General features: G+C 42.5%; 4 protein-coding genes across 6 annotated transcripts; 2 read left to right on the top strand and 2 right to left on the bottom strand.

Annotated features, from left to right (window-relative positions):
- Nucleotides 1-5765: 5765 nt before the first annotated feature.
- Nucleotides 5766-17148, bottom strand: FLVCR1 (feline leukemia virus subgroup C cellular receptor 1). Its single transcript, XM_027681937.1, has 10 exons — nt 16354-17148; nt 12985-13129; nt 12360-12500; nt 11981-12048; nt 11626-11729; nt 10353-10463; nt 9218-9323; nt 8889-9000; nt 8293-8360; nt 5766-6927 (listed from the first exon to the last, which is right to left on the bottom strand). Exons 1-10 carry the CDS (start codon nt 17026-17028, stop codon nt 6865-6867), a joined length of 1593 nt encoding a protein of 530 aa, XP_027537738.1. The 5' UTR covers nt 17029-17148; the 3' UTR covers nt 5766-6864.
- Nucleotides 17149-36850: 19702 nt separating this feature from the next.
- On the bottom strand, nt 36851-42002 carry TATDN3 (TatD DNase domain containing 3). 2 transcript variants are annotated; one of them, XM_027681861.1, is made up of 10 exons: nt 41916-42002; nt 41794-41826; nt 41629-41702; nt 41333-41417; nt 40611-40673; nt 39444-39553; nt 38986-39041; nt 38656-38768; nt 37490-37570; nt 36851-37217 (listed from the first exon to the last, which is right to left on the bottom strand). In XM_027681861.1, exons 1-10 carry the CDS (start codon nt 41967-41969, stop codon nt 37074-37076), a joined length of 813 nt encoding a protein of 270 aa, XP_027537662.1. In that variant the 5' UTR covers nt 41970-42002; the 3' UTR covers nt 36851-37073. The 2 variants fall into 2 exon arrangements, with proteins under 2 accessions (XP_027537662.1, XP_027537663.1); XM_027681862.1 differs by having other exon boundaries at nt 36992-37217; nt 37490-37567.
- NSL1 (NSL1, MIS12 kinetochore complex component) lies at nt 41953-51947 on the top strand. The gene is made up of 6 exons (XM_027681860.1): nt 41953-42243; nt 42410-42494; nt 44568-44698; nt 46997-47051; nt 49781-49848; nt 50442-51947. The coding sequence occupies exons 1-6, from the start codon at nt 41968-41970 to the stop codon at nt 50718-50720; spliced, it is 894 nt and encodes a 297-aa protein (XP_027537661.1). The 5' UTR covers nt 41953-41967; the 3' UTR covers nt 50721-51947.
- Nucleotides 51948-55347: 3400 nt separating this feature from the next.
- On the top strand, nt 55348-60039 carry BATF3 (basic leucine zipper ATF-like transcription factor 3). Of its 2 annotated transcripts, none has more exons than XM_027681887.1 (3): nt 55348-55494; nt 56857-56961; nt 59414-60039. In XM_027681887.1, the coding sequence occupies exons 1-3, from the start codon at nt 55387-55389 to the stop codon at nt 59597-59599; spliced, it is 399 nt and encodes a 132-aa protein (XP_027537688.1). In that variant the 5' UTR covers nt 55348-55386; the 3' UTR covers nt 59600-60039. The 2 variants fall into 2 exon arrangements, with proteins under 2 accessions (XP_027537688.1, XP_027537689.1); XM_027681888.1 differs by lacking the exon at nt 55348-55494 and adding an exon at nt 56104-56181.
- The last annotated feature ends 10195 nt before the right edge of the window (nt 60040-70234 follow it).

Below are 70234 nucleotides of genomic sequence, written 5' to 3'. Positions count from 1 at the left end.
TAATGCAGTTTAGCAAAACTGAAGCCTTCAATATTTCCCTGGGATTTTTCCATCTGCATGGAGTTTATAGCTTTTGTACGGTCTTGTGTCTGTTTCTGGAAACTTGTAATGCAAGGCCACAATACTGACAATGCCCTTTAGATATTATTTACAACCTTTTGGATGGTCTAAGCATTTTTACAAGAAGAAGCAGTTTACTGAGAAAACACTGAAAATTAGCATCCTAGAGGCTGAATTTTGATCCCTGCTATTAGGCAGACATTAGCCAGTTACTCACAAATATATATATATATAATTACTCACAAATCAATAATTATGCCTAACCATTGCCAGTACTTAGCCTTTTTTTTTACTGTGACATACCTGCTGAAGTCCTTTCTGTAAAGTTCAGGATATTATTGTTTTATTTTCTGAAAGTTGTTGTTTAATAAAGCTATAAATATTGATTTAGAACATAGTCAGATAAGGTTAGCTCATTGTGAAGTACTACCAGAAGGAAATCCAGCAGGCTTCTAAGAAAGCTTTCAGCCCAGGAAGCAGCTGGACTAGTAAGCGTCTGCCTATTTTATCCATACACAAACCACATCCCTTTCTGGAAAGGGTAGCACTTGTTAGCTTTGGATACACAGGCCCTCCTCCCAACTACAGAAATGATTATCTGACTAATCATAGTCAGGGTGGATTCACATCTTCCACTTACCTGATGAGGTTTCTGGTGTTTTCTTTCAAGAAGGACTGAGCATGTGATAAAAAAAAGCACAAAACAAACAAACAAACAAACAAAACAAAAAATCAAATAACCAAAAGAAATTTTAAGACAATAATAATTTTCTGGGAATGTTCCTTCCTAGCTGCAGGAATGTTTAAATTACAATGCTAAACGGAGATATTGCCTGCAGATTTCATAGAGGAACATGACCCTGTAGTCATGGTTGTAAAATGAAGAACCCATCTGAAAGTTCAACCCAGTGTTGAACTGGAAGTTAGCATTGTTATATAACAAAAGGCTTGTGTTTGCTGTGCTCTGCAGCACTGCAACCTCCTTCTGTGAAGAATCTCCTATACAAAAATAGCTGAGAGAGAATCCCAGTTTTGTGGAGAAGTGAGATTAAAAAAACCTAAACCATTTTCTTACAGTGACTCTATTTTCTTTGAAGCAGGTTACTCAAACTTACCTGGTTCACAGCTGATGTGCTGGGCTAAATGCCTGAGGGTAAGTGACAGATTCCTTGCAGTGTTCACAAGGGTTCTGCTGTGCTCCCACTGAAGACAACTGGGTTTAGAAACAAAAGTTGTGCCATAACTGAAGATAATGTCTCACTCTATCCTCTCTAAGAAGTTAATCTACTCTCTCTCTCCCCAGATAATCTCTCTGCAACCAAGTGCTTTGTTAAAATAATATTTGCACTACCCTCAAGAAGCTGCCTTTGGATGGCTCTGCTTTAGGGGTTAACTTAAACTTCCTTTTCCTCACAGACCTTTTTCAAAGCAAAGGAGAAATCACTACGCTAGAGCAGAGCAACTCAACTGTTGCTAATATTTAATTCCTTTCATGCCCTGAGAAAATTTCTCTGGATGCCAATACTCTTGTGTAGAATAAATCTATATACCCTGCATACATGCACTCTGCATGTACATGGGCATGCATGTTTATTAATGACACAGTAAGTCATTCACTTTAAATTCCCCTACATTAAAAGGCAGCTTCTAAGGAAAAAAAAAATGAATCATTTTGAGATCATCAGCTGTATCAGCAGCTATCAAAAATGCTAATCTTGGCTCCAATCGAGTTTTGCATTATACACTTTATTAGTTACATATAACAGTAAGTAATGATGCCATCCACATATACACATACAGACAATATTGCAATCAGAGAATATTCCTAAAGAATTTTTAATTTTCTCTTGAAACAAAGAATGGTACAGTAACAAACCCGAAATATTACAGCAAAAATATTTGTTATCTTCATGAGTAGAACAAAGACATGAGCAGTAAATAACATGGGTCTTACACAAAAAATACATTTCTTTCAGGAATTTTTTTTGCTTAATTCATTCTAGTTCATGTATTAACACCACTTTGCCCTCTTCACAGATTTCAGACCAAATGGTGGTGCTGGGGGCAATCACATGGGGTACAATAACAGCTTGTGGTCCAAGAAACATTAGTAGCCTATAACACTTAAGAAAGTGGTACATTCATGTATTGAAAGACAGCACCTAAAAAGGGCACAAATTCCCAATCACACAGGAAAACTAGTGAGTTCACGGAATGAAAAATGAAAACAATAACTGTTTACAGCTTAACCCAATTTCACTTAGTTGTAGATGCACAAGATAGTCCAAATATTTCTCAAAAACCATTTTTTTCATTAGGCAACATGGGCTGGCAGCTCTAATTACACACTCCAGTGATTGTCTCTGAAACAACAGACTGCCTTAAACAAAAGAGATGACCAAGAGGATGAAGTTAGGAAAGACCTATTAACCTGAATTGTTTCACATTAATTCTTCCTACTTCTTCCCTTGTTCTTTCTTCCTTGTAAAACATGGACATTCAGCAACAGAAAGAGATGTTATTAAAGACAAGCACCCATCTACAAAATACTTGCTCTGAAGGACTTATCTAGAAAGCTTAAGAAAGCTTCTGACTGCAGCAATTCCAGACTGTGCCTTACAGATCTGGTATTTTCACACCCAGGCAACAGAAATGAGGGGTTTAAGGCCATGTTAGGAATGCTAAATAAAAATGGGTCAATGTTTGCTGGATCTCTCCCACTTAGGTTACCAAAAGTTTGACATGGTCTGGAAGAAAAGCAAAGATAAGAGTTATTTTTAAGGCTAATCTCTGAATCTTGTAGCTGAAAGTTATCAATTGCACACCCTGGTGGGCCCCTGGGAACTTGGGGGCAGCCCCCTTGCTTACGTTCCATTACATAAGTTCTCTTGCATCCTCTAGAGCTCTCTTGAAACACTTAAAAGAAAAGCAAGTTGAAAAGCAAAAACTGATGCACAGGACTGGAATGTTTCTCCTCACTTGGTTTCTCACGCCATCCTCTTGTAGTTGACATGTTATTCCATTCATGACACAATTACCTCTTTAAACAGTTAAGGTTTTTAGCACCCACCTCTACTCTTATCGGACAGCTGAGCCAGGATCTCAAGGCTAAGAGAGTCAGAAACCCTATTTCCAATGCCAGATGGATGTGGAATTTCCAGGCTGAGAAAGTTGGAGCTGCTCAGCCTGGAGAAGAGAAGGTTGCATGGAGACCTCATAGCAACTTTCCAGTATCTGAAAGGGGTCCTATATAGGGAAGCAGGAAAGGGACCCTTTGTCAGGAACTGTGGTGATAGGACAACGCATAATGAGTACCAACTAAAAAAGGGAAAATTTAGGTTAGATATTAGGAAGAAATTTTTTACTCTGAGGGTGGTTAGACACTGGAACAGGTTGCCCAGGGAGACTGTGGATGCCCCAAGCCTGGCAGTGTTCAAATCCAAATTGGATAAGGCCTCGAGCAACCTGGTCTAGTGGGAGGTGTCCCTGCCCGTGGCAAGCAGGGTTGGAACTAGATGATCTTTAAAGTCCATTCCAACCCCTTAACATTCTATGATTCTATGTTTGATTGAGTGGAAAGCAAAAAACACAAAGCCTCAACTACCCTAAATTTGTTTCTGCCATGAGCTAGAATCTCAGTTTCTTGACAGATGATAAGATTATTGCATAAAATACTGGTTTGCTCTTTATTTTGCTGCTGAGCCTTTTATTTAAATACTTTATCACTGCCTGGAAATAGGTTTCCAACTTTCAAGCTCTTTTTAGAGGGAGAGTATTAAATCCAGGATATAATTAAGCCTTTATTATTAGAAATATTTTCTTTTCAGGGACCCAACAGGGTTTCCAGCATGCCAAAATCTTGTTTGAACCTTTTCAGAGGGTAGCCAAGTAATTTGGCAGGAGATAAAAAACACAAGGAACCAGAACTAGAATATTTTTTCAACAATCAGCTGAACATAACTAAAGAAACTGGAAACTAGTAGTGAAGAAAGGAATTAAAAATAAATTTTAAGAAAGAAAAAGGCTCCATCTTTGAATTTGGACAGTGTTTACTGGACAGGTTAGAAAACATTCTGGATACTGCCAAAGACTTTCTACTGGATATTTGAAAACAATTCCTCAAAACTGCAAAAATATTATCTTGTTAGGATTTTGCAACAGCAAAAGTCAAAGCAACCAGGGGCCATGAACATAAATATTTTCTGAATCTGTATCTTGCTGAAGCACACAAATATATTTTGGCACACATTATTATAAATTTTCCAGAGGAAAAGCCACCCACATATATCAGAAGGGAGAAACTTTCACTTTTCTCACTCAGGCTGAAAATGCGTACATCCCTTGATGGGGCAGTTTATATCACAGCAAGTTATTAAATGTAAAGAACTGACATAATGAAAGCACCTCTACCTCCACTCCTATACCCTTGCCTGCCGTTTCAGTATCCATGAGTTACTTTTCCTATATTCAGCTACCTCAGTAGCAGACTATTCTTGTTGAGCTCACCTCTCTAGGACTAGGACCAGCAAGGCCTGCTAGCACTGGACCTGGCAAAGAGACATGGACCCTATTTGGCAAATGTTCCAAGCATGCTTAGCTTACTCCGATAGGTCTTCCCATACAAAATGTTTAAATCAAGATCATCAAGTTTAGAGGCTAAGTTTAGAAACATAAGTTTTCAGGATCCTTTTCATACAAAAGGATTCTCTAAGTCTACAGTGAAACAAGGAAAAGAAAAGCATCTCATGATACTTATTGTACTGAAAGGCTATCTTGGAGTTTGTCGTGGTTTAACCCCAGCCAGCAGCCAAGCCCCACACAGCCACTTGCTCACTCCCCTACCAGCAGGATAGGGGAGAGAATCAGGAGGGTAAATTAATTCACTGCTTCCCACAGGCAGATGTTCAGCCATTCCCAGGAAAGCAGGTCCTTGTCACATGTAACAGTGACTTGGGAAGACAAATGTCACCACTCCAAAGGTGCCCCCCCTTCCTCCTTCTTCCCCACACTTTATATACTCAGCATGATGTCACAGGGTCTGGAATATCCCTTTGGTCAGTTTGAGTCACCTGTCCTGGCTGTGTCTCCTCCCACACTCCCATGCACTCCCAACTTCCTTGCCAGCGTGGCAGTACGAAAAGCAGAAAAGGCCTTGGCTCTGTGCAAGCCCTGCTCAGCAATAACAAAAACATCTCTATACTATCAACCCTGTGTTCAGCACAAATCCAAAACACGGCCCCATAACTAGCCACTGTGAAGAAAATTAACTCTACCCCCATTGAAACCAGCACAGAGTTAAATAGTTCCCCATACCCAACTGTAACAATCCATGGAAAACTTTGAGTAGGATTCTACCTTCTGGATGGCACTACATCTGTGGGGATTTAAAGAGACAGCATCATTGATGGCACTGAATCTGCCAGCTCAGCTTACAAACTGCTAAAACTTAAATGTTTGCAAAAAGTCCGCTAGCTCAGGTCTGACTCTTCCAGTAATAGTAGGACCTCAGTATTATTGTAGTGCTATCAGTTCTGTAGGTGTGTAGGTAAAGCACAAGACAAAGGAGAAACTTTTCAGAAGCCCTACAGTGAGAAACCCACATCCCAAATTCAGATAAATGTGATCACATAAAGTGAATGTTAACAGAGAGTGCTCATTTTGTAGCTAAGATGTATGTATAAAAGCAAATAGTTGATCAGACAAAGTGAAAATATCACTATTTTCATTTCAGTCATCTTTACAGCTTTTAACAAACTGCAAAAGACATGATTTAAGTTATACAAGCACAAAAATTTCACATGAAACAAGTGATACAATTCATAACAAAGAAAAATAAATGCAAAAAAAGGATAGAAAACATTTTCTGATATTCCACAAATATTCAGAGAAAGTTTAACAGACAAAATGGAATTTCTTCAGCAGCACTGATTAAACTCAAGATGAGGCAAAGATCTTTACAAAGTAAAGGCACCAGCTCTTTGTAAACACGTATTCTTCTCGCTTTAACTGAGAAAGCACTCAAAATATTCCATGGAGGAAACCTGTGTGGTAGTGTTCCTTATTGCCTATACTTCACAACAGAGATATCAAAGGCCTTTCTCCTCCTCCTTACTATATTTAATAAGAAACGTTTTTTCTTCAATTTATCTAGTGGAAAACTCTTTAAACCTCCCCAAAAATGTTACAATGAACATATGAGACAGTGTTTTCTCTTATCTGCCTTCTGATACCTATCAAGAAGTTTCAAGGCAAAAGAAATGTCAGATGCCAGTATGAAACATACACGTCATCTCTTGTTTTCAGTATTGTGCTATCAGTTTCCCAGAAGGAATCATTGGCTTATATTAAAATACAGATACATTTAAAATAAAAAAGGAACTCGTGAACATCCTCCTGCTGTGCAGCTCCCTACTCTTTGACTTTTCAAACACACCAGCAAAGACTGAACAAGAAAAGAAGATTAGATACTTCCAATCGTGACAATTGTACTTCAGGATTCTAGATTTTTTTCAAGTATGCATCCTGAACGTACATGTCTCCCTAGTGTGGAGAGTGTTCACACAGTTCTTTACTAGTGAAACTGCAAAACTTGAAAACCGTTAAAATAAATATTCCATACAAAGATGAATTGTTTGCATCTTGGGCAAAATGAACTGAGCATCTTCATAGCTTCCCCCACACATCTGCCACCAATATCAACAAACACATTTTACTACTCATACACACAAATCCAGTGATTATACTAGTTCATATTGTTCCATATCCAACCAAACTTGTGCGTTTCTAAGTCACCTTCCTTCAGCTTTATAAAGTTGACTGAATTTTTAACGTTGCGCTTTCAGGTTCTACAGGACTGTCAACTGGTACCTGGAGAGGGAGATAAAAAAAAAAACAAACACAAACACAACAGGAATTAAGCTGTTATGCAGCAGAACTATTCCCAACCTCAGTATTCTTAGTTAATTGTTCAGTTAGACTCTAGTAGTATATCTAGTTAATTAGACCAATTAAGCAATTATAGAAAGCCCTATTTTCCCTTCTCTCTCTCCTAAAAAAAACCAAAAAACCCCAAAACAACAACAAAAAAAAACCAAACAAAAAACCCCTTAGAATTTAGTTTCTTAGTATAATTCTAAAGCATGTATTTTCAGCATATAGATGTTTGTCACATACGGATTAACTTCCAGTTTTTTTCTCCATTACATTTGAACACTGTAGAATCTTGATGATTAAGGTTTGGTATCAAAGTGCTATTGTACATTATTAACACAGACAGCTTTTAATTATATAAATGAAGTTGTGTGACAACCTAGGCTAATTAGGAAGGTGATAACAGAAATCAGACAAGTCACGGGCCACTACCTTTAAGCAGCATATACGCCCCAAGACAGCCCTGACTCAGGCTGCCAAGCCCACAGGATGCCACACTTTGCACATACAGCTGTACAGGTTTCAGGTTCAAGTTAGCTCATACAGGACCAGCTTGGAAGTTTCTGAACCTCCTGCAGACACTAACTGTGTGCAGTTGATCACAGATGATCGAAAGCTGCTGTACATGCAAGACACCTACACATAAAAAGAAGTGCGACAGAGGATCTTGCACTATCTGACTCTAAAAAGCTGTCTCATGTTTTGATCCACTGAAAAAAGTTTTCAGTGAGAACTTTATTTCTACTAGTAACTGTGGTAATTTGGAAAAGTTGCTGAAACATGGTCTTGGAACCTCATGAACAGCAGAAAGGGCTACGCTCACTCTTCATTTAAATTGAGAGGGTGCTCAGCATAAGAACAAACCCAGCTCTTTATGCAGCACAGTACAGAAACTGCAGTATGGCTTCTATTCAGCAGAATGACTTCACTTGAAGGCTGCAGATATTTTAAATAAAATGCATAGTCTATAGGACGACCTCATAACAATACACAAAAAGGCTTCACAGTTTACAATGGTACCTGCAAATATGAAAAAGCAAGATTCAAGCAATAAAATCAAATATTAATATTAGCCACTTAAAATACAGGAAAATCTGGGAGCAGAAGGTACTTTAAGGTTTTTTCATGGAAGCTAAGGGGAAAAACAGATATCTGAGGGCAGCATCCCATGTGGCTCCGTTGTTCCAAAACAGCATGGAAACAGTCATAAGATTTTGTATTTACTCTTTTGCAGTTAATATTGTTATGCCAATAGAAGCCAAGCATTCAAGTAGGTAATACAATCACAGAGTCACCACTTACAGCTTTAACATCCAAATTCATAATCCCTGAATTCACATTGTGTCTTCGCAAATCTGATTTTATTAAGGCTGAAACAAAAAAAAAGGAAAAAGAAAGCTGGTTCACAACTTTGCAATGACATGCATGTCAAGGGAAATGCTTGCACAGTGCAAGGACACGAAAGCTGTTTTCAGCACATTTTCAAAATACCCTTATTCACTCTTTTGCGATTTGAATTCATTGCCAATTTGAACTATCTCCCCACAAGCATACAAAGCAGAAAATAACAATAAAAGCTTTTAAACCACAAGTACTTAAAGCAAAGCTTGATATTTTAGCACTTTCAGCACATTTGTAAGTACCAACATGTGTAAGTCACTGGTACAGTTCTGGAATACATCAGCAGTTTCTTGCATTTGGAAAACTGCAAACTGCCTCCATTTATGCATTTCTTTCCATTTACCACCCTACTCTGGAGATAGATATCTGTCTCAAATTCAAGGCATGACCCAAGAAATGGATGCCAAATGGCTGTTGATATATTAGCAACATCATCCTTAAAACTTCCACATTTTTACATTAAAGAGTAAACATTACTTGTATTTCTAATTAATTACCTGTTAAGATAATGCCCACAAAAATCCAAGCACAAAGAAAGAGGTTTCCTGCACGAGGACTGTAGTCTGTTGTGAGTTTTCCTTGAACAAGTGTAAAGAGAATTCCAAATATCTATAAACAAACAAGTCAGTTCATCAGGATCACAGAAAAGTGTCATCACTTTACCTTTAAAAGTTTCAGGTCACATCTTACAGAAATCAAATTACAAAAAACAAGCGCTACAGCAACACAACAGAAACTTAGTAGCCATGTCTAAGAAAGCCTTCCTAGACCTGAACATAGTGGCCTTCCCAAAATTACTTTGCTTGAAGAAATAAAATGATACAACCTGTGCTGAGGCATTAAGGAGACCTGAGGAAGTGCCTTCAGACTCTGGGTATGTAATTTCCACAGCAAATTCAAACCCAAGTGGAAGATAGCCAGTCATGAAGAACCTGTTGAAGAGGAGAGTAAAAGGATGACAGGTGCAGCCTTCATCTATTACTACAGCTAAGAAAATCTAACATACACATAGGGTATTAGGAATTAACTGGTACTCTGAACTGTCATGTTTTCATGACAACATAATTCAATAATTCTTTTGTTTGCTTCATTCCCTCAACAACATCCAAGAATTTTAGCCAAACATCTCTCTCTCTTTAGGACACAGATGTTTTAACATATTTGTCATATTTCCCATAACCACCTGCATTCCACTCCATACATACAAAACAACCTTTTCTGACCAGTCCACAAGCCACTCCATAATTGAAGCCAATTCCTCTCAAATGAAAGACATACACAATCATCATCATTTGATCAGCCCAGATATCCATGCTGAAGGACAAAGAGAGACTATCAGTAGGAGTGAGGCTGTACACTGGAACATCTGCTATCTGCTATGGAATAAGCTGAGTGGACTGACAGATGACAGGAAGAGCAGGGGCTTAATGCAGTTGAGGTTGTCTCAAGACATTCTGGCTTTACCTGGTCTGCTGTGTCTAAATACAGCACCATTCCCTCAGCACCTTTTGAGGCTTTTAGACCACATATCTATGATGAGAGCTCATGCTCTTCTGAGCGATCAAAGTAACCAGCATGTTGCTTGGGCTATCAAAGTAGAGATTAATCAAAATGCAAAGAAGCCAGTCTTTCTAGATTTGCTCATATTCTAATCACTTCTCCACTGGTCAACAGGAAGGTGCAACTTCACTGCAGACAGCTTTTTGAATTGCAGCTAAATGAATTGACCGTATAGAAACTTAGGTCCATAAAAATGTTAAATGAAATTTACTGAAAAGTGAGTTACTTGAGATTTATTCTGATTTAACAGAAGGTGAAATCCTAGTAAACCCTACCTGTACTGTGAGCTATAGGCATAGGCTGAGACCATGGTGACAGAATACACAGTAGAATCATCTAATTAAAAGTTAAATACTGTTTCTGAACAGAAATAAGTCTTCTAATGCTCTTTAATTGCTCACCCAAGTACTCCTCCAGTCACGAACACTACTATAAGGTATCCGAGGTCCAGGGTGAAGGTAAATACCAATAACCCAATGAAAGAGAGAATGTAAACAATCAAAGTAGTTTGCCTGCAACCCAACAAAAAAAAAAGTTAACATTCTTAACAGAAGGTCATAGCACATTACTGAAGCATGGAAGAGCAACATAAACATTACTTACTCTCTAACAACAGACATTCTAAAGCTATAAAATTTGCTCCATCCAATTCTGACTCAAACATAGCATGCAATATATTCCTTCCTGACCTCTTCAGTGCCTTGGTTATATGGTTGCTTCACTCAAGGCTCAAGACACTCAGTGCTCAGACTCTCAAAGAGTGGACAATCACGGCAGATACAACTACCTCAAGACTATTTTAAGTTCTCTGTTATGTTGTACCTCTCGGCCATTCTGCAGCGCTGCCCTTTACATGATACATCAACACATGAGCAGCCAAACTGAACACTCTTAACAATAAAAGTCAGCCTACTAAGAGGTAAGTCAAACAAATCTCATTACAACGTTCTATTTATTTTAAATCTGGAATAAGGGATGTCATCCAAATTCTTAAAGCACATATTTATAAGCCAAAACACACGCAGAAACAAAGCCAATCTACAGCATTAACATCCATTAGGTTTCTAGAGCTCTTGCACATAATGTGCTATGAGTCACAGGGGAGAACTACTCCATCACAAACAGTGCTCCAGGCCAGTGCTTGCTGCTGCGGGCCTTGGGTGTTGCACCTGGGAGCTCCTAGTCTCCTAGCTGAACAGAGTTCAGCTCCATGGTCACCTCCTGAATTAAAGCTAATGTTATTCTTACTAATGGGACCAGAGTAGTATAAAAAAATTGAGAATCCATCACCTGTCCATCTTACAAAACAATGCAGAGTAGGCTTTAAGCCTTTATGCTCTCCTAGGAGAAGAAGCCCCCTGGGCCACCTGGCTATTGTATGTAGGACTTACAGTGCTTTCCTCATTAGCCTTATACTCCTGAAGAGACATGGGTAGATGGAAAACCCCTTTGCATCTTTGCATTCCTCTCCCTCATTTCTTTTGGCCAAGAACCAATAAGAGCCTCAAGTTTTCACTGTAGCCTCAGAAACTTGTGTCCATCAAGGCCACTAAAAGATCAGGGTTGAACTGCATTTTATCATCAGTTCACTTCAGCCCTTACATTGCAGTATTTTTCTAATGCAATTGCAACACTCTCCTACCCCTGACCCCAGACATGCCTACCCACACTTACTTGTATGTTTTAGTGTAATCCAGCCACAAACCACAAATAATCGAACCCACCATTCCTGCCACCACCAGTGTCAAGCCAATTCTCCCAGCGTTCACTTCTTCTCCCTTTCAACAAATATTTATATGGTGCTCATTAATAATTACTTCCACTCAGAGTCAAGTTCAGACCTCATGGCAGTCAAAAGTGCAAACAAACATTCCTATGACTCCCATAGCAGTATGGTACAAGAAACTGTAGAGATGTATAAAGGACACCAAACATCTGAGCACACATAGCACCTACATAATAACAAACATCACCTCTGCAAATGTACAGTGAAAAAAACAAAAAGACAAAGAAGATATGAGAAACTTACCTCATAATGAGTTACTATCATCTGGTTTAATAATGTAGAGACAGAATAAAATGTCCCGGTCATAATACCTGCAGTACCAAAATAAATGCTTGAGTCATTCCAGGGGCAGCCAAGCAGATCTGCTACCCTAAAGAATTATTCTTCTGACATTTAAGACTCACATCAGAGGCAAAACCTTTTATTTGCCAGATGAAATCTCTTCACTGGACCTATAAATGCTATTTTGCATCCTGCAAGATCTTCCAGAACTGGCAGCTGAATAAAAAAAAGTTTGATACTCCCTCCCCCATAAAAAACCACCACCACAATTAAAACTCAGTGTGCTTTCAGCACACATTTGAACTGTTCTGCCAGACTACAGCCGGGCAGCACCACTTACCATAACTGATCAGCAAAAGTAAAAATGGAGTATTTTTGAACAAGTTAGTAATGGATTGCTTGTAGGAATAATCCTCAGGAGGTTTGGTTTGCAGGACTGCTTGAGAGTGACTAGGAGGATATTTGGGCTTTTCTTCAAACACTGGGGAAAAAGAAGAAAAAACAATTTGGATTTATCTTTACCAAACTAATGTGGGGTTTTTTGTTTTTGTTTTTTAAGTGTTCAGCGTGATGATTTTCAGAAGACTGACCTGTGATTCTACTAAGACTTCCACGAAAAAATATTCTAGATTTTCTCATTAAAGGATCAAGTCACAGTCACAAGTCACATCTGATTGCTACCAACAATCTGAACTTTTAGATTAACAGAGGGAATTCACATTATGTCATAATGTCCTTGTAGCAAAAAAAAATAAGAGAACTAAATATTCTGAAAGAGGTCACCCCACGTGAAGTACGACATACAGTGAACTGGTTGTTGCTTAACTCTGGCACAACAGGTGAGCGTACACAAATAAACTGGAGAAAATGTAACCTCAAATACTGTGAACAGTCAGATGCTTTAAGTGAGATGTTGTAAACACTCTCTAAGGTCAGCATTTAAATTCCAGGAATGAAACACTTACCGACTCCTGTTAAGAAGAACAAAAGTGTGGACACTATTGCTGTTCCGTAGAACATGATGCTGATGTTATGTGCCATAAGATCAATATCATTAGGTGTGTTTGGAACCAGAACAGGTGGCAATAAAAACCCAATTGCAGTGCCAAGCTGTAAAGCAAGAAAAGAAAACCAAAAATAATTTTTATGTTCATAGGGAAATTAACAGAAGTGAAAAGTCTTACCAGGTAGAATTTAGAATTTTTATCATAATAAGTATTAATAAAACTACCAAGGAAAAGTGTTCCTTTGGTATCATACTTCTGAGCCATTTTCTCTTGATGATGTTTTACAATACGAGCTTCCATAACTCAGGTTTTAACCTTTTCGTTTATAAATAAGGTTCCAATACTACACCTTGTGTATATCCATACTACACCTAGCACATATCTAAGAATCTTTCACAGAAAAACACTGTGCATGCACATAAATTTGTATCAGTCATCTTGCAACTGAAGGGCTGGAGTTGACAGAAGACTCAAGCCACTTTTGTAGAAATGCTCTTCTCCATTTGATGTCACGTTCCTGCCACCATAGTAACAAAGACTGACACGCAATGTTTACTGATTGAGCTGAGAAGAGCAAGAGAAAAGGAACATCCTTTTTAAGAAACACAAAACAAAATCCTAAAGAAAAATCACAGAATGAACTAGTATCTGATTTGTATCTGGAGTAAATTCCAACATAACAACTGATTTTGTATTAAAGAGGCAAAAAAACAAGGACTGAAATTTTGGGTATATATATAAAGCATTTTAAAACCTGAAGAAACAACCGTCTTGGACTACTCTCCAATTTCTCTCTTCTGCTCCTCCAAAACTAAACTGCTTTTTGAAGTGCTAGAACATTTATTTTGTAACTAAAAAACCTGCATCTATTTTAGGTAAAATAAAACAAAAAAAAGGCACAAAAGATTGTTAGAGTAGTAAGTCCAACACTTGGAAAGTACTCGTGCCACAGTGCTTACAAAGCATCCTTTGTGCATATCCTGATGTGTGGTTTGCTACTTTTTTTTTTTCCCCACAGACCATCAGATTTACACAGTATCCAGCGGTCACATAAAGACTGTGTCACTTTTTGTCCTCACCCTCCAGTATATAACTCCACAAACACGAACTCATTACACAGTTACTTTTTTTTCTCAAGGTATGTTTTTTCCTCCCCCAATAGGAGCCAATATTCCAACAAAGTCGAGTGATACCATTTTTCATCATTTACATCTAGAGAGGTTAAGGCCAGAAGGATCAAGCATTCCAATGACTTTGGTGTGCCTTGCTTAAGATGCTAAATACTTGCGGAAATCTAGCACTCCTAACAACCCTTGGCAGGTACATCACTGCATTCCCAGTGATTTGCGCTGAACTGCAAATGATCAGCATCTAAAGAGGTAATGGGTACGATCTGATTTTTCATAACTACCCTGTCCCTCCCCTGCCTGCAGTCCCAGCCCTGTTTGCTGTAGCTCTGAAGTTATACAGTTTCTGATAAGAAATCGCATGACCAACAGCACAGTGGATTATAGCAAAATGTTCTGTTACATAGTTCACCTTGTGCAATTAAATAAGTACACTGAGACCCTAACAGAATGTGTATAAAGAAGTGAACTGCAGTAGAATATACAGACAACATTACTTCTAATTTCTGATTTGCCATCTCACTCTTTCAATCTAGCTTTTGAGGGTTTGGGCGGGGAGGGGGGGATGTTTTAGTTGGGCTTTGGAGTTTGTTTTTTAAGAAAGCAAAAACTGAGAACAGAGATTTTTTCCTTGTTTGACACCATATCAGACTTCATGCGTCACAAGCAGGACCAGGATCTTCAGACCTCTGTAGCAGAGAGCTCTGAGGTAGCAGTGTATGGCACAACCGCAGAATAAGCCATTGTCCTTTGCACAGAACTGCTGGAGGGAGACGAAACACACCTTGTCAGTGCATTTCACAGGTTTTTCCCTGGCAGAGGACCAGCAAGCACTTCGGCACACTGAGATCAGTCCTACCTTCTGGAGAGGAATATGCCCCAGAAATAACTATGACTTATTTTGTTCACATTCTGTTCCCGTTTCCCTTGTCCATCTTTCTTGTGGTTCCTATGCACACAATCCCAGTTCTCCTACTCCTGTCCTGCACCACTTTGACCCCCTCATCTCAGCATCCAAACAAAGCATCAGTTTCAGACTTCAAGTTGGATCCTGGGCACCGTACTGCAGAACTGAAAACCCACTAACTCCTTGGTACTTGGGAGGACTGCTGCATGTCTGGAAGAGTGGAAATTTAGCTGCCAAAGAAACCTTTAACTTGATTCCAGGATGTAGATCCAAAATTTTTGCTCAACTGATGAAACAACCAACAATGTCTGAAATCTTCAGTCCAAAGTGAATAGTTGACCTGTACACTGAAAGACCTGAATGCAAAAACCATTGTTTTGGAAAAAACTGAAAACAGACAGGTATAAGCTAATGAGCAACCCTAACTGTAAATACGTAACATTAAAGGTACCGTTGTAATAATCCAAAGTGCACAAGCATAAAATCACTAGACTCACATCAGAAAAAACAAATCCCCCACTACTTTAATCAAACTCTACCTATGACCTCAGCCTGCACCAGTGATGCTGGTTGGAATCTCAGCAATATTTTGCCACCAAAAAAAAAAAAAAGCAGGGACAGTGGCAGGGTGTGAGAACAAGGCTATAGGAGGAAAAAAACCAAGTATCATACCTGCACCTGTGCTTTCAGATGCACCTGTTCCAGCTCTCTGAAACTGGCCAGGACCAGGGAGCTTGAAGAAATCCAGGACTCAGTTATCAGCTCCCCACAGTGATGTGAACTATCACAGCGTAACAGAAAACTTCACGAGCCACCAGGGTATTGACTACTGGCACCTGGCAATTAGAGGCCATATTTTAAAAAGCAGAAACTAATATATGTTGGCGCTGGGGCTCTTCATGAAAGTTCACGTACTTCACACCCCTCCAACTGGGGGTGGATTCAGTCATACGAATCCAAATGTCAAAATGCAAGAGGAAGAGAAAGTTGAGTAAGACCACTTCTGAAAAGGGTCTTGACTGGTGTACTCCCGGCAGCTGATGTGGAAGCGTGTGAGCTGCTACACACTGCCACACGGCCGGGGTCCGGCACAGCGAGGCTGGCCGGGCAGGGCAGAGCGCAGCATCACCGCACACTTGTCCCCACTCCCTCATCTTTCCACTCTCCAATGTCGCCCCATAACCGCTTCCTGGAGAATACCTTTTCCCACTTAAGCACCTTATTTTTAACTCAATGCCAAACCCCAAGGAAGCCCACTTCTCCAAAGCCGCCCTTGCTCCCCTCCGCCCCTACCTGGTTGCCCAGCACAGCCACGGCGCAGGCGGTGGAAACCTCGGTGGGGCCGAACCAGACGGAGGCGATGCGCGACGGCAGCCCCAGGATGAAGACCTGGGCGACGGCACAGACGGCCTGTGCGGCCACGGTAAGGGGGTAGCGCTGGGGGGCCAGGCTGCCGCACTTGAGCCAGGCGCCCAGCGCGTTGAGCCCCGAGCCCAAGAGGGCGGTGAGGCGCAGACCTCGGGCATCCAGCAGCCAGGTGGCCGGCAGGATCAGCGGCACGTAGGCCACCATGTAGACCATGGAGAGCCAGTCGATCTGCGTGAACGAGACGCCATAGAAGACGGCGAAGACGTTGCTGAGGATGCTGTACTGGATCCACTGGAAGGCGTTGACCAGCGAGTAGCAGCTGAAGACGGCCAGAACCACCAGCCGCCGCCGCGACAGGCGCGTCTCCACTCGCCCGCCGCCCGTCGGCAGCATCGCCTCGGCCTCCGGGGCCGCCAGGGCCGCCGGGGCTGCCGGGGCTGCCGGCTGCTCCTCGCCGCCCGCCGGGGCCGCCCGCCCGCCGTCCGCCGCCTCCTTGCCGGGCAGGAAGCCATTGCAGCGCTGCAGCGGGGGCGCGGCGGTGGCTGCCGGCATCTCCCCGCTCTCCCCCTCCGCCTCCTCCTCGCCGCCGTCCTCCACCATCTCGGCCGTCTCCCCACCCAGCTTCCCCGGGAGCAGCGGCGGCGGCGGGCGCAGTCCGGCTCTGCCGGCCAAGGTCACCTGGCTCCGAGTCCGCTCCGCCGCCGAGCCCACGCCGCCGCCGCCGCCCCGCCCCGGGGCCGGGCCCCGCAGCTCGGCAGGGCGGGCGGGGCGGGGGGCGGCCCCGAGCACGGGCGGGTTTCGCCGGGCGGGGCGGCACTGCCGTGGCAGAGGTGATCTTAGAAAGCTAGTACTGCAGCCCTGATTGCTGGGAAGCTCTTGGGAGTGTGGATGTATGTATATACATGTGTGTCTATAGACAGATAGAGACAAAGAGAGAAAGAGAGAGAAAGAGAGAGAGAGAGAGAGAAAGAGAGACATGCATATGCATATATATATAATATATACATAAGGGTATTTATTTTGTTCACACCTCTGCTCCCACTTTCTTGATCCATCTTTCTCACGGCTCCTATCCACACAATCCCTGCACTCCTGCTCCTGTCCTGCACCACTTCAACCCCAACATCTCAACATCCAAGTGATATGTGTGTGTGTACATATATATATATGTACACATACACACTTCTTTCAGTCTTTTAAGTTGAACTTAGAAGGGTTGTCCACGTGGGTGACTGAGAATCATAGGGAGATGGTAGTGTTGTAAATAATCCCCACGACATCCCCAAGGAACAAGCAACATCACTTCCTTGTGTAACCATTTTGGTGTCCGGTGTGCCTGACCCAGGCAAGGCTGGGCGATCACAGACCAGTGCTTTGTGGCTCGTTCCTTGCTCCTCTTCCTTGGCACAGGTCAGGTTGCCTCGGCTGCTGCACCATCTGTGTCAGACACATAGGCCATACCACTCACAGCATGTTCTGAGAAAATCCCTGGCCTTCCCCAGCCATAACAAGATCCCTGGCCTTCCCCTGCCATAATAAGATTTGTCTCTTCACAGTGGTGATGCAGAGAAATGTACTGGAGTGAAAAGAGACGGATGGGCAGAGACTGAGATACAAACCGAAGCAGAGGGTTGTTAGTACAGTGCATCACCAGGATGTGTGCATCCACCCCAGCCCTTCATTGCCTCCAGAGCCGCAGGCAAAACATTCCTTGTTTCCACTCAACCTCTGAAATTTGATTTGACACATACCCCAGAAAACTGGCCATCTGGCCTTGTGCAGAAGCGGGTAGATATCACTTCAGTAAGCAATCTTCCCTCAAACCCAACTCAGTATGTGCCTGCACAGGAGCAGTGTCTGGCAGCCCCTGTCACAGTCTGTAATTCTGTTGCTGCAGACAGTGTCCCCTAATAAAAAGACAGATTGTTCTCCAAAGAGCAACAGGAAAATATAGAAATATTTAATTTTGTTAACAATGTTAATAGTATTCTACTGGTTTCTGTGGGAAATCATTTGGCTTGTGTTCAGCAAATAACACATCGCACATTGTTCATGGGTATGTCAGAGCCTAATCAGATCTGTCTGTGTGGTAGATATGCTTAGCCACCAGTCTTAAGTACCCTCACTAATTATGAGTTGGTATTTTACTCAAGATCAGTTGACCTATGTAAGCCACAGTTCCTGATCTTATTTACAGCATGAATAATAATATGAACACATGCTTCAAACTATTAATTTGGCTATGTTTGCTTTCCCTGAGCACTTAGCTGAGCAACGCTAGTGATGATTGCAGGCACCGCGGATTTTTACAGACTACTGGAAGTATATCCTGAATTTGCAGATTAGAGGTATGTGCTAGAAATTGGCTCTTTAAAAATAAAGTTACCCATGACAGATTCAGGCTCTTCTTGCCTCTGTCATTCATGCCAAGAAAAAGCCTGATTTATTTCTACTTTTCCTGTGTAAGATCAGATTTCTCCCAAATCCTCTGCCTGACTTGACAATTCAAGTTCTACATACTGTAGCAATGGAGCCTTTTTCAAACACGAGTTCAGGAGAAACAAGTGTAGTGGGAACTGAAACAAACAGTATCAAAGCAACAGAATAGCTGGCTTTCACTTCAGGAACGTGTGTCCATATTACACATTATGTGCTGAAAACACACCTGTGACTATGTCTGTGCTAGTACTTCCAGCAGTGGCTGTTTATGATCCCTGGCACAGGCCTTAGGTTGACTTTAGGGTCAGGAAAAGTACCATGACACTTTGGTTGGGTTATATAAATGTAGCTTTAGCATCCTAAATTACTCTTGTTCTTTTGGAAGAAGGTATAAACATTGATCTACATCTGGTTTTTTTAACATTTTTTTCCCACTGAATTTTGGATGACCTCAAAGTTCATCCAAAGATAACACTGACTCCTTGAAAGCAAAGTAGGCTTTGTTCTCTCATTCTTTTACTGTGGTTGCACAGGGCTCTATCTTAGGCCCTGTTGTCTTCAATATCTTCATAAATTACTTGGACCCCGGACTGGAAGGAATACTAAGCAAGTTTGCAGATGACACAAAACTCGGAAGAGATATTGACTCCCTCAAAGGTGGGGAGGTCCTGCAGAGAGACCTTGACAAATTCTCAATTTGAGGACTGGGCAATCCCCAATTATATGAAGTTCAACAAGGGAAAGTGCCGGATTCTGCCTCTGGGATGGGGCAACTCCAGATGTACGTACAGACTGGGGAACGAGATGTTGGAAAGGAACCTGGGGAATATGAGCCAGCAGTGCCCTGGCAACCAGGAGGGCCAACCGTGTCCGGGGGGGCATCAGGCAAAGCATCACCAGCCAGTCGAGGGAGGGGATTGTCCCACTCTGCTCTGCACTGGTGCAGCCTCACCTTGAATATTGTGTGCAATGTTGGGCATCACAATATAAGAAAGATATTAAGCTATTAGAGTGTCCAAAAGAGGGCTTTAATGTTGGTGAAGGATCTTGAGGGGAAGCCATATGAGGAGTGGCTGAGGTCACTTGTTCTGTTCAGCCTGGAGAAGAGGAGACTGGGGGGAGACCTCATTGCAGTTACAACTTCCTCATGAAGGGAAGTGGAAGGGCAGACACTGATCTCTTCTCTGTGGTGACCAGTGACAGGACCCAAGTGATGTCAGGGGAGGTTTAGGTTAGATACTAGGTAGAAAAATTTTCTTCACCTAGAGGGTGGTTGGGTGCTGGAACAGGCTCCCAGAAAAGGGGTCACAGCACGAAGCTTTTGGATGATACTCTCAGGCACATAGTGTGACGCTTGGAAATGGCCCTGTGTAGGGCTAAGGGTTGGACTCTGTGATCCTTGTGGGTCCCTTCAAACTCAGCATATTCTGTGATTCTGTGATTCTGTTATTCTTTTCCTACTGTTACACTCTTGGCTGCATACAGCAGGCAGAGCTGCTGCCAGCTAATATGCTCAGTGAAAGGTTTGATCCAGCCTGTGCTAGAATGGCTGCCATACCTTGGGTTTCACTGCTACAGTGCCCACAGAGTATCATCTGTCTTCTCTATCCACCCAGTGGTTCAGCACAAAACAACGTCATCTGCTTCCCGCATGAAAGAAATAACTAGACACCAGGGAACTGTAGATAAAAAGAGGTGAACTCTGGTAGTGGAAAGAGCACCTCAATGACAGCTAACTCCCATAAGGAGAAGAGACTTTTTTTTGAGAAAGAAACAAGTTTATTTACAGCAGATCAACATGGAGGCAAATCCACCTTTGCTACAGCTGCACTCGTCTCAGTGAAATAAAACCAGGTTGACTTCGATGAGGTACGGCTAATACATTTCCATCCCGGGAACATTTATCTCCAGAACTACCTTCCTAGACAAAAAAAAGGAAAAGGCAAACCAAACTGACAGCATTAAGGCAACGCCTTGATACTTATCTTCTGTCTTTTGACACTGCTGTATTTCATCAGCTTCATAACCATTGCTTCTGATTTACAGCCATTTGTATGAGAAGCAGGGCCAAGGACATAGTTGCCCAGCACGAGAATTTTAGCCCATGAGAAACATGTATGGCATTAAAATGTGAGTCTCTGGATTTCTACATTTCATGGACAATTTATAAAGCTAAAAATGGAACACTGATGTCAAGGTTTACAGCACAAGTTGAGCTTAAAACTGCTGCTGTCCCTTCTAAATCTACCCTCTAACTGAAAATTTAGGCTCTTCTGAATATTCCTATTAGTGTTAGTGCCAGAAATTGCTCATGTATACCCAAATGTTAATGAAGTTGTTTTCCTGAATGCTGTGAAAACGTAAAATATGTTACGTATCACGCAGTCACTGGGAAGTAGGTGATATTAATTTACTCCATAGAAATTATTTTCTTCTACCCAAATTCCAGAAGTCGGGCAGGGGCCAAGCACTCAAATTTCCAAGTTGGAGAAAGTTAAAAGGCAATTAGAGATGCAGTATCCTTACTTGTAGTGGTGTTATTGTTCCTCCTGTAGGATATGTTCCATCAAAAGAAAATGTATTTTCGTAATATATCCAAACTTTAATTTTGTCTTGCAGGTACTGAATCTTTGTACAAAAAAAAAAAGGCTCAGAAACAGCCTTTTTGTTTCAGTCCAGGGAATTTCACAAAATAAAGGAAACTCAGCTACAGTGTTGCTTTCAGGGTGTAATTAACTTTCAGATATCCCTAGCTGGGTTATTTCAGTGGTATTAATTCCTAGGTAAGTCCTTCTTCCAAATCTCAAAATGTTATCTAAGCCCACCACCCAAAAAAACACGTCAATCCATCTTTGTAAAACTTGAGTTTGAAACAACGAGATAGGATGTTACCAAAATATCAACACTTCCAAAAAAACTAGGTACACAGTTAAGACTTCTAGATTTTCTAGTTTTAATGTTTCAAATCAAGTACATCAGTCTCTAAATGAAACAAATTAAACTTTATTTATTTAACTTATGGTTATGATTTTCAATGCAAAAATTGACCTCTTCATGCAGAGAAAACCTACATGGCAGGAGTGCACCAGGTACTTGTCTTCCAGATGAGTTGTTTAAACAAGAAAACGACAGCAGTTTAAGAAAGGGATTTCAGAACAAAAGATCTGAAGTTCCAACTGGGCTAGAAATGAACTATTTTAGCAGGATATTAAACAAACTTCAATAAGCTGGACTTGAAAGAAATTAGTTGGAGAGTCATATGCCTTAAATATCTTAATTGAAAGCTCTGAGAGAATTCAGGGGAAAATGTAAACATCCTCTTCCTCCTATGCAGTCCTCGTTCCAGTAATATTTGCCCAGTCTCCCCATAAGATAAAGTCATAACCCCTCCTGAAGAAAAAGCACTTGCAACACAAGGCACTTGTCTGGAATTTGTATCTATCTCCAAGGGTTTGCCTGGCCACTCCAATTTGGGAATATGACTGCCCCCAGTAGGTATGTTTGCCAATGACCTGGATTCAATTTCTGACGAACTGACAGAAATATAGAAGTGTACTCTTAAGTATCAGAGAAAAGTTCTGAATTTAAAATATGGGTAGTGAGCTCCTCTTCTGTAAACAACAGACATTTGTGTTTCTGGGTGTCTCGATCCACGCAAAAGTTGCAGAAATGTACATCTGGTACTTCTGTTGGGCTGCCATCTGGTTTTCTTTTTGTAGTCAGCTATCAATTTCATATATGTAATGGAATTTTACCCCTAAGTTTCCTACCAAAGCAAGTAGGAAAAACATACATATATAAAATAAATTTTGTGTACAAAAAAATAACCATATGAACAAATACAGTAGGTAAATTTATTTGGTTCTTATTCTCCAAGATTAACAGGCTCTTCATATATTACAACAAATGTAACTTCCATCTGAATCCTTTATAAACAATGAGAAAAATGTGTATGCCCACACAAAAAAATTAATAAAATGCATAATCTGCAGAAGAGTTATCTTGGATTAACATTCCTATTTTTGTCCAGCACTCATTCACTCAAAAGTTATTAAGTTTGGGGAAAGGCTTGGAGGCATTTTCATTGTTACATCACAAACTCCTTCAGCTGATATGCCTTTCACCATAGCAATCTGCTGGCAGGCAATCCTGATTTGTTGGGTTTTTTTCTTTCCTAAAAGATAATCAACAAAGCTGTTTTGTGAGAAAGATTGAGTGACATCAACCTGACCCATCAAAGGGTTGTGGGACAGAAGTGATTCGAGAAGCCACGCGGATGCTGCCAGCTGCATTTTGAGCAAGCTGGCTCAGTTCACCCGTGGCCAGAGGAACTGCTGGGCTGCAGTTCATCCCATCCTAAACTCTACACCTGGGAGATAATGCAGGTTTCCGCTAACACAATGCAGTCAGCAACTCAGAGTATAAGAATTCAGTAATGTGAGAGGAATTACTCCCTAAGAGTCTTCTCTGCTGGCTCTAGCAGGATCATAAGTGACTAACTCAGAGGTGGTGTTCTGTGGATGAAAAGTCCACCGAGAGCTCCTGCTCCCTGCCCTATCCACATAGGAATATACAGCAATGTTGAAGGAATTAGCTGGAGAAACCACCCTTCAGAGCAACAGGGATAAAATGTTCTCTTCCCTTCTAGGAGATCTTAGATCAGAGTTACAACAAAAGCACTATACTCTTGAAAAAACACCACAATGTATATGTCTTAAATTTCCCATTTCTCTTTCACTACCTGATTCATTACAACTTACCTGCCTGGTCCATGCATGCAGATCCTTTGAAAATTAAATGGAAGGGACATTCCACACTAGGCCATTAAGGGCCTAGTATGGAAATGTGCTTCTATTTCAGAGAGAGATTGCTCACTCAAGCTTGAGAAATGTTGCTGCTTTTATTATTTTTTTTGGTTTACTATTGAGGATAACCAAACATTTAGTAACAGCTTGAAGTTCCCAGTTTCTCTCTGAAGAGGTTATCAGCAGGAAGGGAGTCATGTTCTTTAAACATCTACATCTATTCGATGGGGAATGTTAATTCAGCTTAACTAAAAATCAGCAGGAATTTTTTTGTTTAGACTGAATAACAATAAAAGATGCCTGCCCAAGACCCTGGCTGTGAGAGTAAATTATGGCAAATGCATTAACATTCCAACAGTTTTAATTATTTTAACAGGAAGTCAGACAGACAGACGGACACTGGGGACTCTCCTTATTGGAGCTCCTCTGTTGGGAAAGCACTCCAAGTGTTCTCCAAAGACCCTTTTGAACTGTTGTCTTTTGCAGCACAGCTATGAGATATAAACAGTTTCAGATCAGCTGTAAACCCAGAATTTCTCACGGAAAATTCCCCACCTTTTTATTATCAAGGGAGGCAAACTTAGTGCGCCTATCAACCACTGGCCAGTGGACAGCTCCTCTGCCAGGACAACCCCGGAGCATCTAGAGCTTTTTGCATGTGAGTGACATCATCTACTTCATCCACATGTTTAGAGAGCAGGAGAGAGCATGACCTTCTGCTTCCACCTCCTGCCTGCGCAGTGACCAATTCAACACTATGCCCAGCTCCTGATGGCACCACAGGGAATGGAGGGCACTTAGCACCTCCAGCACTCACCCAGCACCTGATATCCCTGAGGCATCCACAAAAACATTCGTCAGTGTGTTTTACTGGAGCAGCAGTCCTATGATGTCAGCCCAACAGCTGAACTGTTGCCTTATAAATTGTTCCTCTGTCTTGTGAGAACCCTGTGGCTCTTATATATAGAATCATAGAATTTATTTTGGAAAAGACCTTTAAAATCATCAAGTTCAACTGTTAACCTACCACTGCCAGGTCCGCTACTAAACCGTGTCCTTAAGTGCCAAATCTACATGTCTTTTAAATACCTCCAGAGACGGTGATTCAACAACTGCCCTGGGCTGCCTGTTCCAATACTAAACAATCCTTTTAGTGAGGAGTTTTTTCCTAATATCCAATCTAATCCTCCCCTGGTGTAACTTGAGGCCGTCTACTCTCGTCTGCATCCACACAACCAGGAAAATGAACATGACAGAATAGCCCATACATACCAGTTCTGCCAGAATGGCATTCAGACTGTTTAAGTCTTTGGAGATAATCCTGTATTTCCAATTAACTGCAAACACAGGGTGAACAGAGTATTTGTGTCCCTTAAGACTTCAGACAGTACCAAGTTGAGGCTTATAGCTTTTAGAAACCTTGGGAGGGGAATGAAGTGGAAATAACTTGGGTTCTGGGAATAACTCTGCTTTGAGTGCTTATTCCTTCCTGCTGGCTGTACAACAACCTTGGGAGCCACACACAGGACAAAGGTGATGTTGGATGCCAGAAAGCAGACTCACAGAGCTGCTAAAAGGACACAGGGCAGTTTAACACACTGGTGAAAAACCAGCACAGCCGTGACTCCGCTGGCAGTTTCAGAGTGCTGCGCTCAGAAACAGTCCTGCATCCCTCCTCTTAGCCTAAGGGAAAGGACAGGGAGAGCTCATTATTGCCTCATTTTACTCTGGCAGATTTGGCACTCTTGATGACTCTCCTGTCAGCTCAGCTATTCCGAGGAAAAATGTCTGAGTGCTGGAATCAGAAGGCTTTGTTGCCCTTGTCCCCCTGTCAGGTCAGAGGGTAGCGATGGAGCAGCCAGAGCCTGGGGCAAGAACACAGCTGGGTGATGTTGGGATGGCTCGTGGTGAAAGTGAAGCTCACACTGCTCCTGACAAGGGGTTGGCTTGGGAGAAGCTGCATTTTTTGAGGGACTTACATGTTTGGGAAACTTTCTTTTATTAGTAAACATCAAACCACTTCACTGAGAAAGTCATACTGAGCTTTCTGTTGAGAAGTGTGGAACTGTTTGTTTTCGTCTGGGAAATACAGAGAAATAAATGGGCCTCTTGTTTCAAAATGGGCAGTTTTGTTTGAAAACCATAGCCTGTAGGAGGCTTAGCTTCAAACTGCTATGTGACTTGTATCTCACATGTTTTTTTCCAAAATCAAAAAAATCCCAGTATCTCGTTTTCACTCCAAAGGAAAACATGGGCATTAATATGCTTCATGGCATTGAAGTTATCCTCCAGACAGTCACAGCCAATCCCTCATCCCTGCTAGTATCACTTTTCCTTCTACATTGATTCAGGTAGTGGAAAATGATAGTTGGAAGAGAAGGCAAAAGGCCAAAGCTCATGCAATCCAACTATAATTCTGCTGAAATGTCTTCCAGGAACTCTGCAACTATACTGATCAAGCCTTGTAACAGCAAGAGGAAAAGAAAAATAATAACCAGCTTGTACCCCTTCCAGAATGACAGACTATGTCCTTACGGAGCAGTATGTCCTGAACATCTGTGGTGTACTTAAGAAAGCTGGGGAGCTGGGATCACGCTGCAGAGTTGAGCAGCCCAAACCTTGCGTATCAGGTTTTCTTACAGCAGGACAAGAAGACTCCAAGATTATAAGCAGTACTACAGCCACCAAAGGACCGCAAAGCTTGGATTTGTCAACCCTGCCCTCCAGGTGTTGAAATGGCTACTGAGATTCCCTCAGCCTAGTGGTAGGTAGGCAAGGACCACCAAATTAACTTACCAGCCACCAGAGGACAGGTAATGGGCACATTTTTCAGTTAGCACCTGCCTGGTGCACAATGGGACTTGCAAATACAGGAAAAGTCTTGCTGCAATAGCTCAGCCTTTTTTCTGTCCTGTTGTCTTCTGCCATGCTCTATTTTAAGGTATGCATAAACCTAATTGTTTTTAGATGAGTGGAAAGGATATATTTTTCCCCATTAGGTAAGTAAAATTTGGAATATACACATCTGCCTAAAATAATCTCCAGGAAGAAAAAATATTTCATGAAATCATACTTTCTTATCCTAATTAAAAAAAACACAAACACTACTGGGTAATGCTGGGGCAGTAGCTGTTTTGTTCTACTACCTTCACCACTTGTCCCCCACAAAGTTACTTTTCTTGTCTCTGTTTCACTAATTTTCCATCTGCCATAGCTGTTCAGGTGTACTTGGCAATTCCTTATGTTACTAGGTCAGTACTAAGTAGCACCCTATAGCCCCTGAGGTGTAGAATCACAAAAAGAAGTCTCCTTTGGGAGAGCCTTGGTGAAAAGGCTAGGAAGTCTCCCACATCCCCACCAGAAGCACAGCCAGAAAGGAACAGTATTCTAGTTCACGTTTGACAAAGACACCATGCTCGTAAATGTAAGTGCTCACAAAGAATTGTTATTTCTTTCAACTCAAAACATTGAACACTTGGATAAACTCAAACTTCTAAACAACCACTAGTGTTCTTTAGGGAATGGCTGTGGAGCTGTGATGCAGGAAACAGATGTTGAGCCCAGTTAAAGTCCTATGTATGAAGGAGACACTATGTGAATGTCTTCTGGTTCGTACTGGCAAGCCCAGTTGTTTGCTGTGCCAGCTGTAGCACAAGGGCTCTCTGCTGCTTCTCACATTGCTGAGGCATGGACACAATCCATGAAGTCCAGCCCAATCCACACAAAAAGTCACCTAAGACTTGACAAAATGCGATGAACTTCAAACTGTGGGGATCTAATGCCTTCACTAGTTTAATTTTCTCAGGAGAGTCGCAGAAGCTTTTAGCAATGAAGCAACAGAATAAAAGACAGAAACCTACAAAAGGCAATAAACCTGGAAATATATTAATGTATGAAAAATAAAAATCAAGAAAATGTGATACTAGCTATGAAAACACTCCTGGTAAAGATCTAAAGTAACTTCTCTAGCATCCCTACCATGTCTTTATTGAAGGAAACCAGCATTTCAGACATCTGACAATATGCTCCCCTTTAAGGATTTTGCAATCTTCATTTTACTCCTTTATGGGTGTTTAGCCAGGAAAATAAAGTTTTGGGTTTTAATCTCAACTCATTTCATATCTATCCATGAAGAGGAATGTAAGCAGCCAGAGATTACGAGTTACATGCAGCTTCAGACAGTTTCCATATAGTCAAATCAAGCAAGATCTGGTTATGCAGAAATCAGAGCAGATTACCTCACTAATGGCCAACAGCTTATCTTTGGATTTTTTGAAGATTTATCTTTGGATTTATCTTTGTGTTTCTTGAAGAGCAGGACAGATTCCATGACCTGTAATAAACCAGCCTGTGTGTTTTGTAAAGGCTGATGAACACTAAGCTGAGCCATGGCAAACAAAACCACACACAACTGTATTATTGTGCATCTTGAAAAGCAAACCTTGAAAATGATAGTCCGGGACAGAGGCGATCAGTCTACTGTGTTACTAACAGCTTCTGAATAGCCTAATTACTCATCCTTTTCAGTACAAAATTAAAAGATAGATTCAAAGAGGATTGGAGGGATCTTAGTCCAGGTAACTCTGCTAGTGAGCAGAGGAAGAAAGATCCCATTCTTCCTCATTTGGCTGAGCTGAGCCTCATCTTCTAAGAGCTGGGAAACCTCTGAGAAAGGCGTTTTAATAGCTCTCTGGCAGCCTGGTCCTGAGTGGTGTCCTTTCCAGAGGAAAGGCAGTTGTCAGTGCCAGCGAACAGGTCTCGTTGAACCAACCTCCCAGACCAGTCCCACGAATCACTGTTTTTTCTGCCAAGTTCTTCATCACTTTGGGCTGCGGTGCTGGTTTTGGCTGGGGTAGAGGTAATTTTCTTCACGATAACTAGAATGAGGCCGTTTTTTGGATTTATGTTGATCACAGGCTCGATAATATAGAGATGTTTTTGTTATTGCTGAGCAGGGCTTCCACAGAGCTGAGGCCTTTTCTTTTTTTCATACTGCCACACTGGCAAGCAAGTTGGGGGTGCACGGGAGTGTGGGAGGAGAGACAGCCAGGACAGGTGGCCCAAACTGACCAAAGGGGTGTTCCAGACCATATGACATCATGCTCAGTATACAAAGAGGGGGGAAGAAGGAGTAAGAGGGGGGACATTTGGAGAATGGCATTTGTCTTCCCAAGTAACCAATACTTGGGGCCCTCCTCTCCTGGAGATGGCTGAACACCTGCCTGCCCATGGGAAGCAGCGAATTTATTCCTTTTTTTGTTTTGCTTGTGTGCACAACTTTTGCTTTCCCTACTAAACTGTCTTGATCTCAACCCAAGAGTTTTCTAGCTTTTATCCTTCTGATTCTCTCGCGGGTCCTGCTGGTGGGGGAGTGAGCAAGTGGCTGTATGGGGCTTGGCTGCTGGCTGGGGTTAAACCACAATAGCTGTTCCAGAGCACAGGCTCCTGTTCAAGAGCTGCACCAGCCAACAGCACACAGACACAACAATTCTGAATACACCTGTCCTCAGCAATTGTAAAATTTCACTGTGGGCTTCAAGCAGTGAGATCCCCACTGATCCAGGACAGAGGCTAGAAAGGAAGGAGACTTCTTCTGATCCCTGGGAGATGAGAGCAAGACAGCCTCTACTGTTCTGGTGAACCTCAATTCTGTCTGCCACAGGTGGTAACAGGGTCAGCACTTACCTTCCTCAAGTTTTGCCCCAGTATTCACCCTCCTCTACCACAATCTGCATCCACTAAGACAGCAGGGATGGAGTGACACCACTGTGTGTAGCTGCACCTCTCCAAAAAACAGGGCAGCTTAAGGATGCCAAGAGGCAGCTCTGATCATCCTGATACCATAGTGTTGCAAAATGTGGAATATATAAAAATTTTCTTAAGAAAGGATATTCTTTGATGTTTGATCTTTGTATACTTTCAAGCCTAATCAACATGGAAGGAGATTTAATTCATGAAACAGATAGCAGCTAACAAGCAAGCTCTTAGTGATGTCCAGGTGTTAGAAAGATAAATTACTTGTCAGTAGAATTGCCTTGTTAAGATTTAGGGTTAAATATGTTTCATGATCTCAGACCTAGGTGAACACAAATAATGTAGAACTTATAGGCCACAAGGATATTTGGAAGAGCCTCCAAGATAAGGCAGAAACTAATAAAGACAACGACCATGCTGAATCAGCTCCGACTGGGTAAAAGGTAATTCTGACAGGGGGAGAGCATGACTGCCAACTCATGGCCCACTGATGCAAGAAACCCACCAACCCAAACAAAGAAAGGCTCAAAAAGCAGACTAATTAGCATGAGAAGGGAGAGAATTATTAACCAAGAGAAGATAGAATATTAATTAGTAAGAGAAATAGGTAACTTGTAGCCAATGAACATTCCTGCCTTTGTTTGCTAAGACGTATAAATTAGCGAAAAGTTTTGGTAGTCATCATGCTGCCTTTGTGGATTTGCCACCTGTCACCCCTTTCTGTGCAGAACTGTAAATAAATCAAATACCTCGACTCTGTGTGTGGATTGGCCCCTTGCACACTGGATGAAAGAACCTGTTTCGGGACAACAACAGCAGCTTCCACGTGCTGGTCAAGAAACATCATCTTTGGATAAATGGCATCACACACACACACAGAGATTGTCAATGGATGTGCTGCACTCACTGGGAGTGCAGATGGGATTATTTCTGAAAGTGCTGAACTCTGCTTGTTCATATTATATACCACAATAGCCCTCTGCACATGCACTTGCCATTGCTTCAAATCAGCACAGAGGTCCTATGTAGTATGGAGCTGAGTTTCCACCCTGACTTTTCCAGGCGGGAATAATGATGCCTAAAGAGAAGGGGAGTTACCTAGAGATGCATTGACTGGAACTCCCCGCATGCTGCTCCCTTTAACTTGTTCCATTTTTTCTCTTCCTTACCCTTTGTTGTGCATCCAGAAATGTTCTGAGCACAAAAACATTCTCTCTATATATTTATAGTAATAAGCCAGTGCCAATCAGCACTTGAAAGCTGCCCTGGGCAGTGCACTTCATAAAGGCAGACCTTCCTGCTAGATAATCCCAGGTACATTTCACAAGTTCACCAGTGGTCATATGCTGAGCAGAACTAGGAGGCTCCAAGCAACAGATCCAATTCTGTCTGGAAAACATAGCATCCAATATATACATATTTCTATGGAATTCACTTAACATGGTCATGCTGTCCCCTAGTCCACATCCACAACTCACAGTTTTTGACCATGGTCAACAAAATTTGTCAGACAGACACACCTTTTGGAGATACAAAATTCCTACAAGGTTTGTGAGAGTTGGTTGTTATGTAGATGACACTGACCCCCTCCATTCCCTCTCAAGGCTAGCAAGAGAAGTCACACACCCAGCTGCTGGGTCTGATGCCAGCAGCTATGCAAATATGATCTACCCAGACTAATCTTGCCTAAATGACAATCCAACAAGCTCAGGGAGGCAACATGGAAGAGAGAATGGGAATTACAGGGAGGTCACAGGGACAAAGAAGAAAACCAAGGTACTGTGGGGGGCAGAGCCCAGAACATACATGGAGGAGCTGGTGGTACCATGGCAGGGGTTTGGGAGACACACAGGGAGCTGGAAATGCAGCACTGGGAGTGATGGGCTGTAATAGAAGCTTACCAGGACAAGGGTAGGAGATTGGGTTTGATGTGACAAGGAGATCATAAATCCCTGGGGCAAAAAAGCATTATTGATTGTGCTGCTTGTGAAATAACTTCTGTCAATATGGGGCCATGTGCCTTATCTAAGCTGCCACTGGACACTTACAAGGTACCAAGCATCTGTTTACACTCTCTGGTGATAAAGCATACAGCCTTGGCACAGCCAAAAAAGCGGATGCAAAATCCGAATATGCATATTAAAGAAGTTAAACACGGTGTCCACACTCAGCCTCAGAAATAGAAAATACATGTGGGAAGGAGCCAGGCATCTCACCTGGAATGTGGCACCGTACTGCCCATTTGCTCTGCTCCAAATTGGATGAACCCCACAACATGCAGTGATGGAGTCAGGATGCCTTTGGGGGGTAGGAGGCAGCAGGGACATGTCAGCTATTATTCCCTGGCAGCAAGTATGGCCCAGATGCAGTAAGTGCCAGCAGCTGCAGAGACCTTGCAGCAGATGGAGAGAAGAGTGGTCATGGTGCCACAGGGCAGGGCTCTGCTGCAGTTCAGCACTATGGGCTCTGTCAATAGGGACCTCAAACAGCTCTCCCCGCTCTGCAGTCAGGCTTTAGCATCAAGCCCACGGCACAGTCCGTGTGCCGACCCAGCCTGCCTGCCAGGTGATACCTCTGGGGCATCAGGGGTTCAATCACACTGCCAATACTGTCACTTTTCCATGTCTCACACCCCGCATTTCCAAAACAGGGGGATGTGGCCCTGCTTCCTCCCATGTCAGTGGTTCTCCATGGTCTTTCAGGCAGCTGTACTCACTCCTATGCCAAGAAGCTGAAGGTTTGCTCAGCCACAACACAACACTGGTGCTCTGCCGTGGCAGGCTGGGCTTATCTGTATGCGGCCACCAGCCATGGACATCATGCAGCTGTCTCACCTGCCCTTGAAGGCAGTGTAACTAGACATATTGCCTCACCCAGACATTGCAGACAAAATCCATATATTTTGACTCTGTCACTTTGGTAGGACACCAGTTATGTTCCCAAGCATCAGCGCAGAACTTGTTTGCTCCTCAGACAACAGCCCAGATCCTCCTGTTCTGCTGATGTGCCACTGCTCTACACCTATTTTCAGCTTTGCCTTAAGTTCCTTGATGCCACCTGTGTACCCACTCCATGACAAGTGCTCCATGTGCAGAGGATCTCTGAGGCAGCCAAGATGAATATCAGCAGTGCTCATTATGCTATTTTCTAGGGCAAAGAGGGGTCCTTGCTCCTGCAGATTCATTGTCCCAGTGCCTCATTGTTTCTGCTTTTGCAGATGAACCACACCACCATTTTCACCAGCAGATCCGGGCAGGGTAGTGGCATTGGTCTCCTGTGTTTGCATTAAGCAGCCCATGGGCAGCATTTCTCTGAGAACAGCACCAAGCATTTGGGGAGATGGTTATCAGCTCCTGCTCCAGGCACAGGTTCGTTAGGGCCATGATCCTCACTATGGTTTGTCATTGTTTTGTCATTCACAGTAGCTCAAAGCAGCATAAAAATTCACCAGCCCCTGGAAGAGGCACTTTGCACTCACTGCATGGTGGGGCCGCCACACAGTGCAGTGAGGGTGATGTCCATGTCCTGAGCGATTCACACTGATAGAAAAGTCAGGCCCAGCAGGGGAAATGAACAGATGGATAACCACCTGCTGAAAAGGAAAATGTTGAGACAACCAGGTGCTATGGCAATTTGTATACTTCCTTTGATCTCAGCTCTATCTTTGTACTGCATATAGAAAGCAAAGAGAAAAACAATGAAGCTTTATGCTAAGCCACCAAGTTTCTCAAATTCATTTTCCTGCTCAATAATGGGAACAGAGGATTGACTCCCACCCTGCATTAATGAAAAAAACAAACACAAGCATAACTTCATAAGTGATGAAAGTTGCATTTCCAGGCAATTATTTATTTGCTTTTGCTTCTACAGAGCCTATCTATGCATTGCATAGGAGTCTGTTGGAAGTACCTCCAGTAAAAGTCTTTAGTCAATTTGTTTAAACTCTTATAATAATAAACAGCAACATTAAACAGCATTTCATTGGCCTCATAACCATCTCCTCACTTGTTCCCATGTTGAAGTCTGGAAAAACTCAGTACACTTTGCCCCAAAATTCAGCAGATTCAAGCCCTGTTACTCCATGACTGAAAACAAGTTTCAGAAGAAAGGCCCTGGGAGGATGATCCAGCTGCAGCCCTCCAAAGACTATTTAAGTAAGTGAGCACAGATAGAGCCCCTAGGCACTCTTAGCTGTCAGGCCTGAACTCAGAGGATAATCAGGATCTGAGTTCAAGTGACTCATGCAACCTTTTATTTCTGTGCCCACTCCATTCTTACAAGTCACTTGGCCTTCGGGAAAAATCACTTTAGTGTTGTTCCCCAGAAGCCCTGCAAGCAGCTTGGCATGGGTGGCAAAAGTGCGCTACCAGCACTGTGACACCAAGGAGTCACAATTTCAGTGTCCTTCCAACCCCTGCTGCTGATCCACAGTGCTCACTGAGCAAAGTACCTCTGCCATTGACAATATACACTGATCCAATATTTTGCCTCTATCAGCAGATAAAATCCACTTTAGAAGCTCTCTATATCTCCAGGCTGTGCATCTCAGCCTATGGAAAGTACCTTCATGTGATTACTGTCACCCTGTCTCCCTCTCATTTCTTTGCCTGGTGCTGAGCTACGCACTCACTGTAAGCCTTGCATGTGTGAGAGTCCTGGGGCACACAGTTCATCTGTGTGCATTATTTTAAGCCTGGAAAGAGATGTGGGGCTTTTTATTTTTTTTCTGGCAGAAGCTGTAACAGCCAGAGATGCATCAACAACAAGTACTGACTAACACGCAAGGCACTCTGAAGGCATTATTTATGTCAAAGAAATCACAAACCTTTCTTGATTTTTCTATCACACCATGTGCATCCTGCAAGGTAGAGTGCAACCAGATCTGCTGTTTGTACCAGATGACTATAGGTATCAGATGGAGCTTGGGACCTACTGCTTTCCATACAGCTGCAGAACATCTGTGCCATTCCAGCTCTCTCAGTCAGAGGTCACCAGGGCCATTTGTGTCCCCCAAAATTAATGGCGTGACTGAAAACAAAATTTGGGTCCCCACTAATTCCGTACTTTCTCTCTCCTTTCTCCTCAGGTTTCCTGAGCTTAACATGCCATCCAGCTAAATTTGCACTGGGTCCTTCCTCCAGTACGTCCTTGACCACCTCAGTGTCTTGTGCTACGTAGGAGGGGACGTGGTTTATTGATACAATCTGAGAAGCTGCAACAGGGTTCAGCACACGCTGATATTAAGGCCAACCTTTGTGGGGATAGAGGGCTTCATGGTGTACAGCCACACAGCTCCTCCCCAGAAGCCATCCTGACTTCCCAAGCCCCTCGGGACTAGGTATTAGCTCAGGACTGCAGGCAGAAATGCAAGCTCTTTGCTAAATTCCCCTTTCGAGGTATAGTCACAGGATAACTGCTGCGGGATCAATGATGTTTTCCAGCTTAGAAACCACACTTCCTCTCTCACACACATTAGTGCCATCAGTCCTGAGTGAGCACCTTAAAAAGTTGGGCTTCCTGTGCAAAGTAACAACTTTATTTCCAGTGCCTGCTGCCTGCTCCCCCAGCATTGACTGCAGGGGACTTGGGCACAGCTCATACAGCAAAATGGCACCGGGGAAAGGATGGTACTTCTGACCCTTGCTTGGTGTCAGGGATGCCAAGGTAGAGTGGGAATGACACTGCATTTTCCTTTTCTGGAGCACCAGGCCACCTACTCCATGACTTAGCTGAGGCGCCGCAGGTCTAAGGAGAGGACAAAGTCAGTCTGTTCTGCTGTGGGCTCTCTGCCAGGCTCACCCTGCCCAAGGCTGCTCCAATGCCAGCTTTCTCTGGCCCAGGGGGAAGCAACTCCGTGTCTCCTTCCCAAGCCCCAACCACAGTCTCAGACGACCATGAGCACTGCTAGACTCTGCTGATGCAGGGATCAGGGGCACAGATTGTCCCACAGAGCCCCCACAGCCCATGTGGGGCTGGCCACCCTCGGCAGTGCCATCCCAGATGGGAGCTGCAGGATGTGGGCATGTCTACAGGTTTTTGCAGCACTGCAGCAGCAAAAGGATTCAAATGCTCAGGCAGCTATCACCCGTCTGCAAGGCTAAGCCTGAACCAGAGCAATGCTCCCTGCAGAGACAGGGATTTTGAGCAGTCTAAATACTTAATATTCCCCTTTTTGCAAAACTAGTGTTTTCATGCAATGCTAAGAACTCCATAAAGAAAAATAACTAGGTCAAAACTCCAAAAACATTTGGATGCTGCCTGACTTCTTACCCGGAGCATCTCCATACATAACTGCATTCCCAAGCAATATTGGGAGCCTTCCCATCACACAGACAGCAGGAAGCACAGGTAAGGCTGCCTGGTATCACATGTTTAGTATCTCCAATGACATGATTTTTAATCATTAAGTCAATTGCATTAATATTCTTAAGACTATCGCACACCTGTTCCCTAGCACCATCTGGAGGCAAACTTAGTCCTTCGCCCAATTTAGTGGAAATGGTGCCCGTAGATCCAGGATAACAAACGGCTCTAACTCCTCCAGATCAAACTCTCAGCGAAGATTCACGTGTTTGCTGCTCTGAATACATGTCGTAATAGAGACAAATTATGCAAGTTTGGTCGTTTGCTGCAGGCCAAGAACTGTTTAGGGACATATGTTTAAACTCAGTACGCTAACTCTGGTCAAAAAGTAGAACAGCACAGCTGTTCTGATAAAGACAGCAAAAAACCCTCCTGACCACGTGGTTTTAAGAAACTGAGGAAAACAATGTAGAGGAAAATAAAACTTCAATATGCATCACTTACATCACAAGCTTTTTCTCCTTCTTTTATTTTTCCCCATATTTGGGAGCTGATCCCTTCTCTAACCACATGCTCCTCAAAACAGGAAAAAAACCCCAAATTCTTGCCTTGCAGTCCTCCACCCCAGAAGGCAGACATCAAGATGATTTCAGAACAGGGCATTATAAAACCATTTTGCAAAGGGGTAACCAGTAAGAAGCTTAAACTAGGAAGAAAGGAAGGATTCCAATTAAAAAAAAAAATCACATAGGCACATGAGACATTAAAGAATGTGCCCAGATCTTAAAGCCAAATCTTTCCCCATCAGCTGCTATGATACGTGATTTTATACCTGAGGTAGTTATGGACTAAGTCAGTACTTGTGTATTTTCTTAGTTGAACAGGTAAAACTCCCCATAGAGACAAAATCTCCACTTGCTTAGTGGCTCTTAGAATAATTAGGTGTCATGCAAAACTCATTCAATTGCTGGTTTATAGTCAGCAAAATTCTGATCAATATTTCGCAGGCCCACATGCACACAGGTGCTGTGAGGGAGTATAAGATTCAGTTTTTAGGACACTGGCTAAAGTAGCAGAATCAACTCACAGCAGACAAAGTACTTGTTCCGAGACATGAGAAATGCAAATGAACACCATGTCTTTATCACATTCAAGATATTAGTATGGTGCATACCAAAGGTCTTTGAGAAATTCCCTATTTTCACCCTATACAGCCATATAACACTGCTCACTTCTTGAACTTTCCAAGAGCAAAACTCCACTTTAACACAGGATGCATGTTGGTTTTATTAATTACAATATAAATAATACTTTCTGCAATATCATATGTTTCAGTCTCTGAATCTATATCCGAAGAAAGTTCTGAAGTTTGGGGAATACTTTTAGTGCATTCTGTGTAGTCACTTTTATAACTTCTTCAACTGGAATTCCTTTAATTTTGGCAACATATTCTGCAGCAATGTAAATATTTTTTGGTTCATTTCTCACCTGAAAACAAAGAAACAAACCAACCAAGTTACAGATCCCTACAGACCACAGGCGTTTCAGAGTCAGTACTTCCTGACACAACTTCAGTCACATCGTGGCATGTGTTCCAGAAAAATTACACGAATCTATTCTTCTGGTTTACATTCCCTCGGTAACCTCTTTCACCTCTTGTATCCATGCTTAAACTACTTCACTCTCCTGTACCAGTAACTAACTTCCATGAGGTGTGGGTTTGGATATACATACAAAGTCCTTCCCCCCTCATCATTTACCTGTTTTTCAGGCCCCAGAGCAGGAGAGTCAGTTTCCAAGCACATATTTTCCAGAGGTAGCTGTTTCACAAGCTTCTGCTTCTTGAAGAAAATAAGACAGCTATTAATTGCTTTATGTACTTAAACCTGTGGGAAAAAATTATGAAAGGAGGACATCTCCTGCATTTAACAGCAACATCAAAAGACTTCGGTGCCACTGCCTGCATTTTAGCAACAATTTCTGAATGGAAGCAAGAATACCAGGAGCTGCTCAAGAAGTCCCTTCAAATTAGGATTCTCCTGTTTCCTAAATATCTGAAGTACTCTTATCTCAACACTGAATCCATTGTTACTTATTAAATCATGCAGTTATATTGCAGTAAACACACTGCATTTAGAGCTGCCAATGCAATTTTGCTATTTTCTGTGTATATATGTGTGTACCTTTGCTTTCCTTCCTCCAAGTTCCCAACCTCACCCCCATCTATATCCATCCCTCACACCTCCTCCACTTGAATGAAGCCTTTTCCTTTCCTACATTTCCTGAGCTTATCACAGAAAGTGATGATGGTGCAGGATGGAAACAGATTGCCACCCCAAAAAAAGAGGTTAGCAAAGTTTGTAGCAGCCCAGAATAGAAATTAAAAGAGCAGTCTCACCATATAAAGCACTGAATCTGAACAATGCCATCTTTAAGCAATTTAGCTGCTTCTTTGCTTGTGATAATCAGAATTCTTCATAAGTCTGCAACTTAGCCAATTGTGAATAGATTTCATTTAGAACAAAAAGTGCCACAGCTCTGAGACAGAAACTAGTTGTTTTCCATGTGTCATGTCCCTACTCTAAAACAGTACAGTGACAGAAGCCGCCAAAGAAGAGTTCACCAGAAACCACATTAAAATGAGAAGAAAAAACCCCCTTGTTTCTCAGGAACAGCTGAGCTCTTTTAGCCAAAATTTCCCCTCAGAAGCCTAGCTAAGGCAAAAGTCCCAGACAGAAATTCAGCCAAAGTAAAAATGTGCAATGCTATAGCAACTGAAACTTCTCCTGAGAAGTGTCAGGTTACAGTAACTGTATGCAGGCACTGCTGGTCTCATCAGCCATCATGGTAAGCTGTCAGCTACTACCTGCAATTGCCAGGCAGTGAGAAGGAGCAGACCCCAGATGGAATCAGGACAAAATGTTACCTGTTCACTCCTTATAATGGAAGGAGGAATGGAGAAGAAGTATCCAGCTTTCACCCCTTCCATCGCTACAGATGGCTTCCCATCAAATGCATGGAGCAACACCTTTGTAGCACCTTGGAGAAACGAAGCAAAACAAATGATCAGCAGGGTTACAGAGCAGGGCTGCTATGTCAGCTTCCAATGGGACCTTGGTCGCATAAAGAATGAATACAGAATATCTGCACTACTGCTCCCAGGTTTCACGCACACAAACTGAAGTGAGGACATGGCACAGCTGAAGAAATTCTGTTGACAAAAGCCGTGACAGAGAAAAATGCATTAAAAGCATACCTTGTTCCTTCAAGAGATTAATGGTTGGCCTTCCAGCTGAGCGGGAATGAACATTTCTGCACAGCAAGGAGAGGCCAGGCATTAGGAAATTCAGCCAAATACTTTTTTTTTTTTTTGCAAACATGAACAAACTAACAGCACCTTGGCATGGAAGTAATTAATCTGTATTACACCTTTTATCAGGAAAAAAAATGGAGATACATGTATGAATCATTGTAGCTAGTGAAGATATAGGGACAACATAGCAAGGACAGGACACAGAAGGCGACAGTATTGAAGTGTAAACACAGGGAAAATTCTATAATTAAATCTTAAACTGGAGATTGACTGGACACTAATGCCAGTTTAATCCATCTAAGAAAAGTTCTGTGGGCACTTAGTAACTATAAATCTTGGGAAATATTTCCACATGTTACTGAGATCTGGCAAATTCTCCTACTAGTATAAATAAAACCTACAAAGGCAAATCCAGTCTTCTTGCCAACTCAATCTGCTTGATCAAAACCTGTCTTTGTCCTTCCTTCTGTTCATCGGTGCTGGCAAATCTGGGAGTGAAATCTAGTCCAACCTACAGTACAAGAAGAGAAGGGAAAAAATTTTACAGACCTAACACTTAACAAAACCATTATTTCATATATAAAGGCAAAAAAATGCTTCAAAATTGCAAAGCATTTCAAAGTATGTATAGTACAGACTGAAATTAAAACAAGCTCAACTGTAGCTTAACTGAGAAAAGAATCCATTCTCAACCATAAGCTCTTCCAACTGCGAAAGCATTTGTGGGCAGATAGTTACTAACAAGGGTATTTAGCACTTTAATCTGCAACTGGTTTTCTGGGGTTTTATATTCTATTGAATATTATTCAGAATAAGTCTCAAATCTGGATCTCCAGTATAAGTAAAATTTCTGACTCAAACCCACAGCTTTAGTCCAAACTCTAGCAAAAATAACCCATTACTTCTATACTTTTTTGATCTTAACACGTTCAGGCAAAATTTAAACTCTGTCAAAGCAGCCCCACTCAGTTACACCAACCAAAGTCTTTTATATACAGTACAACATGGCAAATTCAGCTACAAAGCTCTGCAAAAACTGCTTTTTCTGCAGCCACTGCAGAACCAGACATAAGTCCCTCCAGTACCAACACACAAACAAAGGCAGTCTACCCTAAAGCTTTCAAGCCTCAATTCCTTTATAAACAAATGTTAGACAGGGGACAATACATGGATACAGACAGATGAGGGATCCAGAAAAAAGAACTGCACAAGTCAGTGAGGTGTACTGAAATCACAGCTTAGCCTAACTTTGTCAGGGAAGAAGGCAGGAAGGCTCTGCCTTCAGGTGTAAGACGATACAACAAAATTATGCAATCTTCCTATTACTCCACCAGCATAAATTCCATATATTTTCTAATAATAACAAGGAAGGAAAGGAGGGAATCAGGCAAATCTATGAAGGAAAGCACATTAAGAGAATTAGAAATCAGACTTAGTGCTTGTTCAGACTGAAAGCAATACTTATACTAGCATACACAAAACCAGTTTTTTTTACAAAACTAAGTTTTTGTAATTCTGGTGACAGCTGCTGCTGAAGAGGTTTAAACAAGTTGTGGAATTCTACTCACTTCTCCGATCCCCACCAATTTGTCTTTGTAAAGTTCTATAAGCGGCAATGCAGCATCCAGATCCTGCGGGAACAAGTTAAAGATGCCTTTACAAGGGGGAAGGGTTATGAACTCAGCATGATGATTAAACTGTTCTTCATTATTCTTAAATTCTGTGCTTTGGAACTTGCTATTATTGCAAGCTATGCGGTCAGATTTTAGAAACCTTCAGGATTTGACTTCTTTACTTAATAACCCTTTTATCATATATGTATACAACACTTATTTGAAATACTCCTAATTTCTAGCTATCTTTTCACAGTAGCAGAAGAGGTAATTAAAACAAGGCCCATAAAAAATCTGATAACATTAAATGGCTGCAAACAGCCAAACGGCTCCCTGAGTTTTTCAGGCTAAGGTAACAAACAGCAGCCTTCCAGTTCCCATGTTAACAAAGGGACATCTGCAAATGCTGTTTGCTGTAAGCAAAGCGCTCACTCGGGATTTTTTTAAACCATTTCACTGCAGTAATAGGGCCAGATGACTCCAGTGAACAGTTCTGCTTTAGGACTAACATGGACAAATGGATGTGCTGAGAGACCCTGGGGTTTGGTCCACTGGGTCTCCTGCATCACAGGGAGCAGAAAAATCACTGGGCAGAACTGAAGGTAAATCAGGCAAACCAGAGCATCCTGTCGTCTGTCCTGAAAAGTCCCAGCCGTATTTTATAGCCTGTGTTTTACCTTCAAAGTAACACTGCGCTGCTCCTCTGGAGAAACTTCTTGAACGGGATGAACGCCCAGGCATGGCAAGACAAAACCTGGGAACCTAGACACGGAACAGGGATCCGCAGTGTGAGAGACCCCAGAGAACCCAAGTTTAAGCCCAAGAAATCCCAGAGAACCCAAGTTTAAAGCCAAGAAGGGCTGGCCTGGTCGAGGAGGAGGAGAGCAGCGCGTCCCCCATCACCTCCCGCCGAGGCGCGGACACCGCGCCCGGGACACGGGTGGGCGCCGGGACCCCCCAGCCGGCCTCGCACCTCTCCGACAGCTCCACGACGCTCCGGAACTCGCCCGCCTGCTCCGACACCACCACCAGCGCCGACACGGCCGCCTACGGCACACAGAGACCCCCGACCCGCTGAGACTCCCCGGGCAGCGGGGCCACGGGGGAGCGGGCAGGGGGTCCCCGCCGGCCGCCTCACCTGCTCCGCCGCCCGCACCACGGTCGCCACGTCCTGCAGGAGACACGCAGCGCCTCAGCGCCCGGCCTGCACACACACCCACCCACCGCCACCCCCAGCCCCGCCCGGCCGCCGCGCCTCACCGTGTGGAAGCAGGGCGCGGCGAGGTGGCAGTGACAGTCCACCGGCCCCGCCATGCCGCGCCCCGGGCGGAGCGCCGGGGCGGCCGCGGGTTCCGCTTCCGGGACGGCATTTTCCCCGCGTCCCGGGCGGGAAATGGCGGCGCCGCCTGGGCCGGGGCCGGGGCCGGGGATGGATGTAGAGGGGGCGGCGGTGGCGCAGCGGGACCGGCGGGTGCGGTGCTGCTCGCGGCGCAGGCTGCGCGACGTGATGGAGCTGTGCGCGCCCTTGGTGCGGGCCGTGCTGGAGGGACAGCCCGGCGGGGCCGCCGCCGAGGGAGACGCGCTCTGGGTGAGCGGGGAGCGGGCTCGGCCGGTGCCGGCACAGAGCGGCCCCGGGGCCGGCCCTCGCCAGCGGGGCGGGGGAGGCTGTTCGCCCCGAGGTGGCCCTTGCCGCCTTCCCGAGGGAGGGATGGAGGGATTGAGGGATGGATTCCAGCCTCTCCCGTGTCTTGCAGGACTTCGAGACAGCGCTGCGGGAGAACGTGACCATTAACGGGCAGCTCTGGGAGGAGGCCACGGATGACCCCAGCCCGCCGAGCGGTACGCGCTGGTTTCCACTGATTTCCTGCTGGGCGGGTTTGTTTTGGTTCGGTTTGGTTTTGCCCGGAGGCAAAGGGTCAGGTTGAAAGGGGAGGTTCCAACTTAATGTACGGAAGTAAAAATTCGCTACTGGGTTAACTGGGCGTTGGAAAAGGCTGCCCAGGGAGGTTGTGTAGTCTTCAGCACAGAAGGCTTCCAAAAATCAACTGGACAAAAGTGTTCTGAGCAACCTGGTTTGAAGTGGGTGTTGACCCTACTGTGAGCAGGAGGTTTGAGTCACCTGCTGAGGGCCCTTCCAGCCCTGAGTGTTGGGGGCATTGTCCAAGATACCTTCCTATCAAGGGACCCTAAGAGATTGTTGCTGCTATTTAATATACAAATTAAGTGTTGAAAATTATTGATGTATAATAATATATAAACATATGTAATGTACACAGTGTGATTGTAATGATTGTCTTTTAAATAATATTAGTGGAGATTCTTGGTAGTCTGGTGTCCAAATAAAGTTTCAGTGTGCTTCATTTGCTTACCTGTGTTGGTGCAAGTTGTCCTTTACCTGCAACTTGATTCTTTTTACAGTTGCACAAAGCTAAAAATACAGATATAGTGAACTAACTATGGAGAAAGAGCTCCTTGAACTGGTTTTTAGTGAGGAAGCTTTGAGCAAACCTGGGCTCTGAGCAACCTGATCTAGTTGATGTCCCCACTTATTGCAAGGGGCTTGGACTAGATTACCATTAAAAGTCCCTTCCAGCCCATTCTCTGATTCTGTGAAGCTTTTGCAGTTGTTGTTCTAAAATGATAAAACTCCGACTCCTTTGACAAGGTCAAAAATGCACTGGTCTCATGATGCAAAATGCTCAACCGAGGTACTGTCATCTGCCTGCAGCTGACATAAAACAGGTGTAAGGACTATATTGTGCTTTTTAATTTGACAAAAATTTACTTGTGTGCCTATCTGTGATGTGGTTTGAATCACCAAGAGATCTGACATTTCGTTCCTTCGGTGTTTACGTTAGCCAGTGGCTCAAGTCTTTTCTATTTATACTTAAATGATTTCATGGTGATCCTTGAACAAACAACCAAAACAAACTCACAAACTCTTAAAACCTTGATTTTGCCTTTTGGAGGTTTGCAACGACCTGATTCTGCACAGAGTGACCCCGAGAGTTCATTCTGCTTTCTTCTATAACTTATTTTTTTGCAGTTTGTAACAATGATGTGTGATATCAGGAAAGTGCAGGCGTTTACTTGTCTAAATTTTGAGACCAGTTTAAAACCAGTATCTTAAGCTTTTAAAATTGTTAAGTTTAATTTGCAATCTTGTAGAAGTTAAGTCCCTTTAGTAGAGTAGCAGTAATAAAAACACTAGTTCACAGCTGAAAATATGTTTTAGGTGTTAAGTCTGACCCTGACATTGGAAAAAAGAGCTATGAAAGGTAGCTCCTACCATGTTTTCTCTTGCTCCTCAGGTGTTTAAAGCAGGCATGTATATATTTTGCAAATTGTTGTGACTAGAAATTGCAGATGTTGTCAGGATGCAGAGTATTTCCAGGAAGTGTGTCTCATTAAGGTGGCATTGTATTTTGTCATGTTAAACTGCATATTTGTGCTCTGTGTGGTATAAAATCAGTCAGGCTTCAAATTACTGCTTGTACAGTTGGAGTTTGTTTAATACTTGTAGATCATACAGATAAAGCATTTTTCTTGCTGCATCTTGCACTGCTTTTCTTCAGTTGAAAAACATGTGATCTCAAAAGACAGCTGTTTCTTTTTAAGACTTTCTTCATAGATTCAGAGTTCATAGAGAAATACATTTTTTATTTTTGCCCACATGATTCTCCCCCTTCATGCCCGCATCTCATTTACTTCAAAATAACTGGCCAGCATCAAGTTATGCTCCAATTTCTATATCGCCTTAACAAGGAGATTCAAGACATATATGCATCTCTTTGTTGATAGTAATGCATGATTTTTTTATTTCAGATATAATTTTTTTTTTCCTACAAATTAGTCTCCAAAAAAAATTGTAGGAGAATTCCTGCAACAACTTTGTGTGTTTGTCATTTTTAGGTTCCAACATTAAAATTCTTGAAGATCAGTTTGATGAACTAATAGTAGAGACAGCAACAAAGCGTAAACAGTGGCCTAAAAAGATACTGGTGCATGCTATCCAAACCATGAAAGCTGAGCAAGAGATGTTGGTGAGTAACCTAAAATTTTCAGAAAAACTTTGCATATAGCAGCTGCTGACCATGTGTAACTTGAAGAAATAAATCATCTAATATTGACCTTTAAGCTCCTTCCCATGGTTGCTTTCGGTTATCTGTCATATAATTAAATGATTTTGTTGCATTAATTGGTTCTTCATTAAAATAACGATTACTACAAAGCTATGAGTGAATTGGGTCTGTGGCACTGTTCAGCAAGTTACTTAAGCAGATTGTTTCAATCTGGTGCCTCATGATTTACAAGCCAGTATGCACCTATTGTCACGTGTTTCTGAAGTCCTTGCCCAAAGGCTGGTTGAAGTGCCAAATGTTACACTACATACAGATAAATAGTATCATGCACAGTATACGGTGGTTAAAAAGAATGTCTGTGACTTCCTAAGTGCTTTTTTTGCTACATTGTAACTACATTAAGTACTTTCAAGAAAGAAAGAATAAGAAGGCAATGAAGGTTAATGAATAAGTGCAGTAATTTCTGTGGGGCTTTTGACACTCAGTGTAAAGTTATTACTGGCATTAAACAACCCAGTCCTGTCTTTGGTTGCTAGATTTCTTCCCTGCAGTTACGTTAGGCCTACCATTTGCTTACCTCCTTATTAATTAGGATTCCTTTGGCAAAAAAAAAGAAAATGGACAAGAGGCAAATACTGGCACAAGTTGCCCAGTGAAACTGTGGAGTCTTCATCCTTGGAGAGATTCAGGCTCTGAGCAACCTGCACTAGTTGGCCCTACTTTCTGTAGGGTGTTTAGATGCCCTTTCCAACTTCGGTTATTCTGTACTAAAGAAAATAGGGATGCTTTTTGAAAGTTGTTTAAGAGCCTGCGTTGCATTTCTGAGGACTAAAACCAACAAACATTAACTCTCTAGTTAGCCAGGCAGAGATGATTTACAGTAAAGAAAAGGGCATAGGTACATATTTGTCTTAAACCTGAGGTATCATAAAAGACCATATATGTCAGAAAATCTCTGTTTTGTCATATATCAAGTATGTTAAACAAAGTCAGCTCAAATAAAACATGCTATTACGAACATCGAGATTTAGCAAGGCAATTTAACCTTTCTGCAAAAGGAAAGCTATGTGCTACCTGCGTCCCACAGTGGATTAGTTATTTAGAATGCCTCTCATGCTACCTTTTTACTCTTGCTGATCTCTTCAGAGTTCACATCACTCTACAGCTGGATTATTTCAATTAAAAGTGGCTCCGAAATATAGAAAGTGTACTTTATCTCTCTAAGGATGTATAGAAATAGAGTCTGTCTCTGTAAATGAAGTGTCTTTTTTTTTTTCCTCTCAGAGCTACTTCATTGAAGGTACTAGTGATTTCTCCGCTTTTGATTGAGGATGTTTTAGCTAACCCTGTGGTGCGTGTTTTCTGAGGCATAAAGAGCAACTATGAAGGCGTGGTTTATCTGGAGAGAACTACTAATTTATGGTGGTGATCTCCATGTAATTCCCAAAGCAAGAGATCACCCTGTGGATTTTCAGTCAATATGTTCTCTAGTGTTTGAGGCTAATGCAAGCAATGTTTGTTCTTCTGCTGAGATGATGTGTGAACCGTGAAAAAATTTCTCTGGGAAAACTACAAGGGGGAATTGGTTTTGCTTGAAGAAGGTTGAGGGACAGCTCCTGAACTGGAGAATACTAACTTGCTGATAATATAACTTGTGTTCCCACATCTTTGGTATTTTTTCCTTCTTCCCTGTTAGTTCTAATTCCACCTTTAATATAGCTAAATATTGGTTGTGTTCATTTATTATTAGTTTACTCCACGTCTCAGTTAACTGCTGTCAAGTCACAAGACTCACAGTTTGTGAAGCACAGTGTTCTTACTTTTGCATAAGTAATTGCAGGGCTAGAATGAAGTCATTTAAGTAGTTTTCTTTTTCTTAGCTTTTTGTCTTAATGTACCCTTTGTTGGAGTTTGTGCCTCTGTGAAAGCATGCTGTTTTTGTGAATGGCCCCTTAGAAGCCAGAGCAGCTCTTGTTCCTCAGTCGTGCAGCAGGTGGCAATGCTTCTTCTAAAATGCTTGGATTTCAGTTCTGCTTTAATAATTAGAATTCTGCAAACTAAAGCAGAGTCTGGAGATATGTTTACAGAGAATGTAACTGTGTTAACCAGAGTACTGTTTTCAGTAGCTGAACCTTTAATATATTCTTGATGTAAATAATTCCACTACTGTCTCCATTATTCTGACTGCTCTGTGTATATTAGGTATCTGTTAAAGCAAGAGGGTATTTAAGAATTTTTCCCTTTTTTTTGAATATGCAGAAGCTCTACAAGCCTGTGGTAACACCAGAAGAGATAAGATCTCAGCCTTCTCAAGGTAAAGATTTTGTGGGTACGGCAGCTGTACTGAGGAAACACTGCCTACTTACTGGCTAGCTGTAAATGTTTAAGAAGTTTTCTTTCTTTGAACTTGTTTAAAATTATTGGCTGTTTAAATAATTAACTAAAATAGCTACAAGTTTCTCATAAATGAGTGTATTGCTGCCTCAGTTTTCTTGTTTCCATTTCTCTTGTTCTAAGTGCAGTCTGCAGTGGGACACTGTACTTAAAGACAAAAGCTGGCCACTCTGTGTGTGTGTATTGGGTAGGAATTGTCACAGAGCTACCCCCAGTAGTTTTCCTTACTTCTTTCCTTCACCACTGGTGGAGGCCGGATGGGGAACTAGTTGGATCACTGACATTATACTTTGGCCATTCTTATGTTCCTTGTACATGAATACTAGAAATGCTTCAATCTCTCTTCCTAATCAGTCAGTTTCTTCAGGGAATTGAAAGCTGTTGTGTAGTACTCAGTGATGGCAGTATTGACATCACTTGCAAAGTAGGAATAACTTGCAGAGTAGGACACAGATTTTATCCTGCCCATGTCACGTGTAAGGGTTGATGAAGGCACAGAAGTGCAAACAGCATCATAAGTTTGCTGCATGCTTGTGAAAGATGCCTTGTACAAAGTCTTTGAAACAAGGTGGTGGATTTGGCAGTGGGTGATTGGGATGTGCTTTCTTGAGGCTGGCCTTAAGAAATGGAAAGTTTTGTGTTGCCTGTTCCTAAGTATGGAAAAATGACAGAATTTGCCAGTGCAGTTCTAAGTTGAAAAGCTTGGTTACAGAACCCTCACTACGGATTACTGCCAGGATGTAAAGCTGGTGTAACAAGCAGTGGTGCTAAAAGTTTGAGAAGCTGAGCTTAATCTTCCAGTTCTCACCCTGCTAATCTAACTTCATTCTAAGCATAATTTCCTTTTTGGTAAATGGAGACATTGCTTCCAGAAATGCCAGCCTGTGCAGCAGAGCAGCAAGTAAAAGCAATAAAAAGTGTCAGTTCATATCTGGGTTCCAAGATCTATGCTTTTCTGATGTGAATTAACTACTTCTTGAAAGTTAGTAGCAGTTTGCACCATGGTATTGTCTTTTTAGGTTTGGTAACAGCAAAGTTGTAGCAAAGATAGCGTAGAGTTTGTGCTGAATTTTAGTATTAGGTACTCTTTGGGAAGTTTATGTATCCCAGTTTAGCAAGTACAGTGGCCAGAAACCAAAAATGTTTAGATTACTCAGTACCTTTCGTTTCCTTTTTTCATTTCCCTATGTTTTGGAAAGCCTTGAACACTGAGGAATATAATGCCATCTATGTCAAGCTGAACTCCTGCAGGCAAATTTCATTTAACTGTGTGTCAGCCTTTCCGTATAATAATCCAAATAATTACTTCTATTTTTACTTAACTCCTTTCTTGCCATTTCATAGCATCACCAGTCTTCTCATCCCAGCGCTCTAATGTAAGAGTGCTTCATTATGGATATAGCCTTCTTTAAGGAATGTCCATCCATAGGCCTCTGGGGTGTGTTTTATGAGGCTGCTGTTGGACTGTTTATTCTTCTAAACTCTGATAATAACATTTTAGTATTCATGTTCATATATAGATTATATGTTCCTAAACCATGTCTGATCAGCACATTGGACATGTTGACAGTTTAACAAACACTGTCTCTCGCTGCTCACCACCTTTCAGCAGGGAGCCACCGTAACCCTGTGCTAGAATACACTGACTGACTTAAATTATCTCCAGCAGCAGCAGAGAGATTGACTTCAGAGCGGAATGCTGTGTTTAACCCTGAAAGGGTTTAGGGGTGTGTGCAGCCTCTAACACTGTGTCCTACTGCAGACACTAAAACCCTACAGAAAAGTAATAGGAGTGGAGATGAGGCTGCTTGGTTCCCAGAAGCACACTGGTCTGCTTATTTTAAGTTTTGTGGATGGTGGAGAACATGCAAAACAGTTTTATGATAGCTGAGAGTTTAACTCTTGCATAAGGAATTATTGTGTTGATGATCTTGTCATATTGCTACTGCAATCAAATATATGCCATATTCCTCCCAGTGTTCTGCACCTGCTGCCTGCTTCAGTGTTCCTGAAAGCTTCTTTCCCTTTCCCCTTCCTCTTTCCTTCCTAATTAGCACAGGAGAATTAATGCAGTTTGTGTTGTTTATGCTTGGTTCTTTTTGGTGGTAATCCTTGGTAAATTAAGCCAGAAGAAAAAAAGTAGCCTTTATTGTAAAAGCCAACTTGCTGGAGACATAAGATTATTTATTTCCCCTCCTTAAAAGGATTTCCTTAGTCTCATTTTCTCCACAGTTGTGTTTATTCACCTTCTTTTGTGTGGTTTTTATCAAATGTAATGTAAGCTTGAAAGTTTTGAAAACAAATCTTTTTGTATAATTATTTATTTCTTAACAACTGTTCTCTTCCTTTATGTCAAATACTGGCTTTGTGTCTCATGTTTTGCATAAGCTGTAGGTTTTCTAGGGAAGAACTCTGTGGCTTGTCATAGTTGGGACTGCTAGACAGTACTGCATTTTGAGTGATGAAGAATAATACTAGTGAGATAAAGCATATCAGTTGTCATCCTCAGTGCTATAATGAAAGCCAGGTGCTGCAGGTTTAAGTTTTATACAGGGACTCTATTGCTTCTCTGTCCAGTTTCTGATAGCAAGTAGTGGGGGGGGGGAGCTACGTTTCAGAAGGTGATTTGGGCTTTATGTTTTTCTGTAGATGCTCACATTGCAGATCTGAAGCAGGTGGCAGAAATGGTATCCAAACAGATCAGCGCAGCAATGAAGGTGAGATCTCTGTGCGCTCCAAGAGGACATGTTTTTATTTTCTTGATCTGATAATATGTCACAAAACAGGCTTTCTAACTCACCCTCATGATAGTTTTTTACAAAAAAGCCTGTGTGTGTACTTCTGAAGCAGGTACAACTGCTGAAGTTGTCTATAAAGCATTCCCTGTCACGTGGTAGTAAGGAAGATTACCCTGTCGCTATAAGAAATACTTTTTACAGCGATTTTGGAACCTGCAGCACCTGAAAAATAACACATCTTTTGAAGACCTGTACGACATCATGTAGAGTGTGACGTGTTACTTCAGTACCTGCTTAGGCATCAGCTGTGGTGTTCCTATGATACTTACTCTGCCTAGAGATGTCATGAGGGAACATTTAACCTTGGCATAGTCTTTGCATGGCCTCTGGGCACAGACTCTTGTCACCACTGAGGTGGTAGGTCTGCATTCCCAACCTTCACCCACCATCCTAAGGATCATCTCTACAGACACAGAAACTTTTGTCCCTGTCAGAATCTAATAAACATACTTCATTCATTGTAACTGTTACTTTTCCTATGTAACTTGAGATACTTGGGTTTGTTTTTGCAGTCTCTTCCAGCACTCACAGAAAGAGCAGAAGGTCTTTCCCAAGTGTTAACTTGGCAACCAACCTTGGAACTCTGCAAGCTGCGGCAAGAAATCTTTGCCGGTGGCAAGGAAAAGGAAGAAAGTAACGTCCAAAATTTTGTACCACCAGGAGAAGTCACACCAACTGACGCTAATACCAGTAAAAATCCTTATGTTTTGCTAAAAAGAAGAAAAGTTGCAGATTCATCAGAAAGGAAGCGCTACCCACTTCGACGGAGGAAGATTGCTCTCCGCACATGAATTTCTCATTTTGTGTTTTCAGTTTGGAATCTCAGTTGTACTCTTGTTCCGTTTGCTCCATCGCTTCTCTTAAAACTCGTCTCAGTGCTGTGTATGGGAGCTTCCTTAATTAGTCTTCAATCCCTTGTATTTTGTATCCTTCAATATTTGTATTTTTACTGTCATGCTGATGGTGTATGAAAGCCTATGCATACCAGTAGCATCCAATATCTGGCAAATGTATCGCTGTTTAACTCTCATTTTTTGCTCTTATGTTGCAGCACTTAGCTTGAGTCCTTGCGCTTCTCAGAGTGCGTGTGCGTGCTTTATGTATGTGGGCAGTCTTTAGGAAACCACTGAACGCTCATTTACATTCAGCATGCCTCTAAAGAGGTTGGAGAATGTCTAGTTCTCCTAATGCACCTTCATTAATTACTGAGTCGTGTGGCTTTCATTTTAATAAATGAGTTCACACTGGACCATATTGAAAACACCAGATTTCATAGGATGTTGGAGTTTTTAGAAAATCCATGCACAAATGTGACACTGGTCCCTGCTATTCTACCTTTCCTGAATATAGGTGATTTAGGCTTATTTATAGTCATATTTGTTTAAACTTGGATTTTTAGTAATTGTATGTATTTACTTGCAGTGTGCTCTTCTAAATAGAAATTTAACCATCACCATTTTAGGGTGTGATGTTTCATGTCATGTAATCCAGTTATGCAGTCTGGGGGTTTCCTGGGCAGTGTGTCTACACATTACAGGATCTTGACTTGGGTCGTGTATGCATTTCTGATGTTTGACTAAACTCTAAAGATCAGTACAGGGTACCAGTAAATGGTATTCAGTTGAGCTTGCTCACTTTGGTTTTCTTTACCCATTAGTACCTAGAGGATTGCACAGTATTACTAGATTGAGCATTGTGCCTTAACTATTTATAAACTTTTCTGGTTTATAGTTTCATGTGCTTGCAGTACATACTCGTGTCTGATACTTAACATTCCTTACACAGTAAATGGAGGGGGTTTTTAGATGCTTTATTAATGAAATGTACTGTGATAAGAGGATAGGTCCAACCTGATGTTTGAGACTGAAAATTCTCAATAGAATGTCACAGATTTTAGCATCATTATTAGACTTTATATATGTAATCATATGTAAATATTTTTCCCGTCATTCTTGTAAATACAAATGTGTGTTTTTATATGAAGTAAATAAAATCAATTGAGGAAGATCAGAGTTTCAGATAACGTTGTCAGTTCTAATCCTGGAATAGATAGTGACTGAGCAGTGAGCGTACTTCAGAAGACATCTGAGTTAAATTCTGGCTTGAGTAACTGAAGTAGTTCCATTTACTGCCTTTGAACTCATGACTGTTATTGATCTCAGGGCTACAAAGCATCTAATGTAAGAGAGGACAGGATGTGAGAGGGACTGGAGGTGCAAAGCTGTGGAACGTGTGACTGAGACGGCTTTTCACACAGCAACTTGCTATTTTAGCTACTTTGAGTGCCTGTGCTCTGTGTGGCGTTGAAAATCCCCGCCATGGCTTTCTTCATCAAGATCCACCGGTACTCTTTGAGTGTTCCCAGATTAAGTGAGCCCTGCAAGATTTTGCATGGCTACCATTATAGTACTTGAACATTTTCTCTGTTAATAGGAAGAGTCTCTGCTCTTCTCTGTGCATAAGAGGTAAGTACAGAAAATAGGTGCATCTCTTTGAAGGAGTCCCATCACAAATGGCCAAGGTAGGACAAAATCCTTACAAAATACAGAGAGAGCACTGTGGATGAAGACTTAATAACAGAATTACTGGATTCACGCTACAGTGTGTGTTCATGTTTAGAGATTATGGGATAGTTGGTCTGTGCAGGATTTGAAATAAGTGGGAATGGATGCCCCAAGCTGGGGCAGTTGGGCTTTGTTTCATGGCCTTTGTTTCAACTATAGATGAGTGGAAAAAGAAAACAAATGCATCTGGAAACGCTGGCCAAATGAATAGTGTAAAGAAAGATAAACCAGTCAAGATTCTAAGTGCAACATAAAAACTATGAATTTAAAAATCTCTCGATGACTACTTTTGGCCAAGCAGCACTAGAAAGTGTCAGAGGACTTCCCTTTAAATGCAAGTTCTGTGATGAGTTAAACTGAACACTTGAATGTTCAGGTGGTTTTCAAATGGTTATTAAAATTTTCTACAGCCAGTGACACGTGCAGCTAGCTGTGCCTGGGGTCTGTTCTTCCCACTAGCAGAAATTCACAAAACACTTCATTTTTTCCCCATTCCAGTAGCCTTATGTCCTTCAGTTAACTTTTCATAGGAATTGGCAGTGTTGTGCAAGACGAGTGTCTAATCAGGCTTCTACTGAAATGTCACAACATCCAAACTTCTTATTTTTAACTTGGGGCGAATCAGTATTGCATCAAGAAATGTCTGGTAGTTTTTCTTTATATAGCCTTTGAATTTTGTAAGACAGCTCAATGGCGATGGATGCTTGGCAACATTTGCAAACAGGTTGCATTTCTCTGCCTTTTGGGGTGAGGCGGCACATCTCGCTGTTCGTTAGTATGCGCTGTCTGCGAGGTGCTTATTGCTGGTGAGGCTGGGCCATCCCCACCCGAGAAAAACTTGGAAATTGGAGCAGTATCCAAGCACACTTTTGCTGTGTATGGTTTCTGAACAAAGGGGATTACAAATGGTGCAGGGAAGCTCCTCTTCCGTAAATCTTCATGTGGACACTGACAGCACTCTGAGACCCAGTTCTGATCTGTGCCTTTCTCCAGAAGAGCCATGCTGTGCTAAGCTGCAATCAGTGACTCTAGTCTGTGTGTGTGTAGGCTGCTTCAGTGCAGACAAAATTCACTGATTAACTGCCATTATAGAATGTAAACTCAGCTGACTAGGCTGCTTTCTGGGTTTGTTTTCTCTCCTGCACAGAAACACTCCGCCTTTACTGCTGCACTACCTGGAATTACTGTGTAGGCATTTCTACAGATGTACCAGAGATAGCTTTAATACTAAGTAGAAACTTGTTCCCACAAGCAAATTTTGACTTGTCATTTCCTTTGCCATTTGTTCTGAACAAGAACAGACTATTCAGGCTCAAGGGTACTGTCCCCTGGCTTGTCCCGTACTTGTGGTGTCCTGGAAACCTTATTCTGGAGCTGCTGGCTGCACGCTTGGCAGCATTGCTCCTAGAACAGCCCAAGAGCTTCATGTGGGGTCAGTTCTAAAGTCCCTCTATGGAACAGGCTTTTTTTCCCACAGATCACACTGAAGGGCTGTTGAGGTGTTTTATCTGCATGGTTCATGGGTTTTATTGCAAAAGACTATACCTGTTCTCTGAGCTTACAAAAATACCAACTCCTAGTCCTGTTAATTTCAACTGTGCTTTAGCTACAAAGGCAGCAAGAGTTCAGTTGCTCCTTTTTATGTGACTGTCCTGATTGAGTCTCTGCTTGTGCCCGCTTTAATTGTATGAGGTGTAGTTAATGCAAAATTGGACTGTTTCACTGTTTCAAAGGAGCAGTTGAGAGCAATTCACCCTCTAATAACTCATTGCCTGGTGGCTAGGACTGCCTTCCGGGAGATGCTGGTTTGGATCCCCTCAGCTGGAGAATGGCACTGAACCCACACCTTCTGCCACCTCCATGAGCACCCCCTTGGTGAACATCCTGCTCTCGGCATGTTAGATGACAGAGGAAAGGAGAAAAGAAGCAAAAATTATTTTAAAGAAACCAAGGAACATCCTGTATCATGTGTGGGAGACCCAGTGCAGCCTGGGGATGTAGCTGAGGTCAGGGTATTTGGCAAGGGTGCCCATCCCAGTTGTGGTCCCCATGGCTATAAGGGTGGGAGAGACTCACAGCTTCTCAGAGCTCCTCTGGGATTGGAGGAGCTCTGAGAAAGTGCAAAAGCAAAGTTGTGGGTAGCCTGGAAGATGGAGACACAAGCTGCTTTGAGGTGGAACAGCTGGGGAGAAGTGCTTCCCACTAGGGAAGTCATGCTTAGGTCTTTCAGTCATCTGATGGTCCCAGAGCCTACCAGGAAACCTGTGGCAGAGTGCAGACTTTGGTTTGACTCTTGGACTCCTGGGCAGCACAGTTCTCTCACCTTCAGCATGAACTGTTAGCCAGATCTTCCTGAAAGGATAGTCTATATTTACTCACTTTTCAAACATATTAACCTCATCTTCATCTAAGCTAGATGACTCAGGCTTCTGAGGAAACCAGAAAAATAGGGAAGTATCTGATTTATTAAGATACCTGGGGCTTTATGACTGACTGCCCTGCAGTTTGGGGACGTGTACCCTCCTTGCATGGCCGTGTGTTTGCCCCTGTGAGTAGAGCACAACCAGGAGGGCACATTAGTTACAAATACTTCTGCGGTAGAGCAAGGATATTGTTGAAGTACCTGTCAGTGCAAACATCCCCTTCAGAGCAGAAGGCTAAGGTAACAATGTAATTAAAATGCGAGGAAGGTGTTCAGAAGGGTAAAAGAAACATTGTTAAGTCTGTTAAAATACTTGCGACAGAACAGTGAAACAGAGAGAATTTTGTCTGCAGCAACTGCGTTTTCAGCAGTCCGTCTGGCTTCGCCTTTACAAGAAGTCTGTGGCATTTCCTTATTATTTAAAGGAACAGGGCGAGTAGCGAAAGTGAAAATCTCTTTATCCCAGCACGGATGCCGTGTCCTCACGCCCACGACCCCGGGCTGAGCCGGCTGCCCCGTATCTGGAGCTCCCGCCGCGAGCCGATGTCTCAGGAGCGCGACGGGCAGGAGCGGTCGGAGGTGAGCCGGGAGCGGGACACACGGGGGGGCACAGCCGGCTCCCAGGGGGGCAGCCTGACCTCCCGGCACCGCCGCCGGCAGGAAATTCGGGGAGAAAGGAAACTGCGGGGAGCTTATTTCTTGCAGGCGAAAGAGCGAGTCGGGCCGCCCGGAGGGGCGTCGAGCCCAGCCGGCCCCAGGGGCCGGGGCTCTCCGGGGGATTTACAGGCAGCTCCTGCCCGGCAGCGCCGTGCCCCGGGGGTGCGGACTTTCCCCGGCTCCCGGGGGCTGAGCAGCCCCGGCGGTCCCGGGGACTGGGCACTCTTGCCGTCGCCGGGTCTCAGGCCCGGGGGTGGGCAGTGCGGACCGGGGGATCCGGGCGGTCCCGGGGTTCCCAGTTCCGCGGGCGCGGCGCGGCTCCCGGCGGGCGCCATGTGAGGGCCATGCGGGCTGCGGGGCGGCAGCTCCGCCCCCGGGCCGGGGGGTGCCGGCTGCCAGGTACCGGGGCGGTGCGTCCTCTGCCCTGTCCCGCCCCAGCCCGCCCTGTCCTTCTACTCTCTGCCCTGCCCTCCCCTCTATCCCACCCCCCGCGGGCCGGGGGAGCCCTGCGGGCGGCTCCGCAGCGGCGGGATGTCGTGCGCCGTCCCGGCGGCTGCGGCGGGGGCCAGCGCGCTGCCCCGGGGCGCGGCGGCCGAGGGCAGCCAGCAGGTAGGGCCGGGCCGAGGGGCTCTGGCTGCAGGCGGGCGGGCACATGGGGATGAGTCACGCCGGGCAGCGCCGCCTCGGAGGTGCCCGCTGCTCCTGGCCATCGGCACTTCTTTTCCCGGGAGGCGGCCGCGGTGCTGACTCTTCCAGGTGGGAGAGCGGGCGAACCGCCGGCGGTGCGCGGAAAGCTGCCAGCCGCCGGGGCAAGGCGCGGTCAGAGGCTTTTCCAGGGGCGCAGGCAGCTGGGAAGGGAGCTGGGCTGCCCCGCCGGCAGCGGGCGCGGGAGCAGCGGGAGCCCGGCTTCCCTCCGCGCTGCTCGTACCTCCGTCCCGCCGGCAGCGCTGGGGCGAAGCAGGTGTCAAGTGCTGCCTGCCGGGCAGGTCCCCGCCGCGGGTGACGGGAGTGCCCACGTTCCCCCATCAGCGGTAGCGCGTGTGCCCGCGGGGCTCTGCGGCTTCCCCCCGGGCAGCCCCGCGGGCTTCCATCCCTCTGCCTCGGGTCCCACCTGTGCAGTGGGGCAAGGGGATGCTCTGCCCTTTGCAGTGACTGTGGGATCAGTGGCATGCCGGTGAAATTTAGAGTATATGCTCGTTCTCAGAAACAGTTGCACGCCTGAATTAGGGTATCTCCATATGCACCTTAAAAACTAACAAAATGTTTCTGGCTGATGTGTTCCAGAGTCATGAAGAAGATGACAGGAAGGTAAGGAGGAGAGAAAAAAATCGAGTTGCTGCACAGAGGAGCCGGAAGAAGCAAACTCAGAAAGCAGATAAACTTCACGAGGTGAATGGGTACTTGGTGTTTTGCAAGCACAGCTCGGGTACTGAGCACCGGACTTTACAGTAAATGGGAATTTTTAAGCAGGTGTGAGCCAGTTTTCATGCTAACCCAGCTCAGAGAGCTGTGGGTGTGAGGCAGAGACAGGTGTGCTGTGGGATGCCTAGCTGGGAACTCCCAGATACTGATGCTCCTGTTGACAGTGCAGCTCTGCCATCAGGGACACTTCCGGGGAGAGAGACATGGTCCTGCCCTTGCCTCAATCTCCCTCTTTTGCTGTTCCTGTGACCACCCAATGAATGGGATCGCAGGCTTCCTCTGTGCTGAAACATACCCATTTTCCTCTGGATCAGTGTTAAGCTTGCCCCATTTGCTGTGGTAGTAGATGAATCCTTGTTGTCTTACAAGGGAGAAGGTGATGGAGGAGGAGACGACCATGCAATGGCAGTGCTGATCTGAATCAGTTCTATAACTATGGTGCTACCACGGCCACTAATCAACGTGGTCCCCAGAATACACAGTTGAAAAGGCTTCTTAGGAATTTTATCACCTGCAACTGTGAGAGCTCGGCTCAGTTAGCTGTTGTACTTGTATGCTCTGATAAATAACATTTTATGTTTCCAAAAAAAAGAAAAAGTAACTGATTCTTCCAGAAACTCTTAATATCACAATGCAGTGTAGCTTTCTTGTGTCCCCAGTGCAAACACTGGAGGACAGGAATCCCCTTTCTCTGGTTTTCGATGTTGCCTCACACAAAAATGCTTCTGTTGTAGTTAAGTAAGTGGCAGCTTTTGGGGTGTCAGTTTTTAGGGTAAGTGTCAGTTTTGCTGCTGCAACTGTGGCTGAGTCAGTTGTTCAGCTCTGAAGGTTCATCACGGGCTTTTTGTCTTTCTCAGTGTGGAAGGATCTACCAAAAGTCATGAGAGACCAAGAGGGACAACATGGGGAGTTTTGGGTTTGGTTTTTCCCAGATCTCCTCTGAGTCAGCGCCTGAGAAAGCCAGGTGCAGAGTACTTCTGTAAAGGAGTAATCCCTGGCTTTTTTGGAATAATTTCCGGGCCCTGTGCCATACTGCAGCCTCTCAAATATTCCCTCTGGACCTGAGCATCTTCCTTCTGCTGGGAATCTTCATTATCAGGCACACAGGTTTTCTGGGTGCAGGCAGATCTGGTTGAATAGGCATTCATTCTTAGGAAGAACAATTTGATAGTCTCACCCCTGAAAATGGGACAGAGAAATGGGAGAGTAACACATTCCAAAACCCAACCCCATGGGGTTTGCAGCAACAAGAGATGAGCACAACCAGAATCAGTGTTGGAAACTTGGCTGGAGTTTGGCTACAATAGTGTGTTAGGAGGACTGTGCCTGTTTTACTCTGTGTGTGAGAGGAGGGCAAGGAATCCAAAGTTCTGCTGCAAAGGGTAGCAGAGGCAGTGCCAGGCTGCCCAGAGGACCATTGCATGAGACTCTCCCTCCTACCTGAGAAACAAGCCTTTTAAGACGTGTGTAGACTTTAAAGTTTGCTCTGAAGTTTTCCCAGGGAGGTGAGATTGAGTGGGTGAGTGTTGAGCCTTGGACCAGCAGTGAGACACTTGCAGGTTTTCAGTGGGCTGGCTCTGAACCTCTAGTTCTCTTCTCTTTGGGATGAGAAGGCTTGGCAGCAGGAACACTTGAGACATGCAGTTATCAAAAAATGCGACATCGGAACCTTGCATCCATCACAGATGCAGGCTGCAGAGCAACTCGAAACTCCCCTGCAGTTAGCAGCAGCTTATTTATTGCCAGAGAAGCCTTAGCTCAAAAGCAGCGCAGGTCAGGGATAACCAAGGCAGCGGTCAGGCCTTGTGGTGACAAAGTGAGTCTGGCAACAAGCTGGCATGACACTCCCCTCCTCCTGCTCCTGAGTTCTCCAAGCTCTGGCCAGCCTGGAGGAGAGCACTGGACACCTTGTGCTAGGTGTGCATCTCAGCTGGCTCTGGGGTAAATGGCTTTTCCCTACACTGGCCCAGGGCAGGGGCTGCTGTTTTCTCACCAGCAATGCCAGGCACCGGGTTTTCCCAGCATCTATCTGCAGTCACTGCTTTCATTTTCTCTGATCTGACAACGCAGAGTCCAGTTCAGCCCTTCCCAGCAGAGGCAGCCCGGGGCTGGAAGGGGCCACCATGGGGACACAGCCACCCATGCCTGCAGCCCTGGGCTACTGGGGGACTCCTGAGGGCCAGCAGCACTTCCTGGTTTTCAGAGTCAAAGAGAAATTGCAGTGTGGTCAGGGCACAGGTCATAAAGCACTTGCCCTGTTACAGCACCCAGGCTGTGTCTGTATTTCCTTAGGATTTTGCATGTTGTAGTAGGAAACCACACAGTTTTTCTACAGTTATGTGAATGTACTCAAGGTGGAAGCACTGAAAGAAATGTTTTGACTAAGTTGGTTTATTATTTTTCTTTCCCTTCCTTCCAGGAATATGAGTCTCTTGAGCAAGAAAATACCTCCTTAAAAAGAGAAATTGGAAAGCTAACAGATGAAATGAAACACTTGAGTGAAGTGTTGAAGGATCATGAAAAGATCTGTCCACTATTGCACTGCACCATGAACTTTGTGACCATACCACGGCCTGATGCACTTGCCAGCTGCCTGCCAAGATGAGTGCTCTCCTCAATCACCTTTAAATGATGTGTGAAAGTGCCATTTAAGGAGTGTTCAAGAACTGCCTACTCATGGCGCAAGTCTTCCATCTAAGAGGTCTGGACTTGACCATGCAGCTCTTCTCTACGTTGAAGTATTATAGTCCTCTGAATCTCAGGATAATACCAGTAGGAAAAAAGATAATTTGAAGAGCAACTTCTTATTTGGTAGAGTCTCAAGCCATGGTTTTGCATTCAGAAATGTCAAAGTGCGGTGCAGCCCACTATCGAGCGATGGAATGTATACAGAGAAAAGTGCCGACCTTGGACTGGGATGCCTTTCTCCCACACATCTGCTGCCAGTGACCCTTTGTAACTTGTCATCCATATATATCATATTCTGGCTGCTGTTTTTTATCTCTCTAAACACGTTTGGTTAATAAAAGCCATGTCCCATCTTTATTATGTTCTCCAACTTCTTCAATAATCAATGTCTTTACAACATCTCTACTGTTTCTTTGTTAGTCAAATCCAAAGTCTAATGCTAATCTTCTCATCAGTTTTTCTATCATTTGCTTGTCACTTTTTCATTTGTTCCTCTTTTGAAGTGTGTGTAACAAAAGAGTTTTCTTATCTTTATTTCTTTGTTAACCCGAATCAACTCTGCCGACATTAGTTCTTGGAGTGTTTTATATCCCAAAATATGGCTTGACCAGTTTCTAATGATGATTGTCTGCTCTGTATGGAAGAAAAGCAAACAGAGTTAGCTGGTTTTCACATTGTTTTAAAAATCAGATTTTAAAATTTACTCTTTTTAGGCACCCACTGGAAATGAACAAATATATTATCCTTCCTTCATCTTGCTTATTGCTACTAAAAAACTATGACCATGGATAGAACAAATTGAGTTCAGTAAGCATTTTGTTCTGTGTCCCCACTGAAGGTGGTTGATAACTGCTTGCAAGAAAAACTTTGTTTTCTTTAAATTTTTCTTTTTAGTTACAAAAAGGAAGTATGACAGTGTTAATGAGAAATGCACAGAAAAATGTTTGCTTTCTCTGAAGATTCTTATTAGTGTCAAGCTCTAGAAATGTGAGTGCTGTAGCCTGGGATCCATCAAAGAGTGTTTTTCTCACAGTATTTTCCAGTCGAAGAGCATCTTTGGATAATAAAAAGCTCCACCCCTTTGCCAACTCTCTCACTTCAGCATTTGGATTTTTTTTAAGTTCAACTCCTGGGATTAATTTCTCCCCTTGCCAGGATCACAGTGTTTATCAGCAAAACATGATCTGAAATGTCTGATTTTTTTTGGTTTTGTTTAAGCTTCTTCAGTTTGCTAATCACTGCCAAGATAGATTCAGGGAAATGATGTAGTCGACTCTGCCTCTTGTGACATTGTTTTAGGCTAGAAACTGAAGACAATAGGCACGAGCTGTTGACTTCTTTAAATATTTCATTAGGTTGTTCCTGAAAGAATTTGTGTCACCCTTAAGAAAGGAAGCTGTCTTGAGCATCTTCATCAGCACATCCACATTCATTCAGGCCCTGGATGCCACTGTGTAATTTGGGCAGAGTAGAGATGTAATGAAGAAGGAGTAGTGTGATGGAAATTACCAACATTCACTCTGGAAAATTCATTATAGCTTAGGATGGAGGCAGAGGGAGAATGTCTCACATCTCATAATCAGGTATGTGCAACTGAGCCGAGACTGGAAAGTATCTAGTTGAGGTCAGGACTTGTACAAAAGCGTGGTCTCTTATACGGAACCCTGTGGACCCTTGAAAGTGGAAGGGAAGATCAATCACCTAATGCAAGACAGTCCATCCCACCAGAAACCTCTAAAGATTTTTGCTTGCTTCTAGAAGTAGAGATCTAGTTCCCTGTGTAAAATCCTCCTCCTTACACATTTATTATTCTATACATCTGTCTAGAAACTGACTCCAGTTTATCATTTGGCATATCCAAGTTCTACTGTACACTTCTCATCAGCAAGCACTATTCTTGTTCTGTGATAAAAGTTCTGGTCCATGGTTTCTGCCTTGGAGTTTATTGGTTTATTAATTGTATAATGTTTATTTGGAGTGTACAGAGGAAGACAGCTGAATTCACAGAAATGTTGTGTGATGGCAACAGCAACCCAAGTCCAAGGTTATGTTGCTCTTCCTTGGAAGAACTGGGAGCCTTGCGTGGGCCCTCACTCTCCCCAGTTTCTTCCCACAACCACAGGGTGTAGCTCTAGCCTGTGGATCATTTCCATTACTAACAGCAGCTTTGAACCCTCTGGAGCCTGAACTGCTTCTTCCTCCTTAATTTCTTGCATCACTTTTTTTCCCCAGCAATATTTCCAAAGGGCCTTTTGCATCATTCTTCTGTTTAATAGATTAACCGAGGCATCTCGCCAATCAGTATACTGTGTGACTAATGTTCAAAGGCAGCTGGGATCCTCAAGTAAAAGAAGTGAGCAAAGCGAGTGTCCCAAGGCAAATAATTCAAACATTTTGATATATTTGTAGAATTAACGTAAAGGCTGAATCATAGGTCAAAAAGGACAACAAACTGTTAAAGCACAGGCTTACATACCTCTAAGCAATCGGTATGTATATGTACTGATTACACTCTTTGCAGGAGCTGCTCATAAGAATATTGATTTACAGGAAGTCTCAAAACAGAAAGTATGTTCTGGAGCCTGGGATAATTGTTACATGAATAGGGAACCAGAAAGGAGAACAGAAAGGAAAAGGCCCATTTGTTAAGGAACAACAGAGAGTTTTTTCAAATCCTAACCTCTCCTTTTGCAGCAGAGTATTACACCATCACAAAAAATGTTTCATACCTATATATGGCTAAAGTACCACTTGACATACTCTAGCTTCAGAAAGCTTCCAGTTGGTTTGACTTGTTCCCCACAAAAATGTGGTCTGTATTACATTCACATGATTTTCAGAATCAGATATGTAAGGAAGATCTTTTATACATTCAGGTTGTGGTTCATGTGAGGCATACTGTGAATTGCAGTCTTGTTTGTGGATGCGCATCGTAGATGAGGGTTGCCAAGAAAGCTGGATTTTGCCTCTTAGGCTCACAGAGAAGGTTACAGTTTCTCTAGATTCAGTTAGTGTGGATTTCTTTTTCGTATTTTCTTTTGGCTGTTGGGTCAGATTTAAAATGATCATATTTTAAAAAGATAATTTTAGCCTTCAAAACTAAAAAAAATCAACAGAAAGGCAAAGTCAAACTTCACAAAATTGTTTATGTCAGTATAAAAGAGATCAATTGTTATACCTCAAGAGAGGTTATTAGAAAGCCTTGCTTCTTCCCACTGCTACTTTGCATTCATGTCTATGAACATTAGTGTCTTCATGTACTCATCCAGAATTTTTGCTAAAAGCACATTTTTTAAAAAACAAATTTAAAACAGCCTATTCTACAGACTTTCTGTTCTTTTCCCTGGTACCAGTTAATGTCATTTACTGCTCCTTCTGCAACACCTCTTGATCTCGTCTGCATTTGGTATTTGCAGTAGCCTTTGTATAGTGCCACTTTTTTTTTCTTCTTCCTGTTTCCTTCTCTTCCTACATCGCTTGGTGACAACATCACTTAATGGAATCAGTATTAGAGGATCAAGGCTAATCTGTAGAAGCATGTAGAAATTGCACTTCACTGGTATACCTTGTATACGATTAAAGGCTCTTATGTTTGTTCAGTTGAATATTAAGGAAGGCATCTGTGCAGTCTTTTAAAATATACTTAAAAGTGATATAACCTTTACCCTAGCCTATAAAACCCATACTGTTTCCTGTCCATAGATGAATGCTTTGCTGCATGGCATTTGGGGTTTCCATATTTGAATCAGTCTAGAATTTCTGTCTCAGTGAAAGTGATAGATAAAACAACCATTAAAAAAAATCCCTTTTCTCTTCTTCCCATCAGTGCAGTGATATAATTCCTGTTACAGTAAGGAAACATGTCTGATAAGCAGAAGAAGTGGTGGGTTTATTTACTGTTACAAAACTAATGTTATTCTCTTAATAGGAGGGTAGGAATTTTCTGTTTGTAAACCCTGGGTTAGTGTCAAGTGGTCACTGGAGAAACAACTTACATGTACAGACAGCATGTGCTGTGGGCACACATCCATAAGGGAGCGAAGGAATTTGGATTCATTCTTTGCAGAAATGTGGAATTTACCTTGATTTCACTGGAAGTAGAAACAGTCCTACAGCTGCCTCAGGGGACATGCGGCACTATGTTTACTCATTGGGTAATATTTAACTCAAGAACAGCTACAGGCTGACTGGAAGTGAGCAATTCTTAATAAAGAAACCATAGTAACAGTCATCCATGGGATTGCATGCTCCATTTATGGCATTCGTTCAGGGTTTTTTTCCTAGATGGCTCCCATGGAAAAAATCCATAGTGATAGAGCAGGAATTTTTTCTCACCGTAGAATTTTTAAACCATGACATCAAATGTAAAGGCTTGACTATTCTGAAAATGGTTGGCATAGCTTTTGCAAATAACCTGTCCTCTACTAGTTATGTGTTTGGTCTGCTCTAAGGGAATCATTATAGTTCTCTTTAGAAGTGGATAAGCTAAACCACAAAGGTCTTGGTATAGAATGAAAACATTCATTTGTGGAGTTTTAGTACTGAATGACTACCATGCTGCAATGTCACAGCTTATCTCATCCTGAAGCAGCTTCTTCATGAAGCCAAATAGAAAATGACACTGGTAATAACTGTGTTTGCTTTACTTTTGCTGTAGAAGAGCTTTTATTGTAGGTATTTAGTAAGTTCTATAGACTTCTAGTAGAGCTTGCTACACCCATCTGAGTACAGTCCCATTAAGTCTACCACAGACCATTCCACTCAGAACTCGGTATGGATAGGTGTCTCCAATCATTTGGAAGAACTTTCTCCTTTAACTGTCTCACAGTGAGGTTGTTGTCATATTTTCGTTATTCTAAATTATTAAAATATCAAAACTTTTGAAATTCTAAGAAAGGGTTATAAGTAATCTCTCCTGGGATAAGCAGACTATTAAGATTTGTCTTCCCATTATAAAGTAAATCTTGAGAATACTAGTTTGTTATCTGTCTTAGGTAAATAATTGAGGATAAGGAATAAGCAACAAGACTCTGCTTAAATATTTGATGCAATACTATACGAGATACAATTGCTTCAGCTGGAGATATTTTACAAGAATTGAAAAATAACCACGGAACTAGCTGAAGAAAAATGGCAAAAGTTATTTTGAAAAGGAGCTATCAGGCTAACAAATTGTTCATAAATGGAGGTTCTCAAGGACTGATCACAGACCACTCTTGTTCAGTGTCTTTGGTAAAGACTTTGGATACACAGGAACCATTACTACAGAAGAAGATTGAACTATAACACAAAAGAGACTGCACGACCTTGCAGAAGAGAATATAGATGCCGTTAATCATAGAATCATAGAATCACAGAACAGCCCATGTTGGAAGGAACCTCAAAAGGTCATCTGGTCCAGCCTTCTGTGGGAAAGGGAACCTATATGAAACTACCTCCCATCCTGCCACAATGCAAAGCATACGGTCACGTGAAGAACTATTAACAAGAATTTCTGTCACAAGGTGAAAACTCATCAATTGAAAGTGCCAATGGAACGAATAAGGAAAAAGTTGTTAGTCAGTAACTGATGCTGAGGCAACGTAGTGGAGCAAAAAGGAAGTTAAACAGGAATTCAGATGCATAGTGAGGGTGTTATTCCTTTATTTGTGTATTTGTGTTCTTAAAGAGAGAAATATCAATGTAATTATGCAAGGGCCTGGCAAAACCTCATCTGAAATACTTCATACGTTTCTGCTCAACCACGATAAAGAAAGATGAAGCAAAACTGGTACAGACACATAAAAGGGCTGCTGGGAAGTTTAGAGGAATGAGGAATCTGGTTTTTTGAGACTTCTTTTATTTTCTATTTATTTTAGACAAGTTTTTATTTTAGACAAATAAAGTCTGAAGAGTGATGGATCACTGTTTATGTAATTACAGCAGAGTAAAATTCATGTAAGGGAAAGAGCTATCACAGAGAAGAAGTAGTGTTAGTAGAACAATAAATAGGCAGAATTTGTACTTATTTTTGAGCTATATGTGTGAAGAATTTTCCGACTGTCAGAAGAAAGACATTCAGGAATAGCCTTCCACAGAAATTTTGTGTGTGAACAATTTTGTAGGTAGACGTGTATGTATGCAAGACACTTAGTTTTGGGAAGAAGCTTGTGTATTTCACGTAAGACCAGTTTAGTACACTGGTGATCCAAAATATTTCCTCCTGTCCCATGTCCTTATTCTCTTTGGAGAAGACTTGCAATTGAACTTTAAATCTAGCAGATCTTAAAAAAAACAAAGCAATCCCCTAAGATTCCTGAATCTCATATCATTATCCAGAAGCTCATTTTGACAGGAGAGCTAACACAGATGTAAAGTTTTGTCAGAGGCAGAGTCTCTTTGATGACATGCAGGTAAGGAAAGAGAATAAAAAAGAGGGAATTTTCTTTTCTAACTGGCTACAATTGAACCATGGTATGTTCCCAGAAAAAAAAAATCAGAAAAATCTTCACATAGAAAGAGAAACAAAATCTAACAGGAATTTTGAGAAGCTCCCAAGCTGTTTAGCTGTTTGTTTTAAAAGATGAGTTACTCCAACTTTGCAAATACACATTTTAAAGAAGATTGAAGGCCATTTTTGTTTCTCTTACATCCAGTTCATTGATTAAATATATAAACAGGATGTCTTTAAGAGCAGAAAGCTTTAAAACAGGATTTGATACTAGGCAAGAGCTCTGTTAGTTCCCTTTTAGCTATTTGAGTTTCATCTTTGCTTATCAGAGCTGTTTTAGGGTACAGTAATTTCCAAGTGCACTATTAGGTTGCGAGGTAAATAATCTCTAGAGATGAATGTTTTTTTCTTTCTTTTTTACTGTAAATGACAATAGCACATAAGCTAGAAATTTCCCTTGTAAATTCTGGTCATCCCATTTCTTTGCTAAGTTCCAGTATGGACTCAGGACCTATTCTGTCAGTGCACTGAGAGGTTCTGCACCCTTGCTCATGCCTTTCTAGGGGTAGGTGGTCCATCAGCTGTGTTTAAGGACTTGATTAGTAGCCAAGCCCAATCAAACTTGAAAGAGTCTTTTTGATCATACAGGTGAGAAAATTAATGATAACAACTATATTGTTTATATAAGAACAGAAGTTTTGTTTTCCAAGTGAATGAAATGTTGAGGCAACCTGTCTCCATTCGAACCTTTGTCCTGCTGGTACTTCCACACTTCTCTCTGGAGTTTCAGATAACTCAGGGAGTCTCGAACAGTCAGCGAGGTCAGCCCACACAGAGCAGCCTGCAGCAGGGACAGGTTCTTCCTGTGGGTACAGTTCATGTAGAAGAATATAAGTGGGGATATGGGTGATTGAGGGCTGTGATATAAAGTTACATGATTAGTCAGATTTTTTATGAGAAATGCTAAATGACACCTACATGTGAACATGTCTGTATTTTTACTATTGTGTTGAGAAATGATGGAATTAAAACATTTTCCCTGTAAATTATTAGATTATCAGATTTTTATATATTTTTGATTGATACCTTTGCAAAACTCAAAATATTCCACTTAATTCATATGAAAAGCAATTCCTACAGTTTTCACTAATTGGTTTTCCATAATTATTTGTTTATATTGATTTTCTGTACATTTCCAACAACAAATTTGGGAAACAACATACATTTGTAGATAATTATTTTGATTTCAAGTTATACACTCTATAATGGTTGGGAAAATGAAATTATTTTACTTTTTAAATGCCAACTATATATATTCAAAAGAAAAACCAGATGATGTCTTTTCAATTTCACTTTTATCTCAATATTTGACATCAGATGCATATGGAGAAACTTTTAGCTATCATTGTCTTGGTTTGCTCTCAAAAACTTGAAGAATATATTATTACAAGTGATAACACAAGGATATTAAACTGTTGCATGATTTCTTAATAAAAAGCCCATTACATTGCTATTTGTTTTATACCTAAACAATAGTGTTTCCCTAACAATAATGATTTTTTTTTTTAAGCTATGCATTTACAACTCCTGTTTAATGAACAAATGTTCTTTGTTTAGGTCCATCATGCTTTGCAAGGTACATTTCTGTTGGTCGTCTATCAGGCTAAATATGTCTCTTCCCAGCACATCTGCCCATTTTACCTACTAATGCAAGTTCTTCAAGGAAGAGATTTGTTGCACTGAGTAGCAATAAAGGGAAATACTCCCGTACTTTCCTGGTCTTTCCATGCACTGATACACCTGAACTCCTCTGTTATTACTCATGTTCTCATGCAATAACAATGCTGTGGGAACATCAGGCTGTATCATGTTGCCTGAAGTGGTCAGTTCTGTGTTTCATGGACTGAAACTTCCTAATAATTTGGTGATGCTTTCCAAAGCCTCTTATCTTTCTATCAGCCATATGCCCTGCCTGTGACAGCTGATCCCATGTACACTTGGCTTGTATTTTTTCTTACCATCCCTTAAGAATACATAGTGTCTGTTCATGCTTGGCTCAGGTTGCCATATTTCAACTGTAATAATTCAGTGTGATTTTGTTTTCATCTTACTGAAACATTTTCTTAACTAGAACAGAGTGATATCCATCTTACGCACATGCATAGTGCATATTTCCTCAGTTTAACTTTGTTCTTGCTTGGAGCCCCTTTACCACTGGGTTCAGCAAGACTGCCATCAGCCACATGGCACCCAAGATGCAGACCATGGAACATGGCATGTCATGTACAGCAATTACTATGTGTCAAAAAATGTGTCCAGTCCTGCAAGACATTCAAGAAACTTGGCAGTTCTGTATGGTGATAGCATTGGCAGAACCTACTGCTGAAAGGTTATGCCTTAATGCAAGAAACAAACAAACAAAAAAGCAATTTTCTGCTTTGGGGTTCCTTTTTGCTGTTTAGCAGATAGATTCCTGCATTGTATCTGTTCTCTCTAAAATGGCTTTATAACATGCTATGTTTGCCAGCACAATATTGAATGGTCCTGAGACACTGTTTAAACTCACTTGTCATGTTTTCGACACTATACCTCACTTTGTAATTACTGCCTCCTGTTGCCAATAATTCATGCCCTCCAGAAGGCCCTGTTTAAGTCTGAGTAATAAAATACTGAAAGATTAATATTCAGTTGATGACAGATCATTTAATGCAACTCTTGACAAAACTCTCCAGTGTCTAGGAAATTGGCAGAATACGGTTGATGGCTGCTTTCTGATGTCATTCAATTAGCAACCAAGGGTTGCTTCTCTGAGGTTATTCTCCGTAGTTTAATGGAACAGACTTCTTTTCAATCTTCAGTCCACTCAGGGAATTGTATGAGGTGAGTTTAATTTATGTGCATTTGGCATGAAAGTGGATCTTCTTAGATTGCAAACCAAGACCTGCATTACTCTTTCAGCACTGCAGTTAGCAAATCTGAATATTTTCATTTAACTATGTTCTGATACTCCCAATGAGAGCAAAAGAGTTTTGCGTGCATGGATTCATATTCAGGCTCTGAAGTTGCACATTGTAGTCTAGCTTTTCTCAAAATCTTACGGAAAATTGCAAACAGTTTCATATGTTGTTAAGAACTTGGATGATTTGCCTTACTGGTTTCAAAATCATGGTCTTAATAACTTAACTAATAAAGTAAAACATCGGACCTGCTTTTTTCCCTGTACCACACCTTTATGCCATCTCGGCAATACAAAGAAATTTTAAAATTAGTGTGGATCACAGCTAGTTCACAAGTTGATTTCAGTAGGGGTGTTTATGTAGGTACATTCCAGCTGAGTAAGAGAACTGATAAATTGTTTCTGGTAAGTTTAGCAGCCACAGTTTTTACTGCATGGATGTCACTCTGCTCCTCTGCACATTGATTACCAGAACTGACAGAAGGGAACATACCTCTGCTTAACCTACTTTGGTTCTCACTCAAATGCCTTGGTTCCTTTGAAAGAGCACTGATGCTTTAAGGTAAGACATCACAGTACAGTTGCTTATGGTTTATTACTGATGGAGTCAAAGAGTGAGCAGTTCTGGTTTTAAACTTGTGAGAAGTACCAGAGTGAAACCCGCTCCTCCCCACCCCCAAAGTCAGTGGGATTTGTCATCAGGGAATGCCTTTCTGCCAGGGTTTCAACCAATTGCTCAGCCCCTATCAGAATGGGGAGAGAGGAAGGAAAAGGCAGAGACTTCAGACACCCAGAGTTAAAAATGGTCTTTAGTTGTCTCTGAAAACTAACTAGGCTAGAATTTCATGCTATATTACCACTGTTTGAGTATATTTTTGGAGTATATGCATGTAATACGTAAAAGCATTAATAGCAATCCTTTGCAGGAGAGAGTAGGTGCACATACAGTTTCCTGGGTGGCAACACCATCTAAAGAAGGTTTTAACCTCTCAATCCCACCATTTTCCCATATTGCTGCCCTCTTCGTGTTGCCAGCACAATGTTTATAGGCTGTGTAATAAACTTGGTCAGTGAACCGTAGATGGTTGAAAAGTAACCTTGTGTGAAAAAAAGAGCTTTTTTTGAGTGACAGTTGCCTCATCCTCTTGCAGAATGACTTACCGAAC

Source organism: Neopelma chrysocephalum, unplaced genomic scaffold (assembly GCF_003984885.1).
Source record: "Neopelma chrysocephalum unplaced genomic scaffold, ASM398488v2 Primary Assembly neopelma1_61b, whole genome shotgun sequence".
In the NCBI taxonomy this organism is placed as follows: Eukaryota; Metazoa; Chordata; class Aves; order Passeriformes; family Pipridae; genus Neopelma; species Neopelma chrysocephalum.
Note: the sequence above shows the minus strand (reverse complement) of the source record. Positions and strands in the feature narration are given on the sequence as shown.

What these genes read in the sequence shown, in the direction of transcription:
- FLVCR1 (XM_027681937.1), bottom strand. Translation starts at nt 17,028, where the DNA reads ATGGTGGAGGACGGCGGCGAGGAGGAGGCGGAGGGGGAGAGCGGGGAG. An exon ending in TGTGGGCATTATCTTAACAG is followed by an intron (nt 8,361 to 8,888) that starts GTAATTAATTAG and finishes TTTTTGTTTCAG; the next exon opens with CCTTAATAAAATCAGATTTG. An exon ending in TGAATTTGGATGTTAAAGCT is followed by an intron (nt 6,928 to 8,292) that starts GTAAGTGGTGAC and finishes CTCCCTCTCCAG; the next exon opens with GTACCAGTTGACAGTCCTGT.
- NSL1 (XM_027681860.1), top strand. Translation starts at nt 41,968, where the DNA reads ATGCCGCGCCCCGGGCGGAGCGCCGGGGCGGCCGCGGGTTCCGCTTCC. An exon ending in AAGCTGAGCAAGAGATGTTG is followed by an intron (nt 44,699 to 46,996) that starts GTGAGTAACCTA and finishes TTGAATATGCAG; the next exon opens with AAGCTCTACAAGCCTGTGGT. An exon ending in AGATCAGCGCAGCAATGAAG is followed by an intron (nt 49,849 to 50,441) that starts GTGAGATCTCTG and finishes TTGTTTTTGCAG; the next exon opens with TCTCTTCCAGCACTCACAGA.
- TATDN3 (XM_027681861.1), bottom strand. Translation starts at nt 41,969, where the DNA reads ATGGCGGGGCCGGTGGACTGTCACTGCCACCTCGCCGCGCCCTGCTTC. An exon ending in AGCGCAGTGTTACTTTGAAG is followed by an intron (nt 40,674 to 41,332) that starts GTAAAACACAGG and finishes TTGTTCCCGCAG; the next exon opens with GATCTGGATGCTGCATTGCC. An exon ending in TAATCTCTTGAAGGAACAAG is followed by an intron (nt 38,769 to 38,985) that starts GTATGCTTTTAA and finishes CGTTTCTCCAAG; the next exon opens with GTGCTACAAAGGTGTTGCTC.
- BATF3 (XM_027681887.1), top strand. Translation starts at nt 55,387, where the DNA reads ATGCCGTGTCCTCACGCCCACGACCCCGGGCTGAGCCGGCTGCCCCGT. An exon ending in ACGGGCAGGAGCGGTCGGAG is followed by an intron (nt 55,495 to 56,856) that starts GTGAGCCGGGAG and finishes GATGTGTTCCAG; the next exon opens with AGTCATGAAGAAGATGACAG. An exon ending in AAGCAGATAAACTTCACGAG is followed by an intron (nt 56,962 to 59,413) that starts GTGAATGGGTAC and finishes CCTTCCTTCCAG; the next exon opens with GAATATGAGTCTCTTGAGCA.